General features: G+C 33.2%; 2 protein-coding genes across 2 annotated transcripts; both read left to right on the top strand.

The window, feature by feature from the left end:
* The first annotated feature begins 43,891 nt into the window (after positions 1-43,891).
* Positions 43,892-62,085, top strand: LOC140441551 (juvenile hormone epoxide hydrolase 1-like). The gene is made up of 4 exons (XM_072532345.1): positions 43,892-44,165; positions 58,599-59,340; positions 60,996-61,230; positions 61,800-62,085. Exons 1-4 carry the CDS (start codon positions 43,974-43,976, stop codon positions 62,008-62,010), a joined length of 1,380 nt encoding a protein of 459 aa, XP_072388446.1. The 5' UTR covers positions 43,892-43,973; the 3' UTR covers positions 62,011-62,085.
* Positions 62,086-63,631: 1,546 nt separating this feature from the next.
* Positions 63,632-69,289, top strand: LOC140432680 (juvenile hormone epoxide hydrolase 1-like). Its single transcript, XM_072520739.1, has 5 exons — positions 63,632-63,879; positions 65,412-65,787; positions 67,337-67,702; positions 68,132-68,366; positions 69,025-69,289. Exons 1-5 carry the CDS (start codon positions 63,694-63,696, stop codon positions 69,245-69,247), a joined length of 1,386 nt encoding a protein of 461 aa, XP_072376840.1. The 5' UTR covers positions 63,632-63,693; the 3' UTR covers positions 69,248-69,289.
* Positions 69,290-72,089: the final 2,800 nt, after the last annotated feature.

Genomic DNA, 72,089 nt, shown 5'->3' with positions numbered 1-72,089 from the left:
TAAGGAGAATAGAAACAAACTGGATTGCAGCAGCTAGAGATAGAGAGAACTGGAGACGTTTGGAGGAGGCCTATATCCAACAATGAATGTGAAAATGGGGCTGGATGATGATGATGATTGTTTGCAAAGTACATAGAATAATCAATAAGTGGATTAACTTTTTGCATTATACTAGAAGAAGAATTTCAAGGATCTCTGAGCTGGTCTTATAGACCATATAGCATACAGAAGCATATAGAAAATGACTGTTATGGGGTATTTCCATAATTTTCCAGCCTCAGCTAGAATCGGTTATAAAAATAAGGAGGATTTTATTAAATCTATTATACACAAATCATATCAGCACCGACTGCTTCACGTTATATTATTCATAAGACATTTCCTTATTATTAAATTTACTAGTTCACAAAAATTGACAGTTGACGATTCATGACCACCTTTCTCGAAACCGTTCAATGTCGTTCACCTTCCTGACCCTTTTCAGCCACAATTTCCCATTATCATCTTGAATATGAACATAATATTTTTTAGTAAACCATATAAAGGCCGTTAGACCCTTTTCAACAAAATTCGAAAACAATTACATAAATAACAGAGCCACGTTGCGCATTTTTACGGACTGACCATGGCTGTGCGGTAATAAAAATTCTCGATTGTATCTAGAAAATGTTCAAAGCAGAGATGAAAAAAATTGATGTATAAATCCTAAAACAACGTACAGTCACATATTGAGAGCATTTGCATATTTTAAAAATCCTACATAGGTATGTTGTCTTTAGAGGTGGGATGCTTGTTTTTGAAAGAGTTTTTCTTTGATGTTGACTAAAAATAAAAAAAGTATTTACTTATTTGGAACAAAAAGACATGTACCTGCTATTGTTCTCCTTTTGAGGCTCGTGAAATAAAATAATAATAAGAAGAGAAGCATATACGTTGGTGATAAGAACAAAGAAAGAGCACTGTGAGAAATTTACAAAAAATTAAAGTCAATTTTTGCCAATAAAATCAAATATAGGATTCACTATATTTGATTTTGATTTCCGTTCAGAAAGTAACGGAAAAAATGAAAGAAATTTCTGAAATTCTTAATTACACACTTGATAAATCTATCTGTATAAAAGGCTAGGAGGACAAGGTGAACATTTTGTGGTGAGGGTTGAATAGTTAGTCCGATCGAAACGTATGATATATCATTAGAAAGGAAAAGGGTAGCGAATACGTTGAGACCGAAAAAACATACATCGTGACTATATCATTATTAATAAACTTATAGTTACATACGAGATATCATAGGACACTATGGATGAAAATAGTTTAACTAAAAGACAAATTTTGATTTATTGACTTAAAGAAGGCTTCTGACTAAGCATAAAATAAACAAGTAGATACTAGAATTCTAACACGCGGTATAGCAAATATAATAGTATTATAATAAGAACACATAAAAAACGTGAAAATAGAGAATTCTCTTGTGAATATCAGATGTAAGAATTAATATGCCATCATCATCATTGGTGCTACAGCCCTATAAAAGAGCCTTGACCTTCCCAAGTCTATTAGGCCAGTCAGTTATATCCATTGCCAACTTTTGCCAGTTTGCTGCGCCTATTTTTCTACCATCCTCATCTACACTATCCCTCCATCTGAGTTTTGGCCTAACCCTACTTTTACTTCCCACAGGTTGTGACATAAGGATTCTTCTAGGAGAGTTGTTCTGCTATGATCTTGCCAGATGTCCTGCCCATCTTAGTCTTCCTATTTTCATAAGGTTCCTACGTCTTTACCACCAACTATATCTTTATATCTGTGATATATCTCGCAGTTGTACCTCCTTCTCCAAACACCATTTTCACAGATGCCACCGAATATTCTTCTCAGGATCCTTCGTTCAAATATAAGCGGGAGGTTTTCATCTGTCTTGGAAATGGTCCATGTCTCCGACCCATATGTCAACACTGGCTGTATAAGGGTTTTGTATATGGTTATTTTTGTTTTTTGGCTTAAGTTTCTGCTTCTCATATGTCTTTTCAATCCAAAATAGCATTTGTTTGCTAGGATTATTCTTCGCTTGATTTTTTCCGTCATGACGTTCTCCTTGGTAGGGATGGGAAAAACCTACCGATTTTTTTACGTCGCAATAACCGGTTTTGTCGGTTGTTTTTTTGTCCCGGTTATAACCGGTTTTTTATTTTTTAAGTAAAAACCGGTTATTAGGTTTTTACGGTGATTAGGATTAGGTTAGGTATTATTTTGGAGAAGTATCGCAAACTAAAGTGCATTGTAAATGTAACTTTGTAACCTATTGGATTAAAAGAACCGAAAACCGGTTTTTGAAAAAACCGGTTTTTTAAAAAACCGGTTTTTTTGGTTATAACCGCCAGGTTAAACCGTAAGCAAAATAAAACCGGTATAACCGAAAACCGGTGTTTTGCCAAAAACTGCCATCCCTACTCCTTGGTGATCAGGGAGTCTAAGTATTTGAATTTGTCCACCACTTCAAAGGTAGAGTTATCAACCGTGAATTGGTGGCCGATGTTTCTGGCTCTATTGTTGGGTGTTGATGCCATTATCTTAGTTTTTTCCTCATTTACTTGCAAGCCCATATTTTTTGAGGCATTTGACAAGGCATTTGAGGCATTTCTTTTAGCTTGTAAGTTGTGCGGGCAACTAGGTCAACATCATCTGCATATGCCAAAATTTCCTTCAAATAAAAAAGGCCCAATAATGTGATCTTGCAAAAATTCCTACTCAAACATTCAACTTTTTGAGGATCCTGCGTATGATGCGTGACAGACACACTCAAATGCTTATTGTTCTGAGACCAATAACTTACAACGAATGGATTATGTTTCTTGTATAGTGTTCTCTTTTTCATTGCATTCCTCCATCACAATTTCACAGAATTCAATTTGTTTAACATGATGATCAGGAAATATTTCTCAAGTCTGTCTTATTTCTCAGGTCTGCACTTTATTACAATGGTAGTTGTTTCTTTTAAAAATATTCTTCACTATTTTTTTATGCAAGTCTTCATTGACAGTAGTTCTACTTGAACACAGCGTCACTTCAGCCAATTCACAGACCTGTGTTTCTCTAATTTCTCGATCTTGCTGGACAGCAATTTTTAAATCTGCCATTAATACAGCCAAACTTTTTAAATTGATATACAGATACAGTTTTTTCTACAGGTATATATTTATAAAAGCTGTAATAAATAAATTAATGGTTTTTTGTACAATGGCCCCCAGAGTACAATAGTATTTGTACTCTTACTGCACTTCTCAAATAAATGAGAGATCTTATTTGAAAAAAGTGTTAAATTAGATCGGAAACAATAGGTTTAATCGTTCGGCGTAACACTTTGATGGGTGTTCATATACAATGTAAAGGGAAGATTAGGGGAAAATATGATTGTGATATCTGTCTATTAAGTGTAAACATAATGTTGGTATATCTGTTAGATATCTCGCTAATGTTGTAACACTAATCATAAATTTTTCCCTATCTGTATATATACATACATACAACAAAACTTTTTCCACCTCGAGTTTGTAATACCCTTCAACGAATATGACACACGTGGAACAGATAACAGTTCGGCGGCTTAATTTACAATAAAGGCGAAAATGCTAAATGCAAGAAAAATTTTCAGCTCGGGGAAACTAAATACACTGTTTTACTTGATATGATTAAATTCCATACGTCTGCTGCTTATTTTATAAATTTTAAGGGATCCGAAAATGAGAAAAGTTTTGTTAATTAAACTTAAAAGATTAATGTGGTGAATGACACACGCTGTGTTTTATATAACTTTTGTAAACATTTGTATCAATATTTGTATGTTACTCTCAGAAATACAAATGAAAATTATACAGGATGTTCGACCGAAGTTCAACAATTTTGTAATAAATATTCGTGGAAACTAATAAATATGGTTCTTCTAAGAGCCTTCTTTCAATGCGTCATTAATTATGACGTCATATAATATATTGGATGTTTCGAGATTTATTTCATGTAATTATTGACGAATCTGACAGATGCCAGAGTCGTACTTACCAACAGGTAAAAAATTTATGGCATTAAACTAATGCTTTTATTGCAAGGTGGATTAAATAGAAAACAATATTGTTTATTAAATTCATTGTTTATTTATAATCGTATACAATACAAATATAGTTGGTTCGTTTTCTGTACTTGTATTATATACGATTATAAATAAACAATGAATTTTTCTCGTTAGTTATACAATTAAATAATTTGCCATCTTTTTTGTAAACTAAAAAAACTTTCAAAAATGTTTATTAGATAACTAATATAATTGTTTTAGGACATCAAAAGTGATATAATTGAAACAAAAAAATGGGATGTGGCAATCCGAGAGTGACTGAGGAGAGAAAGCATAGTTTTCTTATCGTCTAAGCATTTTAATTTACTTTAATTTATTTTATTCTATTTCTATTCGATTCGATAATTGAATCCCTTCAATAGTTGATTCGATTCGATTGTATTTTATTTTATTTTATTCTATTTTATTGTATTTCGATTCGAGTCAACAATTGATTCGACTCGATAATTGCTTCGATTCGATAATCTATTCGATTCAATTTAATAAAATCGATTCGATAGTCAATTCAATTCTATAATCGATTCGATCCGATTATATGTTATTTTATTTTATTGTATTTCGATTCGAATTGATAATTTCTTCGGTTCGATAATCAATTCAATTCGATTTTATAATTGATTTGATTCGATAATCGATTCGATTTGATTCGATAATCGATTTCATTGTAATTTATTTTATTGTATATTTAATCTTATTCTATTTTATTGTATTTCGATTCGACTTAACAATTGATTCAATTTAATAATTACTTCGATTCAATAATCTATTCGATTCAATAATCGATTAGATTTGATAATCGATTTGATTCGATAATCGATTTGATAATCGTTTTAATTCGCTAAAGTCGATTTGACAATCAATTCAATTCGATAATCGATTCGATCATATTGTATTATATTTTATTTTATTTTATTTTGATTCAATAGAATAATTGACTCGATCCGATAATTGCTTCGATTTAATAATCTATTCGATTCGATTTGATAATGAATTCGGTTCGATTCGATAAAATCGATTCGATATTTGATTCTTTTCGATAATCGATTCGATTCGATTTAATTCGATAATCGATTCGATAATCCCAAGAACATAAAGGCGATAGGAACTGTAATAGAAAATTGTGTGCAAAAATGTCCAGTACTGAAGTCTAAGCCAATGAAGAAAATGGCAAGAGGTACATATTATTATAGGTTCGACAAAAGTAATGAAATTTTAAAATTCTCAAGGAAACTAAATTCCCGTAGCTGGCTGTATACCATGTATCATAAAAAATTTATTTACAAATTCCTTTATAAAAGGTACATTAATAACCCTATCGGGCTATATCACAGAACGTTTTCGGAATTATTATTTGATCATCAGTGCTATATGGATGTACGTTATGTTGTAATAAATTGGGGGGGTTAGCGTGATAATTTAGGATTGAAGCTATAGATGAGTCGAATAGACCCCTCTAATGAATTGTCTCCACTCTGATAAAGGCTGTCACCATTGTAGAAGACGTCTGTCTCAATGTCCTTATCAATGCCTCTACAATTCTTAGGGGATACTTATCCCTGCGAGCGGGGCAAGGCTTACTGGTTCCACTAGTCTGGACTGACTGGTTCCGCCCTCGCGGATTTACAAGAGGGTAGGGAAATCTTTCTGGAAAGGAAGGGAATTAAGGACTTCTCGGTCTTAGGTCCTGCAAAGAGTGAGAGGCTATGGGCTTACGTTAGAAGCCGGAGCACTGCATAAGCGAAATGTGTATCTCTTCTAGTCTCGACCTATAACGGCTAGGAATAACAAAAACAAATTTCGAGTTTACGATGTATTAACTATACTGTACACTGCAAAATATCAGTTAGGACCAAAAATGTTCGATCAGGCGCGAAGGGAGACGAGAAGAGACAAGCAAGGAATTAAAGGTCGGACAATTCCGTATTATTAGATATACCTTGGGTTAGTATATAGATCTTAGTGACCTTCGCGTATCTAGGCTCTAGCTAGGGAATACGCCTCCAGTCCTACAGGGATTTGAGATTGCGAACCTTCGAATCTCCAGTTGCCAACACTTATACGTCACACTATCCCGTCGAGTTAAATAACGCGTCCACTGTCTGCGTATTGTCCGATCTCCACACTATGGCGTGGAGCGTCTGGCGTGACCACTTCCCACTAGTCCCCGCTGGCCCCCTTCTTCGCCTTTTTTATCAGTCCATGTTCTCAATTTTCAGTCGTAGTACCAAGGTCGCGTTATTGTTTTTTTTGCTGACTGATCCCCGTGTTTTATTTCGGCAGAGGTCTATGTTTTGAAACGTGATTTAAACAACCTTGGTGGCCTGATATTTGAGACTCGTGTAATACATTTAAACTGGGTCGAGTTTTCAATCTTTGTTTAATGTAAAATGTTTACGTAAATATGTTACCTACTAGCTATGAATTTATTTGTTCTTTAATCAATTTGGAATATGTAATAAATTCTTAAATAATTATTTCTCTTTACTAGGCTAATTGTCCCTTAATTTTTCCTTCTTTATTTCCTTGCTATGTTTCCATTACAATGTTTTGAACCACTAAATTTTTACCCATGTATTTAGATAGCACTGTTTGTGGAATATTAATTCCAAAAACGTTCTTTGATGTAACCCGATAGGGTGATTTAATATATACCTTTTATAAAGGAATTTTGAAATAAATTTCGTTAATGAAATTTTTTATGTGAAATGGTATGACAATGGTGTTTGTTCTATCTTGTCCAATTATGATATCATTGAACCATTGTCTATTACAATTAATGATGGTTCTTCTAAATTTGGTAAAAGCTGATTCTCACACCATTTTTCAAAATTATTCAAATTCATCAAATCATAATAGTCACCAGATTTACTTCCACTTTTAAAAATCAACTCACAGTTATCAATAAACCCATTTTTAGAACCTGCATGAAGAACAATGTATCGTATACCTTCTCCATTCTTCTGTCTGACTGCATTAACACTGCCATCTTGCCAGCTCTTTACTGAATATCCAGGTCTCATCCAAGCAAACTGGTTTTAAAGGATATAAATCGCTTTCATTCTCTTTACAAGCTTTTAAAAACTGCAGTATTTTTAAGGTTACATGTGGTTGTTCCATTAAATACTTTCTGTTAGAAATACCACAATTTATCCATCTGAATTTGAATTCTTTTAGAACTCTATGAAGTGTAGCAATAGAAATCTGAATCTCATCCACTTGCTTATGCTTTTCTCTCAGGGTTTAGAAAGCCACATGCTCACATAAAACAAACAAATAAAAAGTGTTAAGACACTATAATAGTGATTCTTCCAGAAACAATATTGAGAATGTAAAGTAACACATTAGTTTTGATATTAGAAATTTCTCTATTTCTTCAACATTACTCCTTTCTTAAATCATAGTAAGTATATTTGAATAATCCAAAGTGTAAGGGTTGTAAAAATATATCTATATATTTTATCAAACTGCACGAGTTAAATGGATAAACTTCAGCAAAAAGGCAAAGAGGACTCTTTAATCTTTATTAGAGTATTGTAAGTTTACCCAGTTACCTCGTGAAGTTTGTTACTTAATTTAGTAGTATTCTTTTTATAATCACGTTTTACTTCTACATAATGTTATACATGTAACTAGGAGTTAGTTACTCATGTCTTTCTATCAGAAATATGATAAAATATTTTAACTAATCTTTACTAAACATTCTGTATACACGAGTCCTGATGGCATGTTCGTATTTATTTATTAACAATTTGCGTTCAAGACTAGTGGCTACTGATTCGCTTATTGTGACGGAATAATTAGAATCTTTTTGAATACTTAACCAATCGTCTTATTTGGCAAAGCAATTCCTAACGCTCCAGCAACACGCTGAAATAAACAGTAGGTAAAACAATTTTATTTTCAGCATAATTTTCAATTTACCTCACGAACAGCAGAAATTGGTAATCAAGCATATATTATTTATCTATGGTAATCAAGTTTGTCCAGCTTCCTTTTCTAATTGAAAATAGTTCAGTAATTTTAGTATCAGTACTTATTCCATTTCCGTATATCTTCTTCTTCTCATTGCGCCGTCTCCTTTCGAAGGTTGCGATCCAAACGGCAATTGTAGTTTTGGAAACTGCTGCGCGAAAGATCTCTGCAGATGAGTGGTCAAACCATTTCCTCAGGTCTTTCAGCCACGAGTTCTGGCGTCTTCCTACTGATCTTTTGCCCTGTACTTTTCCTTCCAGTATAACTTAAAGTAATTCATATTTTTCGCCTCTCAACACATGACCCAAGTATTGCATTTTCCTCTCTTTGATTATTCTTAGTAATTCTTTTTGTTTACACATGCGACGAAGTACCTCAACATTAGTAACTCTTTGTACCCATGGAATCCTCAACATTCGTCTGTATATATACATATAAAAGGCATCTATTCTTTTTTCTATTTCAGAGTCCATTGTCCAACTTTCACAGCCATACAGTAAGACAGAAAAAACGTAACATCTGATCATTCTGATTATAAGCTGTAGACTAAGGTCTGATCTTGTAAAAAATGTTTTCATGCTCATGAATGTTTTCCTTGCTTGTTCGATTCTTTTTTTTTGTTTCCCTGACTATTGATATCTGTTCCCAAATATTTTATGGAATTTACCCGTTCTATTATTTGACCCTTGGCATACACTTGTACGTTTATTGGTGTCTTTGAAAATACTAAAGTTTTAGTTTTGGAAACGTTTAGATGTAAACCGAACATTTCGCTGTGGTGAACTACCGCAATTATTATATTTTGTAGTTCTTGTGCGTTGCTTGCTATTAAGACGGTATCATCAGCATATCTGATGTTGTCTATGCTGATTCCGTTAATCTTAATTCCGCCTTGGACCTCGTCTATTGCTTTTCTGAATATAGACTCCGAATACAAATTACAGAGTAGCGGTGATAAGACGCAACCCTGCCTCACTCCTTGTCGGATTTGTATGTCTTCGGATGTTGTGTGTTCTATTTCAATCGTTGTCGTTTGGTGCCGGTATAGTTCTGAGATAATTTGCAAGTCTTGTTCGTCAACTCCTGTTGTTCTCAGAATTTCGATCATCTTTTGATGGCTAACGCATAACCTATATCTTAGCATTTTTAAAATATTTTAATGGACAAATAAATAACCTAAAAGACAAAATAATGCACAGCGCTGTGAAATAATGTCAAATACTGACCTGAACGACAACGATCACTTCACTCTTTATCACTTCGAAAGGATGGCAAACATGAATAAAGTTTTAGGCCAAGTGTTCGTAATTCGCGTAATTAATTGGCTTTAGAAAGGGGGCATTGTAAATATCAACGAATCAAACGTAGGTTAGGAATAGACCGCTTATGTATGTAATGCTGCAATATTTTGTGTATTTAATCACGGACCTACCGCTTTTTCCGTCACATCCAATTAAATGCGTTAGAAAGAAATCAAAAAACTGTAAGGCACTGAAAAAATGCTCTGAGAAGAACTTTACTTAAGTTATACTTTTCTTTTTATTACATTTAATAATAATATTCTTTGATGTTCACTATAGAAAGTAATCAGCGTATTTCTAGTTGACTGTGAAAAATTTTAAAAAGATAAGAACAGAAAAATAGATCAAAAAAGCAACTGTAGGTAATAATATAATACTTAATCATCCGATCAATATATTCGTATCATCTTCCAATATTACAAGATGAATATTGCTACTACTTTACAATATGAATCGCTAGATCATTTACTTCCTAAAAAAAACAACCTGCAGAAGATGCTGTTTTGTTTGAAACCTACCTGGAGATAAACCTCCTCGGAGTAGTAATTAAATTCTTGATGCCCTACGTATAGGTTTTTGCTTAAATTTTGTTCCTTCTAATGCCCCAGTAAAACTAAGTAGTTTAAGCAATCGAGTCTAATAAGATCCTCGGTAAAAAATTTCTATTTTCATAACTAGCAACAATCTTTTTTATAAAATTGTAAATGTGGTCCTCGATTTATGTTCCCTGTTATGTCGTGGTTTTTAATGTAATATTAAAGTAAATGTTTTGATTTGTTGTGGGAAAGAATGTGATTATCGAGTTACTATTTAATGAAGTAATCATTTCCAGCTCATTATAATTTCCGCACATCGTCCGACCGAACACCGGATATGTGGCAACCCAGTGATATTCGGATTATGGACTGTTTGATTGGCATGGCATTTGCAACCAGCTTGTTAAACAAATAATGCTGGGGCTCTTTTCGAAGGAAGAAGTCAAGATGGATGAGTGACAGACAACGGAACTGCATAGGAGATTTGTAAGATTTGTTCGGATGGATTTGTTCGTGTCGGATCGAGCTAACAGGCAATTTTGGGGTTTTCTGGCCAAGGAAAAGGAATATATAATGGCGAATATGCGGAGGTATGAAGTTGATAGATTGTTATTTATGTAAAATTATATCGAATAGGCAGATTTGTGTAAGGGTGTCTTTTAAATGAGACAATTCCCATCTACCTTGTGTATATATATATATATATATATATATATATATATATATATATATATATATATATATATATATATATATAGTTATGGTTTAAATTTATTAAAATCTAATAAGAAATTTATAAAATTTGGAAATACCAAGGTTATTTGATATATAATAGCATTGAACTTGTTTTTGAAAAGTCACAGAATTTGATTGTTCGAAAGGGATGGCGTGGTCTGTAGGAAGTGTATGTCTGACTGGTAAAAAGCAGAATCTCAGACGAAGCAAGTTGTGTTTGTTCCATATCCTGCAGTGAAAATGAGCAGAATTCTTATCAAATAATAATTATGAAAAGTATTTTGTGTCTGTGGAACGTGTCCCAAGGATTGGTACCAGTTGATAATGAAAGTACATCCTGTAATAAACACACAGGTGTATAGTATATTTGGTACTAGTTGACTAAGTAAAAATTCTTTCGACTAGAAAGTCTACTAGACAATATCTTAACAAAAAAAATTATATTCAAGTGAATATTTGACTGCAATCTGAACGAATATCATTAGCTATTGTTTCGTTTTATTCTAAAATTAACGTACCAAAATTATAATGCTACATTTAGTGACATACCCAAAAAAAACTCTCAACAAAAAATTATAAAAGTTACTATTTCTAACAGCAAAAAAACATTATCAATATAAAATATTGCACTCACATAATAGTTTGTTGACCTTTGAAGATAGGGTCATAGGCCTGGAGATAAACAAATGTAGAAATCCAAAAGAACAGGTAGTGAATTACATCATACCCCAAGCGTGGTTAACCCAGTTGTCAGATATTCAGATATAAAATATTTCTGTGAATGCAAGCGATCAAAAAATTGAATTTCCAGTCGGACTCTATAAATAAACGAAAAAAAAGGATCTCTTACTATCGCATATCCCAATTAACTAAAAACAAACAGTGAACAACTTACCACAAAATTGTGAGTTTCTCAATCGTAACTAAACTACAAATATGCAAGTCTGAATGCATATTGATACAAATAATAACTGGCAACTATAGCCGGTTCACAATTTGTTGATAGCTCACTACAAGTTTAACCCTAATTAGAAAACTGAAATACAGAGAGGATAGGTAATACGATATAATAGTAAAAACCAACCTAAAACTGACGGTTTAAGACGTTTTCGACTAACCCACCTTATATCTGAAGGAATACAATACCTTATATTCCTATTACGGGGGTATTTTAAATGGTTAGAGATGAACGACCAGTGTCGTAGAGTATATGATTTAAACATTTATTTGAACTAAATAAATATATTTTTTAAATTGTACTTATGTAAATTGTATTTTTTAATAAAACTTATTTATTTTATTCAAAAATAAAAAGTTTCTTGCCATTTGTAAAAGATACATTTATTTAATTAAGGAAAAAGGCGCCAAATGTCGCCTGGCAAAATTTCCAATGTGTTTTAAATGTATCCATTATTTTCGAATCCGTAGAAAACTAATAAATATTTTTGAAAAATTTAAACGCAGAATGAAAGATTACATTATTACTGAGGGCAGAAAGTCCCTGAAAACTTCTACAATGTTTATTTTAATATGTTATGTGACAGGGGTGAAAATAAAAGAGAAAATATAGTATAATTTTTAATTGAAAATATTGCATGCAAAAGAATTTTTTTATTTATTCTAATAAATATTTCATTCTGCCTTTAAATTTTTCAAAAATGCTGTTTGGTTTTCTCAGGATTTGAAAAAAAAAATGGATACATTTAAAACACATTGAACATTTTGACAGGCGACATTTTGCGCCTTTCCCCTTTAATACCTTACGATTACAACTATTATTACTTACCTTATATAATTACGATTAGAAAACTATTCAAATTCAAAATAAATAGGATCAACTTCGGAATCCGAGTCATCTTGAGGATTAATAATTAGCGGTTGTGTCTCTACGGTCGCATCAATTATGTTATCAAGATCCCACATTTTTTGTTCTTCTTCTATTACATGCCTTACTGCATCTTTCCAGTTTTGTTCTGTAATATGTTGTAAAGACTCGTATAACAATTCACGTACAGCTTGTATTTTATATAACGTATTTTTTCTAGCCACATAACTTTTCATTTGTGCCCAAATGAGTTCAATTGGATTTATTTCGCAGTGGTAGGGTGGAAGTCTAAGGACTGTAATGTTTCGCCTTTCCGCCATTTTGTCAACTACGTATTCCTTGAACTTAGATTTGTGTTGCCGGGCAATTTTTAGAAGTTCTGCTTTTACCATTCCATCTTCGTAAGGCAGATACTTATTCCGCAGCCAGTCAAGAATATCCTGTTTCTTCCACGCAGTCGTTGGAAGTCTTTCTACTAGTCATGAATGATAAGGTGCATTATCTAATACTATAATTGAATTTGGTGGTATGTGTTCAATCATCTGCTCAAAATACTCTTCGAAAACATCAGCTTTCATCTCCTCGTGATAGTCTTTTGTGCTTTTGGACTGAAATTCCAACAAACCATGCTTAACAAATCCTTTTTCACTGCCAATGTGAGAAATTATTAATCTACTGCCTTTACCAGAAGGTGGGGAGATACCAGTAGACCAACCTTCCATAAAGGCTTGCCTGGAGCTTAATATATTTTTATCTGACCAAATTTTTTTTAGAGTATGAGCTGAGTTTACCCACGTTTCATCCTGGTAGAAGATGGGCCTTCCTTCAGACCGGAATTTTCGAATGGATCTTAGATAATTTCTTCTTCAACATATTATCTTCTCCCGGTCAATCAAAAGTGATTTTCGGTCTGATTTCTCCCACCGGAAATTTTATTCTTTTAAAACTTGCCACAATTTAGTTCGTCCGATATGAGGCAAATCCGGGTCGTCTCTAACTTCTTGTAAAATTTTGTTTAGGTTTGATATTTCTTTATGGAAAAAAAATCCATGAATTTTCCTTCGAATACCATTTTTGGCAAATTCATCAATTTCAATAGGCTTTTTCACTCTCTTTAAGTGTTCGTTTGTGTTTGGGTTAGCTATACCGTGTTTTTTTCTTTCTTATAGGAACCTATATATAGTTGACTCTCCTACGCCAGTCATGTTGGCACAACTTTCGACTATGTTGCGAACAGTGTTTGTGAGAGTCTGAACCAGAGCATCGTGAACATTCAGGACAATAGTCTTCTCTCTTGGTGAATAGACAGACTTACTGACTGTACGCAACAGTACCGGTGTAAAACTTGATGATGTTGATGATGAAGCCATCACAAACAATCCAACAAAACGAGCACGAGCGAAAGGTACGTATATGTTCGTAGGTATATGGAATAAAAAATCACTCACGCACTGCATATAATTCGCAAAAGAAATATTCGAGACGCTAATTACTGCCGTAGACGCGGACACACCGACGAGCCGTAAATTACATGCGATCAAAAACATACTAAACAAAAAAATTGTTTTCGTTCGTAATAACTTCACCCTTTTAAGTTAAGTTTCGAATATAAACTGAACAAACGAGGCACGTGGCCAAAGCATACCCATTATATTATTAAAAATCTGGGGAATTCCATCCTAATTATCTTGCAACGAATAGTACCTTCGGATATGAATTCCAAGTTTTCTAGTAAAGTGATTAAACGTGAAGATTAGTATTGAAATATCCAAAGAGATAAGGTATTCTTATTTACAAAATTGTTAATGGTTAAATTCTTATTTTTATTAATATAATATAATTACATAACATTAGCCGTGAAAGTTTTAATTGTTTTTTTGCTAAATATATTAGTATTAAAATATTATTAATATTATATATATATAACAGTATTAAAAAATATTATATTATTATTTAATGAATAAACACCTTAGGAATGCCTATGGTTTACGACCGTTTTATGAGTTTGAGGCACATTTCGTGCTCTCAACAATTTATGAACGGAGAATAAGAACTTAAATCGGATAGTGGCTTTTTATAAATTAGGCATAAGCTAATTAATTTTTGGGAAAAGGATATGTAGTTAGGTTCGAAATATTCTTCATGTTTCCATGAAAAAATAAAAAACGATTGAACTAAAAACCAATAAAATTTAGAGAGGGATAATCCCAAGACATACATGCAAAAAGTACGTAATAATTTCTAAATTCAAGAAATTCAACCTGCTACAAGGTGACTCAATCATGTCAGACCACCTCCCATTCCTAGTCAAATTCGAAGTATGGACTCAGAGACCAAAACTGCCCTACACGTACCAAAAAGATTACAGAAGCCTAAACATGGTCTGTTCTGTGTGTGTTCTGTTTTGTGTTCCTTTTGTTACGATAAATATCATGGCCTAAAATAACTGAAATTAATATAAATAAATAGAAATTTCGGCGAAGGATCTAGATGAATCATCCGATTCAGGTAATGCCTACCTGACACACGATGGGTCCCCCTTTGTTATAAAAAAAACAACAATTCGAACCTTCTGGAGACGAGCCGATGTATATACCAGTTTTGAGAGACCATTTCGCCGCTCTGTCTAGTCGAGAGGGCCGTCGACTTTTCGAGTCTAATGGTACTGGGTATATAACAGGACATTTTATTTGGAAGAGGAACAGTTAATTCTGAAGACCCGCGGCCGCGATTTTAATTGTTACGCTCGCCTATATAAATTATGTGTATTATTCGTTAAATAAATTGATATAAATTATTGTGCCTTTTAATGAATTAAGATAAGAACAAGACATTATAAATTAAAGAATTCCCAACCAAATATAAATAATTATAAATAAATAAAAGACTTTACACTTTGAATCGGCCCTCGGCTTATTATGCTTTGATCGGTTTATTTGTCGCTTGGGTGTAATCGCAAATTAGAGTATTTAACTCTCATTTTTTAACATCTTTTTTAGGTGCTTTCAGATAGGCTTATTTTCCCATGGTGTTGCAGTTTGAAGCTTTTATTTTTGAGCAACCTTTCCCAATTGTTTTAAAAATGCAAATTATCGGTCTCAAACATTTCCACCTAGTTTATTTATTAATTATTTTATAAAAGTAGTAAGTAGCTTCTAAACTTCTAAAAGTTTTTAAAAAAATCTATAGAAAATAAGAAAAACTTAAAACAAACGAGTATAGTAGACTATTCCTTACATTTATTACGCGACGTTGTAATACGGAGCGTAGTTTTAACATAAAATATGTGAAATTTGAAATAGAAACAAGTCAGTAATAAATTTGATAAAGTGTTATATCGTATACTTGGAAATATTGGATTGTACAAAATGTGCTATCGATTCCACTATGAATAAAAGCTTATTAAACCGAAATGGAGATGTTATTCTACAAGCGCCATTTATATAAAGCTTTTAGTTTGTAGTTTGTTTGAATTTTTCTTTGTTTAAGTACTCTTGATGCATATGATAAATATTTGCATTCGATTATTTTCCAAGCGTTGATACTTACGAACCAAATGACATTATGATCGAGAAATCGGTTTAAATGCAATTTAACGTGTAGTAATGGATTTCTTGAAATTATGTTTAAAGTAAAGTCAATTGTTTGCTTCCTAACACATTAATTAAATCTATAAAAATGTATAATTAATTTTTATTTTAATAATAATTTTAATAATTTTTCTAAATAAATGTTCGTTTAAAACGTGTGTAAGGCTGGAAAACTTCATAATAAAATTCAAGAATTGACCAGACTTGAAGTAGGTATCCAGAAGAATTACTCCAGAATATATGTAAAACCTATAACAAGATCAGAGAAGAACATTTAATAGAAAATAAAAAGTTGGATGAATGAGAATATACTGCAACTCATGGAAGAAAGCAGAAAATCAAAGAATAACAAAAGAATGTACAAAAATATTCAGAGAAAAACAAGAACCTAAATGCGAAAGGCCAAAGAAAACTGGTTAAAAATACGGTGTGAAAAGTAGAAGGAAAACGCAGACCAGGAAGGAGAAGGCTTTTCTGGCTGAAAAAAAAAACACAACAACCACAAATCTTTTCAGAGCTGCAGTTTGCAAAATACAGATTATCATGATGGTCGCCAACATCCAAAACGGATAGGCACTACAAAAAGAAGAAGAAGAAAAATTTGCATGTTTTATGAGCTGTCAGTTGCAAACAGATAGACTTTAACAATATCATATATATTATTGACACCGTATTGATACCCGATAATTCAGAACTCTCCCTGAACATAAAAAAACAACTTGAAAATTGATGAGAACAAAAATATTTAAAGAAACCCTTAGGGTTTCTTTAAATTTTAAAAGGTTAGGAAGCCGCAGATCGAAAGAATAAACTACACCTACGATTAAAAAAGGTAAACAGTATCTTATACTATGTAATTGAATCGTGGACGCTGAATCGAGAAGCGATAAAAACACTTAACTCTGTAATGTAAACATAGCAAGGAAATAAAAAAGAAAAAAATAAGGGGTAGTTAGCCTAGAAAAGAGTAATAATTATTTAAATAATTATTATATATATTCCAAATTGAATAAAGAACAAATAATTCGACATAGTTAATGTATACATTTCACATTAAACAACACAGATTGAAAACTCGACCTAGTTTAAGTGTATTACACGAGTCTCAAATATCAGGTCGCCACGGTTGTTTAGAAGAAAAAAATCACGTTTAAAAACATAGACCTTCGCTGGAAAATAACACCACCGCATGACCCGGTTTAATCACGAAGACTCAGTCAGCAAAAAATAAAAAACTCGACCTTGGTACTACGATCGGAAATTGAAAATACGGGCTCATAAAAAAGGAACGAAGCGGGTCAGACGAGAGCAGTAAGAACGAGGCACCTGAGAGTGCTCCACGCGAGAAGCACGGGCAATCTAGACCATACGCAGCCAGTCAGCGCACTATTGTAACTCGACGGGGTAGTGTACCGTATAAGTGCCCGTATCTGGAGTTTCGAAAGTTCGTGATAGCTCGCGGTACTTCAACAGACTGATCTTGAATTCCTGTAGGACTGGAGGCGTATTCATTAGCTAGGGCCTTAATACGCGAAAGTAACTAAGATCTATATACTAACCCAAGGAATATATAATAATACGGTTTGTCCACCCTTTAATTTCTTGCTTTGTCTCTTCTCGTCTCCCTTCGCGCCTGATCGAATCATTATTGGTCATAACTGATATCTTGTTATCTTAGTTGTAGTATACAGTCTATTTAATATATTGTAAACTCGAAATTTGGTTTTATTGGTCTTCCCGGCCGTTACAGGCAGAGACTAGAAGAGTACACATTTTTGCTTATGCAGTTCTCCGGCTTCTAAAGCAAGCCCATAGACTCAACTCCTTACAGGACCTGAGACCTAGAAGTCCTTAATCCCCTTTCTCCCAAATCTCCCTACCCTCTTGTAAATCCGCGAGGGCGAAACCAGTCAGCTCAGACTAGTGGGACCAGTAAGCCTTGCCCCGCTCGCAGGGATAAGTATCCCCTAAGAATTGTAGACGCATCAAAGGATTTTTGAGACAGGCGTCTTTTACAATGATGACAGCAGCATTTATTAGAATGCTGACAGTAGGGTTCCCGCGAATATTATAATCGGTTCTCCAATTATTTACAGTGGATCCCCCCCAATTGTAACAGTGGTTTCAGCGATTTATTAGAACTTTCTTAAGATATGGAGGTATGGAAGGATTCTGAATATCTCATGGGTGAATCAAACTATGAACGTGAAAGTATTTAGAAGAAGAATAACGAACGAAATAGAGGTTAAAAGGACAGTAATCTAAATAAAACTGCAATATCTTGAACAAATATTGTGTGGAGAAAAACACGACTTCTAGCAGATCTAGCAAACTTATAATACAAGGTAAAACAGAGGGCAGAATAAGTGTGGAATTAAGATGAATATCTTTACTGAAAAATTGATTGAATGGTTGCTTTGAAAACTATAGTGGTGATGATAATTATCAACGTCCTAAACAAAGTTACTTAAAGATGGAGAAAAAGTCTACAAAAAAATTGTTTAAACAGTATAGTTCATGTCTTAGTATAAATGTAGATATCTTTTGAATTGTTTGAATAATAATCTTTAAATAAATAAATAGTAATATGAATAAAAACCTTTTAACTTGTTTCAATCAAACAACCATATTACTTTTGTAAAAAAGATTTTTGTAGCATACAACTTTATGAAAAACATTTTTCACTTTTAGGCTTAAAACCGTCTCTGTAAGTCCCGTTTTATTGTAGGGAGATTGATTTGTATTTATTACCAATCTAAAATAAAAACACGATGCCGTATCCCGCCTGCCATTCGCTGCTGGGTTATAGCAAGCCGCAAAATACAATGTTTTTTCATTATCCTGACACCCCGTATCGACTTCTTCCTTATTTCTCCGATTTTTATTCCGGCCCTTTTCGAACACTATAATTAATTACTGGCAAAAACAGCAATCAATTACCACCATTATCAGCCTTCTTGATTGTTCGAGATGTGGTCAAACAAAAGAACATCGACTGACCGACATCCATTTGTTTGGAATTCGGTTATCAATCTAGTTCCCATATGTGTTAGGAAGGTATACGAAGTTAATGATATGTGACACTTGGAGTTGCTAGACGAATTGACTCTGAACATCTAATTCAATTGTTATGGTTTAGTCAGTTGGCTCTAAAATGGGTTAAAATTATAGGTCTTTAATCAGTTTAATCAGAGTGTCCGGAAATAATAGGAAAGGAACACCAAAAAAATTATATATGTATATATATATATATATATATATATATATATATATATATATATATATATATATATATATATATATATAAGAAGTAAACCTTAAAAATTGGGTTTGCAGCAATAAAAAATGAAACGTGTACTCTTGTAAATTTTTATTCCAAGCTTTCGGACATTGGTTATGTCCTTCATAAGGGAGCTACAAATGTGATGAATAGTTTGTTAACGTTGGAATAATTAATTAAAAAATTCACTACTTGCAAACTTAATGAGGTTGTATCATCAATGATGTTATGTAATATTGATAAAATTTATCACAGTCTGTCATCTTTGTTCAATATAAAAAACCTTTTTCTATGTTTAACATTCAAAAATTACTTTACATCCACAACACTTAATTATTCTAAACACATTCATGACATTATTATTCTTAATTTTATTCTATCGCCATTAGTTTTTGTCAAAACAGTCCAGTGGTTTTTATTATTGGTTTTTCAAAAATCTTCGTGTTGTAAATTTAAAAATATTAGTATTGACAAGTGAAAATCCCACACCTCCAATATCAAGCAACTGGCAGTACAGCAAATTATAGGCCTATCATTAGGTGTATAGTGGCAATATAAATCATTTTATATTTATTAATATCATAAAGAAATGAAATGTTAACCTGTCTGTGTTTTAACACAAAGCTTATTAAATTAACATAAAGAAACAAGCTCATAATTATAAAAACGTTACAATTGATTGTGATTTTGTTTTGTATGACCCCAGTATCTGTGTGTATACAAAAATTCCTTTAAATGTCAATTGATAAATTATTGTCTGTGTTATTGTTGCATTTATCTAGTACTAACAAATAGGAGAACATTTCATTTAAATGACCAATATCCGTTCTATGATTCATTGCATTGTTATTTTGGCAAATGTAGGCCATTTCAAGAAAAAGTCTTTTGGTGATGTTACTTTCCTTTTCTACCTACTTGATGTTATTGTAATCTATCCGATGCCCATTTTTAAATGCATGTTCACCCAATGCACTTCTTTCAGGATGTAGTCTATTATCAGACTTGTGGGATGTAATGCGGTCTTCAAGGCATCTTGATGTTTGACCATAGTATACTTGTTCACATGATCCGCACGATATACAATAAACAACATCCGTTAATGACAAGAGAGAGGATTGGTCTTTAAGTTTAGAAAAAACTTTGTTTGTAAGTACCGTTTTATATGCAATTTTGATATTATTAATTGATGAAAAAATTCTACTTAGTTTCTGTCCAATGTCCTTAATGTATGGAAGAGATCCATATCTAATTGTGGTTTGTTTTGGTAAGGGATCTACAGGTCCAATTCTATCTTGTGATAAAGGCAGATTTTCCTCATTTCTTAAACGACTAGTTAAATTTTGTGGAGTGTTAAACAAAATTTTCTTTAGTAGTATACTTGAGTATGAGTTTTCAATGAATAGGTTATAAACGATTTTTAGATTTTTTGTATGGAAAGCGGTATCGCTGATTTTAAGAACACGATTTTTCATTTCCTTAACTAAATTAAGTTTCATTGAATATTTATGGTATGACCAATAATTGAGATATCTGCCTGAACTGAGAGGTTTTCTATACCAATCAACCAGCAACTGGGTACCTTTTCGTATTAATTTGGTATCTAAAAAAGGTACTGAACCTGTAGTATCTTCACGTTTTAATGTGAATTAAATATAGGGGTTGCAACTATTGAAATACCAAAGTATATCATTTATCTCTGTGCTTGGTAATGCTAATATTATGTCATCAACATATTTTTTTATAAAATGAAATTTATAAGGTAAGATAAGGATGATGGTGTCTAGTATGTGTATGGTGTCTTGTCCTACACCATACAAATGTTGTATGGTGTATTTGGTCATCTAAATGAAATGTTCTCCTATTTGTTACTACTAGATAAATGCAACAATAACACAAACAATAATTTATCAATTGAAATTTAAAGGAATTTTTATTTTACAAATAAAGTTTTTTTAAAAGTTAGTAATTTTTGTATACACACAGATACTGAGGTCATACAAAACAAAATCACAATCAATTGTAACGTTTTTATAATTATGAGCTTGTTTCTTAGGTTAATTTAATAAGCTATGTGTTGAAACACAGACAGGTTAAAATTTCAATATAAAATAATTTATATTGTCACGATACACCTAATGATAGGCCTATAATTTGCTATACTGCCAGTTGCTATACTGCCAGTTGCTTGATATTGGAGGTGTGGGATTTTCACTTAAATTTTTTAAAAAACCAATAATAAAAACCACTGGATTGTCTTAACAACAACTAATGACGATAGAATAAAATTAGGAATAATAATGTCATGAATGTGTTTAGAATAATTAAGTGTTGTGGATGTAAAGTAATTTTTGAATTTTAAACATATTTTTTTCATATTGAACAAAGATGACAACATTACATAACATCATTAATGATACAACCTCATTATGTTTGTAAGTAGTGAATTTTTTAATAAATTATAACAACGTTAACAAACTATTCATCACATTTGTAGCTCCCTGATGAAGGACATAACCAATGTCCGAAAGCTTGGAATAAAAATTTACAAGAGTACACGTTTCATTTTTTATTGCTGCAAACCCAATATTTAATGTTTACTGCCTTAAGTTGTCAGCAAATACTTCTGGTTCATATATATATATATATATATATATATATATATATATATATATATATATATATATTGTTATGATTCATTTTATCCGCCAAAGATAAAATTAAAATTACTAAATAGACCATCTAAATAGATTTTCAAGATATCCTGGAGAGTTGTTATGCTATGTAAAAATTAAAAATAATATTGGTTTGCTCTTAATATATTTCAAATTATAAAATATAATAATTCAAAATATTTCAAGTGATAAACTATAAAAGATATTTCAAAGAAACGAAAGTCCATTATCTTTGGATTTGGATTACCTGTAGTAAACAAAATTTAAGATATGCATAAATTATTTTCTTTGTAAAATATATTTGAGCGAACGTAGTGAATTGAACAATACGACCGGGTTTTCCAAATGGACTTGTACAGTGAATAAAGACAATAGGGTAGAATTTAGAAATTATTTCTCCGTTAGTTCTTAAGAATTTGTAGAAACGATTAACATGTTAATAGTTTTTAGGAAAGTTATAATTGTAGTTAAGGTTGTTGTTTGTTATCTAAATGGGGATAAATATGACGAACTTTGATTGGCAAAGAGTGAAAAAAGTGGGAGAGATAGATGAATAAGAGTTTAGCTAGATTTTAGAGGAAAAAAAGATCATCAGTTGTTTTCCAAGGGTGCAAGGCGAACAGTCGTAGTTCTTTGGCGGTTCCCAAATGATAGTAAGCATTAGAAGTGAATGTTTGTGAGTTTTCGTGGACTAAGTGTATCCTGACGGAAGCTGATCCAGTAAAATATTGTAAGTCATACTTTTCTACTTATATATTCCAAGAGTCACTGTTCAGGCCGGAACGAGAGATTCAGTTTATCGAGAGGAGAAGAAGTTTATCTTTTGAACGATACGTGCATCTGAAGGAGATCATTGAAGACGAGAGGCTCGCAATAATTTGTTGTAAGATTGCCTAGGGAACTGTTAAGAATAGATAGTGTAGGCTACAAGGAACAAGGATTTGGACAACTCATCATCAGAGAGATAGTTTTTTTTTTCATTCGTCAGTTTTTCCTTTATTAACAAAGTTTTTTTTTAATTGCTTCAGAAAAGATAGAAATATTTATCAGGAGATATAGAACAACAATTTTGATTTGAAATTTTAATTTATATAGTATATAACATTAATTTTTGAAGGTTCACGTACGCAGAACAAAATTTTGATAATCATTGTATGAGATATTTTTTGTTTAAGATATTTGAGTGTGAATTTTATTTCAATATATAATTTTGTATCATATATGTTTATTATTCCGGTATTCCTTAGACCTTGCCTATGATATGTAAAGCATAGATATTGAAGCACGAATATAACCCTGAGATAAGAGAATTAAATAGTGTGATAAAATCATAATTGCATCATTTAAATAAGTTTAATTAATTAATTAATTAGCTAATTAGTTGCTTGGCGCATCTCTGACTTTTAATATCACATTAATATATATATATATATATATATATATATATATATATATATATATATATAATAATATATATATATATATATATATATATATATATATATATATATATATATATAATATATATATATATATATATATATATATATATTGGATTTGAAATTTCCGCGGGAGCTATATGTGGTTTCAGTTGTTTTCCGGGTTTGACTCCGCGTTAAATAGTTTTGGCGACGTTTCGGCAAGGTCACACTTGCCATTGTCAAGTCAGATTAGTTCTGCTTCGTCTTGATGTTCCAGGCGAACACCTTTCTAGCCGACTTATGTAAAAGTCCTGTCATTGCAGATACTAGACGTGTTGATGCAGTAGGCTCTATTTAAAAATTTCCAAGGACCACAATTTGGGATGCTTCATTCAGTAATCTTGGGGCATCCCTTTTTTATTTTGCACTTATCCCGTTTCCGGGCAAATTAAGTTTTTATTTAACAAAAAAAAATTCCGACGGGCACTTATCATTCACAATATAGTCCGGGAGATAGCATTACAAATACAAATATATAACTGATATTAACACCCTGTATAATTAATAAACAATAATTTTACAGGGTCATCAACAGAATCAACAACATTTGGTATAACAACATTTGACAGAACAAGATTATGATAGACGTACATTTTTTTCGTAACTCTCTTTTAACTGGCTTAGATAATGGTATTAGCTATCACTTTTCATTTTCCTTTTTTTTAGGTAATTGTACATTAGCGTGATGTACCCTTGTTATTTTCGGTTTTTATCACCTTTCTAATTTCAATTTAAAGGTGCCTTCGAATATATTTTGATTATATCAAAAATGTTTCATTTTTAATTAAATATTTCGAAAATGGATTTTGCCCCAATCCATTATTCCACCGCGCTGTACAAATTCTTTAATGGGATGCAAAGCAAAGGCCCAAAAACCGGGAGGTGGATAGTTATCCGTTATTTAGGGGTAACCTGTTGAAGAAACTCTAATAAATTTCTAATTTCACCTTTTCCGTTTTCCTGCTTTCCAGTTTGTTTGTTTTAAGGGAGAGAAGGTCTACGGTGGCAATTTTCGGCTATCGTACCGAGAAATCGAAAGTGGAAAATCATTACGTTAAAGTGCGTAAGTGTTTAATGTGATATGAAAATTTGTTGGCAAGGGGAACAGATACGGTATAGGTTTAATAAGAGTTTTAAGAAGGTCTAATTATCGTGTCTTGATGAGTTTGTTATTTAATGAGTGAATATAAGCCATTGAAAAAAATAGTAAGCAGGGTAAATTGTGAATTTCATAGAATTTTTTTTTTATTTAATTTAACGTGCTCGTGACAGCTTCGGCCATTAGCACGAGGCACCGTGGATACAATTATATATAAGGTACAATTACATATTATAATATACTATAGTTATATATTATTTAGTAAGTTTTCTAGCTTCAGGAACTGGATAGCTGTGATGACTTGGCTCTGGTTCGATAATATATCTGTGATGTCGCCCTCCATGCCCAGTTCTTGGCGTCGTTTATTGTAGTGAGGGCAGTCCACAAGGATGTGTAGAACGCTTAGTGGAGATTGGCAATAGTGACAGATTGGCTTAGGTGTAGAATTCATTAGGTGACCATGTGTAAATCTGGTGTGACCGATACGCAATCTTCTAGCAACAACCATCTCATTTCTAGTTATACCAGGGATAACGAACCGCTCAATCGTCTGATCTATTTGGTGTAAAAATGTAGTGGATTGTTTCCAATGATTCTGCCAGTAATTTCGTTCCTCTATACTAGTTTTTAGGTCACTGGCAATATGTATATTACGTGGTGTACAATTGGATACAGCAGCTTCTTTGGCAAAGCAATCGGTTTGTCGTTACCCATAATCCCGATGTGGGAGGGAATCCATATGATAGTGATATGGATGTCGTGGATGATAAGATTTTGGTAAATGTCATGGATTTTTTCTATAAGAGGGTGATTAGTAAATAGATTATTGATGGACTGGATAGAGGCAAGGAAGTCTGTACAGATGGCAATATGTTGATTGGGTGCTGTACAGAGTTTGAAGGCTTGGTAAATAGCATACAGTTCACCAGTGTGAACGCTGCATGTGGCAGGTATTTGACATGAACTAACGACTGTTTCCGTAGTGGTAACCGCACAACCAACCCCCGTTTCGCTCTTTGATGCGTCAGTGTAGAGTACCCGATCGAATTTCTTAAAATTAAGAATTTCTAGTAAGGATTTCCTAATCAAATCCTGGTTGGTTTCTGCCTTACTAAACTTTGTAAGTGACACATTAAATTTCTGTAAAGTTTTGGTCCAAGGAGAATTCTGCAAGATCGGGAGAGGGTTAGTTAGGGATAAATTTATATGTGGTATTAAAGTTGGAAGTAGGAGGGCGATAGTGTATATGCGTGGAGCAGGAGGGTGTGAGTACTGGATTAGAAAGGTTAGCTGAAGTAGAGGCAGCATAAGAAATGAGGAGATATTGGCGCCTAAGCCAAAGAGGGGGTTCGTTGGCTTCGCGGTAGAGGCTCTTAGCTGGACTGTTACGAGAAGCTCCTAAACAGAGGCGGATAGCAGTATTATGTACTGAATTAAGGGTTTGTAAGGATGTTTTGGATGCTGACATATATATATAAAGCTGCCGTAATCGAGTTTAGAGCGAATAAGAGACCTCTATACTTTTAATAGTGTGCATTCGCTAGCGTTCCATTGATAGTGGGAAAGTGTTTTGATAATATTTAAACGTTTTAGGCACTCTGCTCTAGTTTCCTGAATATGTAGTTTCCAAGAAAGTCGGGAGTCGAATATTAGTCCTAGAATTTTGCGGTGATCGACGACTGGGAGAGGGTGGTTATTCACTAAGATTTTAGGGGCAGTGGAGAGTGTTTTTCTGGTGAATTTAATGAGTTGTGATTTTGTAGATGAGAGGGACAGGCCGATGGCAGTCAGTCTATTTTGTAATAAGTCCACTGATGTTTAGAGAAGTTTGCAAGTAGTAGTGGTCGCAACACCATGGCAATAAATTACAAGGTCAGCATCAGCATATGTAGTAAATTTGACTAGGGAGGGAAGACTGTGGCATATATGCTTAATTGATCAAATAAACAATGTGGGGTTTAATACAGAGCCCTGAGGGACTCCGTCTCGTTGGATGTGGGGTGATAATAGGCAACCATTTACAGAGACTCTGAAGGATCTAAAGCTAAGAAAGTACTTGATGAATTTAAAAATATTACCATTAAGGCCGTATAATAATAGTTTATCGAGAATAATCTATCTGGGTATTTTATCGAAGGCAGCTTCAATATCAAAAATGCAGGCAATCACTTCTTGACTGTTATTAATAGCTTCGGCGATGTGGGTATGAAGGAGGACGAGGTTATCGCTTGTGGAACGATGTCGGCGAAAACCAGATTGTTCTTTATTTAAAATTTGGTGTTTGTCAATAAACCATAAACGACGTCTGTTTATCATGTTTTCCATTAATTTGCACATGGTGCAAGTGAGAGAAATCGGTCTGTAGGACTAAGGAAAGATTGGTGTTTGGCCATGTTTTAGGACAGGTATAATTACGGATGTGTTCCATTGAGTAGGAAATATTTGAGAAGACCAGATAGAGTTATATATGTCTAACAGGAAAGTGGGGCAGCGGTTGGGTAAATTTCATAGAATTATATTTGAAGAATAAAGTTTTTCACATTTTTTTTATTTGTCAAAATATTTTTGGAACAAAATTATTTTAAAAGATGGTATTCACCACAAAGCGAAAAAGTAAAACTTCTGTGTTATAAGCAAAAGTCTAAAGGTAAATTGAGAATGGTAGTAATTGATATCAAAATGTATGTATCAAACTAATTTTCATGAATAATTTCCCTAATTTGTTTCACAGAACTTTATTTTAATAGCAAATATATGCATTTTGTGTCGAGTAAGACACGGATGTGTTTTATGGTCCTCTTCTTCTTCTTTCTGTGCCATATTAGGTCCATCTAACATTGGCAATTTTGGGGGTTCTTTACTAATAATAAGTTATAACAAACTAAAAACCACTAACTGAAGAGGAAGAAGCTGACTTAACAGATGATAACGGTAGTTGTGTGATTCTCTATTAAATAAAAGATTCGTAACTTGATTTTTTTGTAGAATTGCAACAGACGTGCAGGAAGTCTCTTTTGAGAGACGAGGAAGTGAAAAGAAGTCTATAGAGTAAAGGAGATGTCTTAGTGGAAGCTTCATTTAATAAAAAAACGTACAAACCTGTGTAAATTGTATGTTACAAAAGAAGGAGAATTCCCATCAAAAACTCCCAAGCTTTTAAACTGTTTTCGTTGCAAATTTTATTGCACAGAAAATTTTAGTGAAGAAGAAAGGATGCAATTTTGTTTCAAGTACTGGGAACAAAAATTGTACAGTCGAAAAAAAGATTTCATTATACAGAATGTAAAATTACATGCACCAAGAAGACAACGACGAACAAAAAACAAAGAGTTTTATTTTAAATAGCTTAAGAACCTTCTTGTATTGTGTTTGCCCAGGAGATTCATGTAAGTACCCCATTTGTCTCATTTTTGTAGTTACCGATTCATGTAAGTACCCCTTTTTGTCACATTTTTGTAGTTACCTCATTCCAGCCCCTTTGTGATCCACTTATCTACGACCCAGCTCTCCAAACAAACCCTGAGTAGCCGTTCGCAAACGTTTCGGTTTGTTTTGTTTACCCTATCTCTAGCCCCGTAATTTCTGTGCCCAATTTTCAACCCCTTATAATGATCCCAATGTGTTAGGCAAAATAATCGTTACAGAACTAGGTATTGATGGACGAAGAATACCTCCAACACAAGCTTCCCTATCACTTCAACAGGCTTAAGTAGGTGTGTAGCTATTCGCAAACGTTTCGGTATGTTTTGCTTACCCTATCTCTAGCCCCGTAATTTCTGTCCCCAATTTTCAACCCCTTATAATGATCCCAATGTGTTAGGCAAAATAATCGTTACAGAACTAGGTATTGATGGACGAAGAATACCTCCAACACAAGCTTCCCTATCACTTCAACAGGCTTACGTAACTATAAATTTCGTTAACAAAACTTAATGATTTACAGAAATTATGCACTACCGATGTTATCCCTTCGGAGTTGCATGCTTGGTATTCGTCCCTGCCAACCTCCAAATTAGTTACTGACAGAAATACTGAGCCCATTATTTATAGCAATAGTAAACCAGAGGGAAACGAAGACGGAGAGCAGGTCTAAATTCATTGAATTTTTGCTTTCATTTCTATAAATGTGTTTATTTTAGTGAGTTACTTTAATTTAGGTACTAAATAATGTTCAGAATATGTTTAACTAATTCACCAAATTTACCTTTTACCAACCTGGCAGAAATCACTAAGTCCACTAAATATTATTTTTGACCAACTAACATTGATTTCAAATGACGTAGTGTATTTACATCTCAAAGCACTACTAGACTTGTACACTTGAATCGGTAATTTCCTTGACTTTTATAATGATGAATTTTAGACAGCAATTACAACTAAATAATATGTTCATTTTCTCAGATCTATTATTTTTGGCTTAGTGCCTTTGGCCGCGAAATAATCGAGGGCAGTGGCGCAAAAGATTTAATTTCGAATTATACCAAATCTTTAATGAACCATATGTCGTAACGTTCATTAAAACATAACGACTTAGATGGTTTGGACACATAATACGAATACCTGACATGATTGCTAAAGAGTTAACAACAGGAACACCTATAGGAAGAAGAAGCAGAGGCGACCGCGAATTAGGTGGTTAGATGGAGTTTAAAACCGACTTAGGGGTACTAGAGATCAGTATGTCCAATCAGTTTATGCCCATTTTTATATTAGTGGCTGAAAAACAAGATCCGTTTTGCAAAATGAGTAGAGCAGACTCATTTCTTTTTTTTTTTCAACTTTATTTTTTTATATTATCGATACATTTTTGGCACCAAAAACGATTTGTAGAAAAAACATGCTTTTAATTTAACCTGTATAAACTTATTTAAATTATACAAAATGTTTCAGGGTGTTTTTTGAGATCTATATTTTAATAAAGAACAATATTTTTTAAAGTTTTTGTATAGTGGTTAATTGATACTAAGGTTACTTTACCGGTTCAAAAATCTTGAAGACTTGATAAAAAATGTAACGTAAGTTCATACATACATGTGCAAATGATGGTGCATATTTCGTTGCACCTACGATTACCATCGGATTCACCCCACAAAAAGCAGTATCCATCTTGCGATGGCATTTCGTATATGTTTTCGTTATGAAATGAATATTTTCTAGAATAGTACAATAACATGTTATCCCCATGGGGAGTATTCAATACTTGCTGTTAATCAAAACTTTAACAAACTGAATCTCACACTTCTTTAACTTTCTTTTGATCTTCTAAAAAGAGTTCTTTACTTTCTTCCTTTTCTTTTAAATGTTTGTCGTATGCCTCTTTCGACGTAGTGTTTTCTTGAAATTGTTTATGTTTTCGTACCTCACACAAAGAACACTTATTTTTTTTAAGTAAGTGGAACCCAAGGTTAAAATCTTTGTTAAAAACGTTCCTAAAAACTTTAGAGTGAAACACAATCTTTCTTGCTTCTTCCATTTACCTCCTCATGTTTAATAAAAATCCTGTATAAGAAACTAACATTTCGCAATTCTTGTGGTAAGTATTTTCTGCTACTTCGATTTCGACAATAGTGGGACGGTACAGTAGGCAATTGCTTAATAATAATAAGTCTCCCGTTTTATACCGCTTCGCGGCTTTGGGAGTATAGCAGGGTAGTCTGCTATATCTAGGGCCTACGGTATACAAGGAAGGTAACATGGCCAGTGCTACGCTTCAACCGCCTATTATTACCCCTGGTTTTACCCAAGGTACTCATTTTATTCAGGCTGAGTCGACCTGGGGCCTATAGACATTTTTTTAAATATGTCTAGTTGTTCTTTGCCGGCGGTAGGATTCGAACTCCGGACCACCGGCGTGCGAGGCAAGCATGCTACCGCTTGCGGTACGCAGGCTCCAATTGCTTAATAAAATCGTGTATTTTATTGATTATGTCTCCAGGTTCGTGCTTGCCTTTCTGATCACTTTTGCATGTATTTTGTATAGCATGTTTTATTGCATATCGCATAACCGCATGTTTGCGAAATATCTAGGGTCTGTACTAAAAACTGCTGGCACACTTCAAGTATTTTATCGTCCCAACTGATAAAGTACCTACATGAATTTTGTCGTCTGCTATACTCTCTTCTGTTCTCAGTTAGTGTAGCAGAGCAGTTATGCTGACATTTTTTTTACCTTTGCCAAAATTGTACTCGCATTTTTTAGTTTCTCTTTTGTTGGGCTTTTTCTTTTTCCTCATCCTGATATTCCAACTAAAGAGACAGCTTCATCCGGGTGGCTTGTATCTGTGTCCCAATTAGATGACGAATAGTAATCAGGGTCATTATGAAATGAATTTTCGGAACTAAATTTATTTGCCATGCCTTTTCCAATTATTATTTTTGTTTTATTTTCCATTCTCAATTCGTCACTTTTTTCAGTTAGGTTAAATGTATCCTCATTTTCCGAAGATGTCGAGTCATAATCTACTAGTTTTGGAAAGGTTTTTGCCTCAGGGTTTAACTCTGTATCGGTATTGTTAAAATAATTAATTAACGGCTGAGCGTATTCTTCTAAACCTCATTCCTGTTCGAATTGAACACCCACTGTCCCATTTGTGCTATCAGTACTTATTAGCACATTTATTTCTTCTTGCATAGTAGTATGGTTACGATCATTTTAATAAGGACTCGAATTGTTAGAAGACAATAAAACGGATTGATCTATTAGAATTACGTCTCCATTTACTAAATTAGTTTCTATAATCATATTTTCGGACTTACGTAGGTTCTCACTTGAAATAATGGATATTGGCATAGACACGATTTCTTCTTCTTCTAAATGTGACTAGCTCCTAGAGATGTTGGCGACCACATTGACCCATCTTATTCTATTCACAGCAGCTCGAAATAGATCAATTCTGAACATATGTTTTTTAAATAGTTAAAAAAGAAAGGTTTAAAGTAATTCTAGGCTTACTACATTTTGGCAGTACCTTCTTAACAATAATAGCGTTAGGTTAATGGAAAACGTATACATATAAACGTAAATGGAAAACAATAATAGCGTTAGGTTAATGGAAAAAGATGGTTTTCGCCAAAAATGTCACTTACGTGACTCTGCCAAAAATGTATCGTTATATTTTACAGAAATGTTCTACAAAATATTTATTTTAGAATAGTAACCTCTGGTTGGCACTGCTGCCGGACGTCAATGTCTGAAATCTACACTAAAACGGAAACCTGCTCTCAACCTCCACCCTCCGTTTGTTTCGGTTGTCGGCCCTTCGCCTCGTTGCGGATAAAAGGACGCAATGAAATCTTTGCCAAGTTTCGTGTTTGCATACATTTTAAAAGGTCTAAAAGATCCCACATTTTTAGAAACCATAGTGGCACAATTAAGAAAAAAAGCATTAAAAATAAACCAAGATATAAGTAGGGCTGTTTGGTTTATTGTTTCGTAATCGTAAAGTTAATTTGCAATCGTTGTAAAGACGTTTGGACTTTGTAATATCTTATCTTTTATCGTATCTCGTTATTCTTTAATATCAAGTTAATGAAAAATCCAAAAAAGATATATAAACTTTATTTAGATTTAAAGAATATTTGACATATAACTTTGCCAGAATGTGAGAACCTCTGACAGCAAATTTGCGCATTTAGAGTTTAATTTAAATTCATTTAAAACATGAATTGTTTTTAAACTAAATTTTAAAACAAACACCAAAACAAAATGGTGTCATTAATTAAAAAGTTATATTGGAAAAACAGATTCTAATCTGGAAGCTAAAATAAACAATAAAACATCAAACACAGAGTTTATTTTATATACCAGACCAGGGGCGAAGCCTCTGAAAAGGAAAAATTAGTTTACTTTCTACAACAATACTAGTAAAATTAACAAATTATCCTGTTTTTCTGTTTACCGACAAGATATTAATAGATATAAATAGTCAAAAAAAAATAAAAATACGGACCAGTTTCGTCCTGGAATAATACCAAAATATAGTTTACAAATAAAACAAGAAAAAGCAGTTGATGTTAAGACGTTGATAGAAAAATATGATTTAAACAAAAAGTTAAGGGTATTTAAGAAACAACAAAATCTAAGCTCACAGAAAAATTTTAAGGAGGGTGTGCAACCCTAAATCCCTCCAAACTGACGAGTGCGTTTAAATCAAATGAATTTTGTAGTAACATTAGTTTTAACACATTATTTTTAAAAAATTTTTGCTTCTTATCACTTTTTACATAAAACAGTTTTTATTGAGTTACGGCCCTTTTGATTAACCTTTAAAAAATTACGTGCAACTAAATAAATGGCTTAAATGATTTAACAAGTACAAAAAATGTCTATAACCTCTATAAATATGATATTACAATAAATGTTCAAAATGTCCCCCATTTTCTTCAATACACATTTGGTATCGTTTTAATAAGAAAAACCGAATGCGCTGAAAAATCATATTTTTCTGACGAAATTGAGTTGCAGCTTCAATTATTCTATCCCTCAATTGTTGTTCGTCCTCTATTGTTACAAAATAGACTTTCTCTTTCATAAATCCCCAAAAGCAAAAGTCCATGGGGTTAAGACCTGGACTTCTGGGTGGCCAAGAAATAGGTGCGTCACTACCCCTTCCAATTCACCGACCAGGATACTACCTGCAAAGGTATTCCCGGACTTCATTACTGTAATGCAGTGAAGCGCCATCTTGTATAGACCACATATTTTGCCTTATTGCAATATTCATCTTTTCCAAATACTCTTGTGAATCGTTTGCCAAGAACTGAAAATAATTATCACCATTAAAATTGTTGGGAAGAAATACTGGCCTTATTAAATTGTTATCCACAATTCCTGCCCAAACATTTACTTTGAAAGTGCTTTGGTGATGAGTCGTTTTTTTTTTTTTGGCGAGGATTTTCGTCGGCCCAAATGTGCTCGTTATGATGGTTTGTTACTCCATTTCTACTGAATGTAGGTAGCCTCGTCGGTAAACAAAATATTTCTAATAAAATTAACATTTCGAGTGTTTTCCATTAACAACCAATCGCAAAATCCAATCCTTTTGGGATAATCTTCAACCAATAACTCTTGAACCGTTGTTAAGTGATAGGGTTTAAGCAGCTGATCCTTTAAACTCCTCCAAACCCTTACGTGAGGAACATTTAGTTGAGCAGCTATTACCCTTGTACTTGTTCCAGGGACTTCTTTAATGATTTCTAAAATGTCTTCATCAGTTGCATCGATTATTGGACGACCACTATTGCCAGCAACTTGCGGTTGGAATGTACCCGTTTCCCGTAAACGACGATCACTGATCAGAAATAATCTCTGTCGGGTGTATTTCGATTGGGATATTTTACTGCATAACGCCTTGCGGCTGCTGCACTATTTCTTTGACATTCACCTACGATATTCCCGATAGTTTATTGAAATCATAATTTAATCTGATCCAAATTACCCAAAGTTAAATGCATATCTGCCATTTCCTGAAATGTGTAGGTCATTGTAATATCAAAATTTTTAATATTAATCTTATTCACACAATAATAATGATAGCTTCAAATTATTGACTATTATTGATGGAACTGTTTGTAATTATTGTATCCGTAGAAACTAATTGTAATTTTATGGCCAACTAGGAAAAAACTAGTTTTTCGAAAAAGTGATAGGAGACAAAAAAGTTTTAAAAATAATTTGTGAAACTAATGATGCCACAAAATTTAGTTAATTTGAACGTACTCAAAAGTTTGGGGGATTTAGGGCTGCACACCCCCCTTAAAAATTTTCTGTGCGCTTGGATTTTGTTGTTTCTTTTGTATGAAAAATTCTTTTAGGACAAGAAAGTAACGTATCCATTTTTATTACAAAATGTCAAGTAGTTTAGGAGATAATGCAAAAAAACAATTTTTATTTTGTAACTTCAAAGGGCTGTAACTTTTTTTGTGTACACTTTTGTACTAAGGTAGGGTGGATTCAATCAATTTATTTTTGTCAAGTAAAACATACAATAGTAGACGATATTGGTACCCAACAACTCAGATGGTACGGTTATGTACAGAGAATGTTTGAAGAACGTCTCTCAAAACAAGTCTTAATGTGGACCTCTCACGGTAAAAAAAAGAGGAAGACCCTGCCTTAGTTGGAGAGAAGGCATCAATAGAGAAATGAAAGACAGATACATAGAAGAAGACTTGTGGATGAATTGGGAGGAGTGGCAATTGGGTATCGGAAGACGTAGGAGAACGTTTTAAACCGATCCATATATATTATATAGTACAATAGGAACAGCCCGATATTTCTTAAATATATTTTACTGGTGCTACATATTATCACAGATCTATATTGTAAAACACAGCTAAATCAAAAAGTAGGATTGTTAAGTATCGTCGTTTGATCCATAATGCTCGTTCAGTTTGACGTATACAAAATACTTCAAACAAAACTTCAAACACATATCCACTTCTCTTTTCTATTCGAACATGAATAAATTCTCTATACTTCGGCTGGATTATATAAAATATGAGAAACTGAGATGCAAATAATTTGTTTGTATACATATTCTCAGGTAGACTTGTAAGCGAAGTCACTGAAGTATATTCATGAATTACATGCATGCCAACTGGATAACGAACTGAGATGCTAAGATACATCATCACATTTTATATATATAAACAGCGTAGTAGGTTTTCCTTTAATTATGGAAATAGAGTTGTTTTCAGAATGTGGTAATTATAAGATAAATTTATTCTGAGCCGTCTTTAATTACTTAATAAATATAATTTTATTTTATGCATTGGGATGGTTTTTATGAATCTATATAGACATAAAATCAGTTGAGTTATAGCATTTTTCATATAAAAATGCGTGCACGTCACAATTTATATAAAGTGACGTCACTTATATTTAAAATTTCCAGAACGTCAACCTTAGAGTTCAAATTTTCCTAACACAGCTAAGAATACGAAACCCATACGGAACTGCTCGATCTTTCATAGGCGTCAACATGGTATAATAATCAGAAAAATGTATTGGGAATTTTAGAATTATATTGATTAAATAACCAAAAACATTTGTTATTATTAATAATATAAATTTTATGAAATAACTCTTAAAGTCTAATATTCCACAAAATAATAATTTTAATTAAATATATTAGACAATTGTACGCAACTGATACGTGGATACTTCAAATTTTTTAACAGTTCAGCGTGTGGCAATAGTTATTTAACCAACAAGTGTATTAATAAGGGCGATTAACAATTGAGATATTTTAACGCGTGAGCGAAGCGAGCGCGTTAATGTTCGAAATTGTTAATCGCCATTTTAATTCACGAGTTCGTTACAAATTTTTTCCGTCGACCGTACTTTTCAGAAATAAAGATATCTTATAAACAACAACTTTATTCTTTATTCAAAGTTTCTCTAGTGGTAGTTTTATTATAGTAAACATTAATATTCGAAATGGTGCAATTACTGAAATTAAAGGAAGATATTGATAAATGATTATCAGCTGTATAGCATTTTTGCAAATTTAAATTTAAGTCTTCTTGGACCTCTGTAAATTCTGTGATAGAAGAAGTTAAATTCTGGTGGAGTTAAATTAAACTCTTCGTCAATATCCATCCTTTGATTTTTCAAATACACAGAATTTTAAACAATAAAGTAAAGAATGACATACAATGACAGATAGTACTAACAGCGGCTACTTCATTTTAAATTAATTTTTTAGTGGTAATATAAATAGGTATATGATTGGTTGCCTACACCACAGGTCACTGTCAATCATAGAGCGTTTAATTAATTTATGCAAGCAATGTATGTTGTGTTGCCTATAATAAAATCGTTCATTAATAGAAAATCATTGATTAATAGGGGTCATTAATCAATAATTTTGAAGGTGTTAAAATTGATCATAAATGGACGGTCGACGGAAAAACTGTTTTAAAGGGTTGCCGCTTTTTTAGAGTAAGAATTTTGTTTATGTTTTGATTTTCTACACAATTTGATCATAATATATTATATATTAATAAATTATATTTATAAATACATATTAAATTTAGATTAATAGCTTTAAAAACTCATTATTGTTGTGTATTGTGATTGTGCTATGCCAAAACAACTAAATAATAGTCTGTAGAAAGCTGATAAGCTTTCATATAAGATAGATTATTTTGAACAAGAAATAATGGCGGGATATTTTTACTATTAATGCTCTAACAGTGGTAAGTTTAAAATTTATAATATATAATTTTGTATTAAAATGTTTTCTTATGTATTTTAGTGTGTTGCACTAATCTTAAAACTAAGTGTATTTACTGTTAATATAACAGTTTGACAAATAGTTGACATTTTAAAAATTCCTCACTTACTAACTATTCTGATGTTTTGGCAACGCTGTGGGGTTCTGACGTCGTAAATCTTGAGTGACGTGCACGCATTTTTATATGAAAAATACTATATGTGACTTGTGTTCCACATTTACAGTTTGACAAACATTTAAAAATTAACTTAAAGTTACTAATTTAATTTAATAAAAGTTTTATTTCACAATATCAGAGCGTTAATGTTATACATATGAAAAAGTCTAAACTTTGTATTTTTCAGAGTATATCTCTATACTTAATATATTTTGTAACTGTTTTTATGCCTTCTACTCATTTTCTGGAAAAATTATAAAACAAGGTTTATGTTTTAACACAAAGAAAACTTACTTATACGGAGATACTTTGCTGCAGTAATCGCTATCTTTCATAAAGTTCTCAGGTAACCGAGCAAATAAAACAAAACTATTTTGAGAGCGTATTGAGTTTCTCAAAAGACGTTTACAAGGAGGAAGTAATACTCATGAATATACAATGAGATCAACTACGATTATAAGATAATTTGTTTTGGGTTTAGTACACACATACACCGGGGTATTTTGAGTACTTTGAAACGTATATAGTTGATGAACTGCAACATTTTACAACTTTGTATGAGATTTTGTGTAAATTACAAGAATTGAAAAAAATTAGTAGAAACTCGAAGAATTCTTACTTGACGAAACCAAAACTCATATATTTGTCTACTGCGCTTTTAACTAGGCTTTCGATAGAGTCAGGTATGAACAAATAATGGAAGTACTGAAGAGGACAGGGGTTGACGGAGGAGATCCAAAAATAATAGCTAACCTGTATTGGAATCAATCATCGGTGCCCCGAATAGATGTAGAATATACAGATCAGATCAAAACCTTAAGAGGAGTGAGACAGGGGTACATAATTTCACCACTGATATTTAATCTTTACTCGGAGCACATTTTTGAAGAGGCTCTAAAAGAACTTGATGAAGGCATCTCAATAAATAGAGTTAAGGTCAATAACTGCCTTATGCAGATGATACAATAGTGTTTTCCAATGCCATAGAAGGGCTGCAAAACTTAATGAACAAAATAACGGAAACAAGTAGAACATATGGACTGGATATTCTTCTTTTTCATGTGCCATCTCCTTTAAGAAGGTTGGTAACCATCATGGTAATTCGCACTTTCGATACCGGTGCTCTAAAGAGGTCAGCAGAAGTGCAGTTAAACCAAGCTTTTAAATTGTTTAATCAGGAGATGCGTCTTCTTCCGTGACTCCTTCTACCCTGTATTCCTGCTTGTATTATTAATTGCAGCAAGTTATAACACTCACCCCTCATGACATGTCCCAGATATTGCAGTTTTCTGACTTTAATTGTATTTAAACCTCTTTATTTTGAACTGAATATAAACACCAGCAAAACCAAGCCAATGATCATCAGCAAAGTAAACATAACTGGATCAAATCTGTACGTGAACCAAATGAGAATTGAACGTGTCTCACAGTACGACTACTTGGTAACTATAAGCGATGAGTTGTGAGACAATACCCAAGAGATTAAATGTCGCATCCGAGAGACAAAAAGTGCATTCTTGACTATGAGCTCTGTGTTTAAAAGCCATGACCTCACCTTAGAAACAAAAATAAAGCTCCTTAAATGTTACGTGTACTCAGTGCTTCTGTACAGAGTAGAAACGTGGACATTGAAGGCAGAGACTGTATCAAAACATTTAAGATATGGTTATACAGAAGGATCCTGAAGATACCATGGACATGTAATAAGAAGGATACACATAACGACGGATTTGATCAACATCGTGAAGGGCCGTAAGCTGCAGTACTTGGAACATATAATGAGAAATTAAGGCAGACATGAACTACTCAAATACATCTTGCAAGGTAAAATTGAAGGAAAATGGGCCCCAGGACGAAGAAAAATATCCTGATTTGCTAACCTGAGAGCATTGTATAGAAAGACCTCCACACAGCTATTCCGTATAGCAATAGCAACCAATAAAGTCATCATAGCAACAATGTTGGCCAACATTCTGAACGGACAGACACCCTAAGAAGAAAGCTTTTAATAATATATAAAGCAGAGAGCTGATGAATTTTTAATAAAAGGAGTTTACAATTTGCATTTCACGACCTATTGTCCACCACGGCAAGTATCCTTAGCGAATTCGCTCCCCTGTCATGACGTCAAGACGATTCTACATATATCGCTCTAAGGAAACCTAAGAAGGTCGAAATACCTGTAATCTGATGGCATTGGCCCTTCATTGAAATTAAATCTCAAACGTCTTTCTGCTACAAGAATTTATTTTCAATATTTGTCGTCTGCCTTACGATAACAACCTGAACAAAAATTAGTAGATACCAACTTAACTGATTCATAATTTACACGGGATTAGTACTTATCGTTAGTGCTTGTGACTGGCCCACTTGTATATATGTGTAATCAAAGTGATTAGTATAAGTAAAGAAGTGCAAGTGAATAGGAAGCGCTTCTATGTACTAAGAAACAAGTGAGTTTCTTAACTACGATTCGATTACGCAGCTGTTCCTGCAAATAGCTCAACAAGTAGTGTTTAGTGACTAACGAGCTTCAACGTGTCAAAGTGAGTTCAAAAACCCTTCACTGTCATGTCGTCGGAAAAAAGTAATTTTAAAAATAACAATTAAATACATTCAGGAATTCCAATCAGAAAAATGTTTGTAGACGCAAGAAGAAACATACAGTTAGTGCCCAACGTTTTAATATATTTGCTAAACATTTCGAAATGGATTTTTTTGTTCCAAATATTATTAATAAGCCATCTGGCATAGCCATTTCGGACGCTGAATCATATTCTTTAAAATTGATCTTACATTTTTTTCCATTAGTATATCCATAATCTGCCCCTTTTCGAAACTAAACACAAAATCACCTATTCCAAAAAAGAATAACAGAAAAAAGCAGAAACAGATATATCACAGAAAGTGATAGAGTCGAAGAAAGCTGGGCAAAAATTGAGTCTAATATCTTAGCCTCGGCCTATCAAGTTTGTAGCATTTGTAAATTTATTGGAATCCCACCCCTAATGTTTCTCAGTTCCTATCTTACAAGTTAAAATACGCAAAAAGTATTTTCAATTCCTTCTTAGATCGGTTTCTTAATATTGTTCTGAAGCTATTTTCTTGTGGCATTTTAAATTAATTACTATTTAAATGGGAATAAGCCACAATTAAAGGTTAAAATACGTTTATTGACGTTTCAATTTCCACTTCGGAAATCGTTCTCAAAATACAAACATTACCAATGAAATATTACCAACTGAAATATTAGAGAATTCTGATATTTATATTATTATTGAAGGTAAACAATAACAGTTATCGATATTATTGTAAAAAATGTAAAATGTTGGGTTACTATATAGGTACACGTCGCCCTCTATGGACAAATAGTAAAAGTATAAGATCGGGTGAAATACAATCAATAAAATCTCTGTACAGAGAAAAACCTGCAAGCTGTAAATAATTAAAATGGCAATAAATATTATATTATTTATATAAGTATCAGTTATAAACAAAAATGTCATTAAATAAAGAAATATTTGTGAATATATTATTTAATTTATATTAAAATTAATCCGCATTTTCAACCATTTTTAGTCCAAATCATATAAATATTTCATATTTATAGGTAATATTTATAGTTACATTTTTAATTAATTATATAGAAGTTTCGATTTTAAATAAAAGAATAAATAGAACAAAATAACTATGATTATGACGTGAAATAAATAGGTATAATGGTCGTCATCTTTAGTCCCTAGTTTTTATTTTTTTTCTATAGCTTCATTACAGAGAGCTCTTCGAAATAAATGCTGTAATAACAGAAAATATTAGACCACGTGTAGGAGACAGTGATAAATTTGATATGGAAGTACAATAATTGTACCAGGGCTAAGTACTAAGACCTGATTTGTAATATAGGTGCAATGTAGGTTGCCTAACAATTGCAACACATGTACATAATTAACTGTAAGATCTATATTCATTAGTGCTGGATTAAAATAAAAGCGAAATTCCCAGCAGAAATTCCTTTATGTTTCTATTTGCTGTACGTATGTTATATATGTTAACGATGTATGTTGATTATGTTGGTTGATGAAATAAGTTGACGAAAATTCGAAAATCTTGGTGACGTACTCACAGAAGCACAATACCTGCTGCTACAACTTATTGTAACAGTAGTAAATTTTATCACTTTTGTAACTAGTCATGTTGAATTTAATCTAGTAAAAGAACAAGACTGTATTACTGTGACACTACTTGATTATATAAAAAAACCGGGTGTGGCAGTCCAGTGGGACTCCCGGTAGAAGTTATACTTCTATACACGCGTTCGCCGTTAAAAATTTATATTAGAGTCAATCTGCATAATTGTTACATACGTAATGCTATAGGTAAGAGAGAGCAGAAAGAGAAAAAGAATTAGTTATATAGGTATATGGTGCATCGTTTGCTGTATATAAACATTTGACCTGTAATAGGAGTATAGTAAATGAAGGATTGTATCAATATTTTAAAGAAAATATATATTTTTATTTTTATATATGTATAAAAGGAGTTGAATCCAAAAAAAAATTTACACATACTCTGCAGTAAAATTCATTGTTTATTTTGTTATTAATATAAAAATTACAATACAATAAATACACTGCAACATAATTCAATATAATGATACAATATAAATTAAAATGTAATATTCATAAGTATTTAAAACTGCCAATATAACTTACTTTACGAAGATAAAAATAAAAAACAACTCGGATTATGTTGTAAATTTTCATTTTATTTTAAAATTTATGTTTTTTGCGTATATTACATATATTTAATAAGATTAACGTGAGATTTTTAAATATTTCAAAAATAAAAAAGGAAATTCATAATTGGGATTCGATGTCACAACCACCAGCGTATTAACCAAACACGTAAAGGATTTGCCAATTAGACATGACACTAAAGGATTTCAAAATTGACAGTTCTCGGTAAAACAGTGTTTATTTTGAAATACAAAAGCCTAAAATAATTATAAACGTTTAATTTTAAATAATACAAAACATATCACATAAATAATAATATCAATACAGATTATATTATATATATATATATATATATATATATATATATATATATATATATAATATTATATATATACAATATTATATATATATATATATATATATATATATATATATATATATATAATTTTAAATATATATACAAAAGGAACATTTTTATTCTCGAGAGAGGAAGAGAGAGAAAATATATCTTCTGTCTCTCTCTTACTCATTATCTCACATATGTAATGGTTTCACAGATTCACTCTCATGCAAATTTCCAACGCCGACCGTGCGTATAGAAGTATAACTTCAAAAACTAAATCTACCATGTGCTTTTTCTACAGAACTTCCAGTACAGAACTTTTGATGACAGCTTCAATACAGGTCATTTTCAAATATGTTATATTTCTTCACACATAGACTTTGTCAAGGCTCTGAACACTAATTACAGATTAAATCCAGCAGAATCTTACATACACTCTGAGATCTACGCAATACAGAATCCTAGAAAGAAAAACTTTTAAGAGGTAATCTTGGTCGGTATAGAAATACCCGTACCCATTTGGTCCTCTTAGCACAACAGAGAAACGCATATTACTACTTTTAGGGAATGGTTGTACCATATTGACCTTCCCAAAAAGCTACTCGACATATCCTCTAGCCAATCCGGGTTTTTGAAAGTTTTTTCAACTGACTAATTAGGTATAAACAATGGATCTTCTGTTCATTTCTGGAATTTTTGTAGAGGGAGCCGTTTTTGTTAATATTTGTTAGTATATTGAGTTAATACCTACTAATAAAAGACATATTTAGTTAATTTAAACAAATTATTTAATTATTAAAGCACAATTATTTATGGTATTAGGATTTTAAATTTAATAAATAAATAAAATCACAAACGTTTTTATTTATTTATATTAATGAGTTTAATGAAAAACATACAACATGTCAACATGGCGCTTAAAATCTAATAACATTCGCACACAGTGCGTATGAACTTAAAAATTAAAACAGTCTATTCAACATATTATTTATAATACAAAAAATGTTTCTGAACCTTACAGTTTAAATATTAATAGTAAATTTACTTATTCCAACATATGCAGTAGTAAAATGTTTCATTTTGCTTGTACAAGACTCACACACAACTTTTTTATATAAGGACAATTTCACATGTTTTATTTTTGTTGTAGTTCCCTGTTTAGCATTGCCTACGTTTATTATTTGATTGCTTTGTTGTGCCCCATGGATTTATATCTATCCCTTGATGTTGCCCTGCGCTTAGTCATATGATCTTGTCGCAATTCTTCTGCTAACTGAAGTAGAAAATTTTGCCTAGATAACACTGTCTAAAATGCTCCACATTTCAAAAATATTTAAAAAAGTGAATCTACAGAACTCAACACAAGAACATTTTTCGTTAGATTTTCTTTGGTAATCGGTTAAAGACTTTGTGTTTGAAATTTCTTTTGTACAATTCCCAAACAATGGAGCCATTTTATAAATTAGACCATATTATATGCTGATAAAATTAAAACCCATGTTTGTAATCGATCATGAGCTAAATTAGGTGACCATTGCGAATTTTTTCCATAAAAAAATTTATGAAACTTCTATATATACATTTGTTTTTGTTGTTTCTTTGTTTTGTTGAAATTGTGGTTAATTCATATCACACAAGTAAATAATATTAATAATTTTGTGACGTTTAGTAAAATCATTATTACTAAACCTTCAAGTTTAATTAAATATGGCAACAGAGCGTCTCGAAATTTGGTAATAACTCCGAACTAGTTTATAGCGGTACCACTTCTTCATGTGCAGTTTTTACCAAATTGAAGATTTGGTACTCCTATCAGATAATCGATCCGGTATCAGGTCAAGATTACCAGCGCTTGTTGTCGGCAGTCAATTGTAAACAGCGATGGGTGCTGTTTCATGCGGACAGGTACTATCAGCGCTTATTATAGTCGCGTCGATAGCAATTTTTCTTGGAATACGAGCTTTTCTGGCACCACCTCCGGTGCCTGAATTAGGGGAAAAATGGTGGAAAGCCGCTAAACCGACTCAAATTGATACTAGTGTTAGACCCTTTAAAATAGAAATTTCGGAAGCAGTAAGTACATAAATATACATTTTTAATCTAATATGAAACAATCTTTTTGGCATTGTTTGAATTCATTAGTAAGTTATTAGTTTAGTTGGCCTTATTTTCTTCTTAATATTGTTCTGACACTATGTTCTTGTTGCATTTCTATATGATCTACTGTTTCTATTGAAAATAAATCACAATTTTAACTGAAAATACGTTATATTTGAAATTTGGAATTCCATCGAGGACAAAATCGAAACGTCAAAAAATAAAAAATAATTTTAATTAAAATTGTGGTTTATTCCCAATAAAAAAAATTACATCCAATATTTATTGCATTCTGTTATACTACAAACACTAAGCAATATGTAGTGTCTAAACCACTTATGGAATGAAATTGTTTGTGTCCTTATTTTAGAAAATTGTGAAAAACGCTGAGACTCGTCAACTTTTAAATATAAATGTGCACTTTTAAAAGATAAATTTAAATTCAGGCAAGTCTGTCATAGTCCATAATCTTAATTGTTAATAAAACACCCTGTGTATTGACATATTTTTAAGAGCTGCTTAAAACCTGATTAACGAACTATATCATATATGGTCTATTATCAATAATAAAAAATGAAATTTTGAAATTATTATACTTATATATTATAAATAAGTAGATCACTTAAATTATCTTGAAAGTTGTAGTAGTCTCTTTGAGGTTTGTAGTGAAGACATTCTAGTAATATGTGCTGGACTGTTAAGGACTCATTACAATGTTCACAGCAAGGATGGTTTTCAGAAGACATCAAATATCTATGAATGAGATGAGTGTGACCTATTCTGAGCCTTCTGATAATAATATTTTTTTTTCTGCTCATTTGAGGTAATGGTGATGGAGGTAACAGTTGGTTGAATTGTGCGTAGTTTTGTATTTTGCACGTTCCAGTGTGTTTGCCAAGTGCTTAGTACGTTGTTCTTGATACTGGCCTTTAGGTCTTGGTGAAGTTGTATGTTTTCCATATTTTGTAAGGAGCAGGCCAGTTTTGCTGCATGATCAGCGTTCTCATTTCCATTGATACCAACATGGGATGGTATCCAGATGATAATTACTGAAACACCATTTTTTGACTGCTGTTGGCAGATACTGTGGATGGGGATGTATAAAGTATATATTTTTGATTGAGTCAATAGCAAAGAGAGAATCGGTGCATATTGCTAATGATTTCTCATTAGCAATGGGCGAGTCTAATGCCTTAAGTATTTCATACAGTTCGGCTGTGTGTATACTGCATCTGGGAGAAAGCCGATATGATGCCGACGGCCTGTTCTTCTTTGGAGGCGACTGTGTAGAGAATGTTGTCATAACGCTGTGTCTGTATAAGTTTTTCAAATGTTTGTACCAAGAGAGTTCTGGGCGTTTCTTCTCTTTGTATCGGTTCAAGTTGGTAAGGGGGAATTCTGGACGTAGTAAACGGAGTTGTGAGTTTTAGGTCTGTGTCTTTTAGAAAAATTTTTAAAATTTGTGAGAGAGAATGTGCTTGAAGGTGACTATTATCTGGGACAGGGTGGGGAGTATTAAATAGTTTAATTACTGGGTTTTTTGGATTGGCAGAAATTCTAGAGAAGTAAGACAGAAGTAAACGTTGCCGTCTTATAAAAAGTGGAGGTTCTGAAAATTCAATATAAAGACTTTCAGAAGGACTTGATTTAAAAGGCAATGCGTAAAGAAGTGTTGTGAATTGTATTCAGACTTTTAAGATGAGTATCGGAAGCAGATCTGTAGAGAATGCTTCCGTAATCCAACCTAGAGCGGATCGATCAATGTTCTGTAAATTCTTAAGAGGACTTTCTCTTCTGCCCCCCCCCCCCCCATTGATGATGAGCTAGAGAGTTTTTAAGATATTGATTCTATTTAGGCAGTTTGTTTTTGTATTCTGTATCTGATCTTTCCATATAAGTTTTTTATCGAATATTATTATTGTGTTTATCCACCACTTGAAGAGGAGAGCCATTTCGGTGAAGTAGAGGAGTGTGAGTGTGATGTCTTCTAGAGAAGTTTATGACTTTAGATTTTCCAGATGAAAATTTGACTCCAATTTTAGTGGACCAGTTATGAAGATTGTTAAGAGTGATTTGTAGTAAAGAGCATGTGCTCCTTGTAACTTTACCTTGGCAATAAAGAACAAGATCATCTGCGTATATTGAGTATTTTATTGGAGGCAGAACAAGAGAGTTTATATCGTTGATGCTAAGAAGGAATATTGTGGGGCTGACAACTGAGCCTTGGGGGACTCCATTTTGTGAGATATGTGATGTAGATGTTTTCCTGTTTGCAACTACTTTGAATGATCTCTCTTGTAGGAAATTTTTTATAAAGGTGATAATATTACCCGTTAAATTGAGTTGCTCAAGTTTTCTAATAATAGCAGCTCTGTTTATTGTGTCGAAGGCACTTAGTAGGTCTAATGCAACTGTGATGACTTCATTCGTATTTGATATAGCTTTGGTTATTTCTGTTTGGAGAAGCACCAGGTTATCCATCGTACTTCGATTGGGTCTGAATCCCGACTGTGCTACATCTATCAGATTGTTTTCTTCAAGAAACCAAAACAAACGTTTATTTATCATCTTTTCTAGTAGTTTGCACATTGTGCATGTTAATGAGATTGGCCTGTAGGCACTGGCAGCGTTAGAAGATGAGTAGTCATATTTCCTGATCGGTATGATAAGCGACTGTCGCCAAAGAGTCGGGAAGCTTTGGCTGAACCATATCTTATTGTAGAGCGGAAGTAGCTTCAGATGGGTTCCTGTCTGTAGATGTTTGAGAAAGATAGACGATGAGGTTGCCAAATTTAACTCTACTTCTGTGAAGGCGAGGTTTATTGGATTGGTTTGGATGGGGTTAGGTGGTGAGTGGTTAGTGGGGTACGAAATGGAGAGTTCAGACTTGGTTTTGTTTTGAAAGTATTTGGCTAGCGTTTTGGTTATTTGGTTATCATTTGTAATGACATTATCTCCATCTGTTATTGCGGATATTTTGCGATATGTGTTTAAACCTCTCATTTGTTTAATTTTTGTCCACACTTGGGCGAGAGGGGAATCTGAAGTTATGCTGTTAACGAATTTTTTCCAGGATTCTTTTTTGCTTTTCTTCAGAATTCGTTTGGATTTTGCACGCATTTTCTTAAAATGAATAAGATCTTCGATGCTACGAGTTTTGCGGTATCTAGTAAGAGCCTTCTTGTTTTCTTTTATTACGAGTTTACAGGAGTCGTTCCACCATGGGACGGTCTTTCTTGAGGAATTTATGGTGCATTTACCTATACATTGGTCGGCCGCAGTTCGAATGTAATTTGTAAATTGCTCTACGGCAGCGTCGATGTTTTCCTTGAAAATTATTTGGTTTGAAAGGTCTTCAAGAGTATCACTAAATAACCTCCAATTTGCATGGGCAATTTTCCATTTATTTTTGACTTCCGTATTTTCGGGTATATGATTTGAGATTAAAATGGGGTAGTGATTGCTATCATATAAGCTATCTAGTGTTTGCCACTGAAGCATAGGAGCGATTCCAGGGTCGCAAAAACTTAGGTCTATGCAAGAAGAGGTTCCAGACTGGATGTGGAAATATGTGGAGCTCCCTGTATTCAAGAGGTTGATGTTAGAGTTACTTATGATATCTTCGATATGTTTACCTCTCCCAAAGGTGCGCTGGGAACCCCATGTTGTGATGTAAGCGTTAAAGTCCCCAACTAAGATAAAAGTGTTTGGCAGTTGTTTTATGAGGTCGTTTAGTTCTGACAAAGAATATAGACGCTTAAGCGTATATATTCTTTGGTTCTGAGCTGAATAAGTTGTAGTTTGGAGAAATGTATATAGAACAAATAACTATCTTGTTGGGACACCATGTGGTTATCGCAATCGCTTTTAGGCTTGTGTGTAAGTCAAACTCTTGATGGAAGATATCGTTGGAAACAAAAATAGATGAGCCGCCACTTGCTCGTAGGTGTGTAGGTCTTAGGAAGTTGTAGCTAGTGTAGTTTTTTAGGTAAGAGTTGTGATCTTTGGTGAAATTGGTTTCTTAAAGACAGATAAACTTGAGCGAGCAGTCCGAGATGAGTTTTTGTAAATATTCTAGTCTAGGGTAAAAGCCATCGCAGTTCCATTGAATTAGTCTTATCATGGTGCTAGTATTAATATGAGCTGAAAGCTGAATTGAGAGGATTGGAATGGTTGTGAGCTGTCAGAATTGTAGTTATCTTCATTAGAATCGGCGGAAATATTTGGGCTGGGCGTACTTTCGGGTTCTTCTGGACCAGTGCCTAAGGCCTTTATCAGTTTTTTGGTTAGACGGGTTAGGGTGCGTTCATTACGGAGACCATGGCATGGTATCCTCGCCTAGAGCATAGCACTGACAGTGAACGCTCGCATTTAAAATAATGCATCTATTTTACTTGGCGATGATAATATAATACCATCCTATGGTCCGATCGAGGGTCGGCGCCTCGTTATGAACGCACACTTAGCCTGTTTTTAATAGACCTCTCCTGACAAGTTGGGTATAATGCTTGAATGTTAGATATTAGCCCTGAAACATTTTCTGTAAACTTAAGAGCTTCAGCGTAGGGATCACTACAGCCGAAAGTGTTTTCGACAAAGGCTATCAAGTTTTCTAGAGGAATAACAAGTGATTCTGAGGTTTGCTTAAAGGCTTCTTTGATAGAGTCTTTTGTTAAATCGGAAAGGTAACGTTCTGACGGTGAACTTGTTCTGGGTTTTTTTTTTGGTTTCTTAGTGTCTCTACTAGGGGGAGGCATGATGTTGTCCTCGGACGGATTTGCGACCGAGATGTTATAAGGAATATCAGTCTGCTCACTTGTACTCTCGATTTCAGAGTGGCCACGTTTATGTGTGGGCGTTTTAGTCATTATGGAATTGTTTGGTTCTGAAGCAGACATATGTGGTAATGTTGCGGGTTGTATAGAAGACTGTGGTGGTGAGGAATCTATTATCTGGGTTGATAATAACGGCTGAGGCTGGGATGATATATAATTTTGTGAAAGATTGGAACAATTTGAGGCAATATGCCCTGACTTCTTGCATATGTAGCATTCCATTTTGTCTGTGGACAAAAATATTCTGTTTTCATTACCTTCGAATGGGAAAACTAATGAAGTTTGCAGATTGAAATTATCATCAGAGGTAAAAACATATACTTGCCTTCTAAAGCTCATGATGTGCGAATATTCATCGCCGGGGATACCTGCTCTTAAAAATGAGACGGGGGAGGCCAGTTGGAGCCCAAGTTCTTTTATAGCATTTTCTGCAAGGTCGTGTAGTATACATGGAGATATATTGAATATTATTATTCTTTTTGTGGGGGAGACTAGCCTGCGAACATTCATTATAGAGTTTCCTACTGTCAAAATCGGATGAGATTTTAGAAGTTTGTCGAAGAGTTCTGAATTACTTAAATATATACAAATTCTGTTATTAGATATTCTGGATGCGAATAGGATTTGGTTGGGACCAATAGCGTCACCTACTGCCTTGACGTAATCGAACAATTTTAGATTTTCATCGGCATGCAATACTATGGCTTGATCCCTTTTTGGAAAAGTTGATCTAAGAGTTAATTTGGTTGTAGTTGCATATGAGGAAGTTGAAGTAGAATTATGCTGAATATTTTGTGACATCTTGAAAAGTTGTGAGCTGTGAGAATCTGATGTGAGAAGTGTATTTATTATCGCTACCCTTGTAGTCAAAGGTAGACGAAAAATTTAATTATTTGTTAAATTTAGTTAGGTTTTATGTATTTTCTTCCAAAAATACATATTAGGTAAGCCTACGCCACTGGTACCTGGCCCAGTTTTTGAAGAAATTATTAATTTGCTAATTAACTAATCGATCCAAAAAAAAACCTTGCAATTAGGCTTATCGATACATACGGTAAAGTCTGGTCTTACTAGTATTTAAAAGTAGTTGTTAGGTTTCACAAAAAGCACTAAAACTCGAAGCAAAACCCTGATACGATGTTACCTCGTTTAAGTACACACTCATAGTTCAGCATAGTTTGTCATCTTTAGTTTTGAAACACTCTGTATATTTTTATGTTTTTAAAACCTCCTTAACAATCTGATCTAATCAAACTATATTATGTAGAGTCTATTATGAATAATACAAGGTCAAATTTTGAAATGATATATAATTTTTGTGAAATTAAATACAAAACTAAATATGTTGAAAATTAATTTAGAAAGTTGATGCCTGTATTTCTTCTTCTTCAAGTTCCGGTCCTATCTGAGGTAGGAAATCATTTTAGCAATTATAATTTTGTTGCTTTCCTTCCTTTGTTGCATCCTTTTCTTCCTGCATCATAGGAGAACTTAATTCATCATCTGAAGAGTATGCCAACTCTAAACTTGCAAGATCCTTTTCTGAGTCACTTTCACCTGGCTTGCTCTTTTGTCTGGGAGGATCCTTTTTACAGCCTTTTGTGCCTTAGTACAACCGTAGCTTTTTGTCCGTCATACTTTTCAAAATCATCAATCTATCTATCAGTAACCGACGATAATAGAAAATCAGTTTCACTAAAAATATATTTATTAAAAGGGTAGATACCTGTAGATTTAAAGCCGTTCATAATATTTTTAGGTGTCATATGTCATTGAGTTTGTGTGGGCAATACCAGCACATTCTGCTATTTGGTACAGTGTCATAGAAATGCCGAAGTGGTTAAGAAGCCCTAATTTATCTAAAGGTTTTTCCATATTGTAAGACGTAAGATGCGTATTATTGATTATGGATTATAGTATTCTTAAAGTAACAATTCAATTAAATTCAACGTTTTACTCCTTTCAATGATCTATTTTAAGTTTTAATCTTGTATTAGGTATATAAGTAACAAATAGGATCTTATAGGCATTTAGAGATTATTTTCATATACAAAAATTTTTAATGTCATTTTTCAAAATCAAAGATTTCTTTAACATGTTAGCAATTTTAGCTCTTTGTTAGACATGAAGTATTTTGTTCTTTACTAAAGGATGCTGTAATAAAGGCGGCTGTCATCTTTTGGTTTCAATAACTCTCTATTATCCTGATAAATTGTTGTAACTTCCGCTTAAAGAAAAACTAAAATAAAGCATTCAAAATTATTCAACTATAGAAAATAAATTGTTAATGTTATTATATCTTCTGTTGGTGATAGGTTATAATCATAAACGATGCGCTTTTATTGATAATATTGTTTATATTGATATTAATGTCTTTTTTATCTTTTATTTAAAATTAAATAAAAAATATCGTTTTGTACTTTCATTATAATATTTGTTGACGAGATATTTTAAAGATTTTTCTCTTTTTATAGAAAGTTATATCAATAATAATTGGAAATGCTCTTTGATTTGGCCTTGATGACGATAATTCAATACAGGGTGATCAACTCTTGTGACAAAGTCCGTTATGTCTGTTATTATAGGATATACCAAAAAAATTTATTTACAAAAATACAAGTCAACTATAAGCTTTACATTTTAAAATTAGTTAAAAGTACACAGGGTCTTCCATATCACTGTACCGCGATTTTTTGAAGCGAATCTTCTATACTGGCCTTGTATTACTTTCTCTATAGTAAAATGCTGAAGCAAGCGTCACGGAACTAGCGCCACAAGATGGCGTCGTCACGTGTAGCGTCACAAAATAACGGTCCTTCACATCGTTTCACTACTCTCGATCAATTCGTTTCTACTCATCATATATTTATTCTAAGCAGGTTTAAAATTAAAGACAGCATGAAAAATAACTAACAAAATACAGGCATTAAATTAAAAGTAAAAAGTTAAAAGAATATCAGTCAGTAAAAGATTCGATTCGTAATGATTGTTGAAATTTAAAAGTCATAAATAGCATACAATTATTAATAATATGAAATCATCTGTTTAAATTTCTATTACATTTCTCTTTTTAAAATAATTTCATGTAAATACAATTATTATTTTTAAACATTTTATTTAGTTTAAACAATACTTAAATTTACTATCAAATAATTTTTTTCATTTCATCTGAATTTGACAGATCTGACAGAAGTAAACAATGTATGCTTTGTTAATACGTTACCAGGTTAGGGGCGTTAGCGGCAAACATGATGAATTTATTAACTTATTTTTCCGTCGACCGTCCATTTATGATTAATTTTAACACCCTCAAAATCATTGATTAATGACCCCTATTAATGAATGATTTTCTATTAATGAACGATTTCATTATAGGCAATACAACATACATTGCTTGTATAAATTAATTTAACCACATTTAACGCTCTGTGATTGGCAGTTACCTGTGGTGTAGGCAACCAAACATATAGGTACCTATTTATATTACCACTAAAAAATTATTTAAAATCACATAGCCGCTGTAAGAACTGTCTGTCATTGTATGTCATTATTTATCGTTAAGTAAATAAAAATTTAAACTAAGATATTTTTATTTCTGAAAAGTACGGTCGACGGAAAAGTTTTGTAACGAACTCGTGAATTAAAATGGCGATTAACAATCTCGAACATTAACGCACTCGCTTCGCTCGCGCGTTAATATATCTCAATTGTTAATCGCCCTTATTAATACACTTGTTGGATTAATAACTATTAATATAATTTAACTTGTTTAACATTTAAATAATAAGTAAATAATAAAATTACTGTTTTAACTTTTTAAAATACAGAAAACATAGTACGAAGCTTCAATCTAGTCTAATGTACCACCTGCTGTACATCTTTTTTTTTAATGAAACACTAGGTCAAGGGTCGTAAGACAATACCCAAGAGATTAAATGTCGCAACGGAAAGGCAAAAAGTACATTCTTGACTATGAGCTCTGTGTTCAAGAGCGATGACCTCACCCTAGAAACAAAAATAAGGCTCCTTTAATGTTACGTGTACTCAATGCTTCTGTACGGAATAGAAAGGTGGACGTTGAAGGCGGAAACTTTATCAAAACTTTGGGCTTTTAAGCTATGGTTATACGGAGGGATCTTGAAGATACCGTGGACTGACAAAGTCACCAATGAAGAAGTACTACGGAGAATGAACACAAACGCGGATTTGGTCAACATCGTGAAGGGCCGTAAGCTGCAGTACTTGCGACATATAACGAGAAAGGGGCATTTAATAATGTTACCACCAGCTCTTTGATAGGAGCTATGAGTAGACGAGGCGCACCTGCGGTAATATGCGGTAATATCTCCAATAAGAATTGGAAACTTACCCCCAAAATGACTCTATGATTATACACCAGGTTTATTAGACCAATGATAACCTATGGCTCGGTGACGTGGTGGACACAGACGCAGCAAGTCTGCTATATAGGAAGCAATAAGGCTGCTAGGTAATACAGAAAGGCTAGCACGCTTGTGTATTACGGGGGCCATAAAAACAACTCCTACTGCATCGTTGGAAGTCCTGTTGAATCTACTACCACTTCATCTCTTTATACAGGGCGAAGCCAGATCAGTGATGCACACATTAATCCATAGTCAGCGACATATAAGCCAGATGCATGGTACTGACAACAGAAAGCAAATCGAGGGGCTAAAAGCCGATATTGTGATGCAGAAACCTATCGATGCAACAGTTACGAGAATAGCTTTAACAATAAGTTCACAATTAAGATATCAGGCAGAGAAGACTGGAATAAAGGTGTACCTATACAAGCTGCTGCTACCTGGTACACGAATGGCTTAAAAACATCGGAGGGTGTGGGAGCCACCATAGTAGGGACAAATCAAAGGATGCATTTCTTGGTAAGTCTATCTAAGGATGTGACAGTTTTCGGAAATAACTGCAATTCATCACTGCGTGGAAGAAATAGAAAGGCAGGAAAGAACGTTCGGTTCAGTTGCCATCTTCACAGATAGTCAGGCAGCGCTTAAGGCACTAGGGTCATAAGGGCAATGAAAAAGCAGATGAAATGGCCAAACAAGGCTCATCAATGCCATTCATTGGACCGGAACCTTTCAACGGCGATGCAAAATCAGTAACAAGAACGGCTACAAGGAAGTGGGTAGCTCATAAATCTCTGGAATGGTGGAGGAATTCACCAGAACAAATACAGGTGAAACAGTTCATTACAGAACATTTGCCAAAATTTACGGCAGACCTAATAAGCAAAGACAGGAAAACAGTCAAAGCCATAGTAGATCTTCTAACAGGGCACTGTAAGCTGAATAGGCACTTGAAGCTGATTGGATTATCAGATGATGACCTGTGCAGATTCTGTCACCTCGAAGAAGAAACAACAGAGCACATTTTATATCAGTGTGTCAGTCTGGCAAATGTGCCGTTCTTTGCATAAGGAGAAGAAAATACACCGGCAAATATCTACATGGAAGGTACAGTCTCGAAGCTACTAGACTTTATAAAAACGGTCAGGCTAGAGAATGTCATCTAGGACTAGAGGACCACAATAGATCTGAAAAGGTCGCAGCGGAATAGGCCGAAAGTCCACCTCTCTTAATCTAATCTAATCCATAATGAGAAATCAAGGCTGATATGAGCTACTCTAATGCATTTTGAATGGTGAAATTGAAGGAAAAGGGCTCCAGGAAGAAGAAGAATATCCTGGCTTGCTAACCTTCGAGCATAGTATAAAAAGACCTCAACATAGCTATTTCGTAAAGCAACTAACAAAGTCAAAATAGCCAGAAAGAACGAACAGTCACCCTAAGAAGAATATTTCATATGTCTATAATACTTTTGAAGATATTTTAAATCGTAGTGGGAAAAGTCGTAGCAAGAAGTTGTCTTAAAGAGGCTGAATTTGGTATTAAGTATTAAGTTCTATATAAGTATAAGTATAAGTATTTTTGTTTATTAAAAATCTAAAGTTATTTTCAGCGGAGTGGATTGACTAATCGCTAATTATACTCAACATGTTGTTGTTGTTGAAGTATTTGGGTATTGATATATATCAAAATTATGTAATAGTCTTATTATTATTGTAGTCCAAGGAGAATTCATTAAAATATTCAAATGATGATTAAATTATTGTTTATTAGTTGATGAAGACATGTAAATTGCAAATAAGCTTATTATATTTTTAGGAAAATATATCTCTAATTGTATATTTGCAATTCTAATTTTTTTAACTTTATACTTAGTGCCGTCGCCAGAGTTTTGACCCCTAAAAATCATACGAACAAGCTGAATTTTGCAGAGAATATCAATTTTGGCACCCCAAAAAAGATGTAAAAATGTTTACCACTTTTAGCCCAGGGCTTCCCCCTAAAACCTCAGTCGGAGAGGGGTAAAAACTCAAAAAAATCGATTTACCAAGAACCTGTACGCCGCAGAAAAAAATGTTTTAAATAAAAAAATCGGTTGCCTGTAAAGTCGGTTTTACGGGCGAAGATTTTACGTGACAACGTCTTTTTCTCGGTAGAATATTTATTGATATGAATATTATTAAATTGCACAATAGGAACAAGGAATTGCCGCTATAAACTCAGTTTCTCAACTTTTGTGTCAATCTAACAATTAATCAATCAATCATAGTTTACGATAATGGAATATTAGTGTACAATTATTTACCTTTATTGTTGTAGTTGTTGTAAATGACGAATCTACTCACGAATTGAAGACAAATCTCACGATCTCACGATTAAGGTCTTACATCTTACGATTTTTAAATTTTTTTTAAATTTCAATTGTTTCTAATAAAATGCATGGGAGGAAATCAGCTTTTTTTAGATTGTCACCTTGAAATATTCATAAATTGACTGTATTTTTGTATCAAAGTGGGCTACTCCAATTAACTCAATTAATATACACAAAATAATATAAACAAAGCTTATCTTTATGCTTTGAACAACTGGATTGGTGGTTTATAAACAACTGAATTGTAATGTATATTTTACCGCCTTTAATAAATATGAAGTATAGACTAAATTTTGTGTAAAGAACAAACATTCAACAGACCTAATAGTAAAAACATATTGATTTAAGTGTGAATTTGAGATAATGTGCTAACAAAACGTTAAATCCTAAGAAAACAAAATTATGTTTTTATGTATATTCATTATACTTAATACTCTTGGGTAAAATACCTCATATGATATATGTCTTTAGACACAGTTAATAATTTTCATTGAAGTTTAAACTATAAAGAATGTTTACAATCATTGCTCAATATTAAATGGATAAATCCATAGCAATATTATAAAAGAATATAGGTCCCTAGGTAATTTCCTAAAATTATATCTGATACTGGTGGTTCCCCCTAAAATAGGACACTGTAAGCACTCCACATTTTCACTACAGACACAGCTGACGATACTTTCAACGATTTTCAACTTTAGCGATTCAATGCGCCTAATTCTCTAGTGCCGCGCGCAGCGGACCGATCATGTTTGAGTGGGAGAGAGACGCAAGGCATTCGCCGGTCCGGCGGGCCTCTCTCTCGTTCGGTGACTCACTGTAACAGACGTGAGCAGGCGTTACACTTTTTCTTAAATGACTCCGAGCTACAACCTAATTTAAGACGTTGTCACGTCAAAAATGTAGCTGAGATAATTATGAACAGAATTGGTAATTAGTACTTTTTCTGTAGAATTCACCGTTCTGTCAGAAACAACTCTTTAAACGACCGGCGATTTTCAATGTCAGTTGCGCACGCGAAATCAATGTTAAAGAAAATGTGTATCCAGTCGGCGGTAAAAATTTGATATCTTTTAATCAGAGTACGCTATCAACAAAATTCAAATTCGTTTTAAAGGTGAAGAGTGCAGCTTTTTTGCGCGATTTTTGTCATTTTTAACAATTCTCATGAGATAAATAAAATTTATTACTCTAATTGACCGATCATAGTGAAATTTCAATTTTTAGAGACTTCTCCAAAGCCTATAACATGCAATTTGAATTTTGAGTTATGCCAACAAATATGAGGCATTCGAAATATGAAAAAACGCAGAATTTATTAAACTTTTGTATTACAAACGATCTCACGGGAAATACCTCCAAGAAGATGGTTTTGAGTGTAATTTGTAGCAGCAGCCTTGTAGTTTTGAAAAACGTGCTAGTGTAATTGAAAAAAGCAGTTCTAAAGGATTTAGATCGTTTGTAATGCAAAAGTAATTCAGCGTTTTTTAGGCATATTTCAAATGCCTTAAATTTGTTGCCAAAACTCAAAACTAAAATTTAATGTCATAGGTTTTAAAGATTAGACTCTATTTATCAAAACTTCACAGTGGCCGCTTAATAAAAGGGATAAATTGTATTCATCTTTTGAGAATCATAAAAATTGGCAGAAATCGCGCCACGTTTATTAATTTAACGCCTTTATAAAAACTCTTGAACATTGATTTCGTGTGCGTAACTGACATTAAAAATTGCAAATCGCTTCAATCGTTGTTTCTGAGAGATCGGTTAATTCTACACAAAAAATGTTAATAAACATTTTTGTTCAAAATTATCTCTGCTACATTTTTTATTTAAAACATTTTTTTCTATGGTGTACAAATTCCTGGCAAATAGATTTTTTTCGTTTTCCCCTCTCTACGAGGGGGTTTTAGGAGAAGGCCCGAGGGTAAAAGTGGTAAACGTTTTTGCCTACCGAAGACGTATCCTTAATGAAGACAATTGTTCTCAAGCTCCGTTATGTTTCAAGAAATTATTCGTATCCATTTGTAAAGCTTGTGTGTGACTTATCGTCCAATTAACCCTACCTAAACAATATTCCAAATGGACTTCATATGCTACCAGTTGGTTTTACGAGGCTTACGATATTCTCGATGATTTAAGAATTCTAACTAAACTTTATGAACCAGGAGTTTTTTAATCTCAATGGAAAGGGTCAACTTAACGTTGCACTAAAGATTTCCGGACCTGTTATAGTGTCAGCTATTCTAGGTTTGTTCTTGATCTAAAAAAATATTGTCCTTAATTTTTTGATCCCTTAAAATATTTCTTCTCGCAGCCTTTTTCTTCAAACGTGCCTTCTTTTTTTTGCGATGGTTTAAAGTTCTTTTTGACTGAAATCGAGAATATCGACAAATTTTTTCTTTGATGTCCCTTTTTAAAAACCATATATTAAAAAAGGATTCTGTATTGACATATTACTTATGTTTTCTTCTTATTGATCAACTCATTTTAGCAGTGAACCCATTTGAGCATTAAAATAATTGACCAGTCCTCTGTTTACAAAGATATGCTGGGTTTGAAATTTTTGAAAAGTCTTTAATATTGAATTTGAAATTCATATTTCATCTAAAGCTCTGAAGTCTGATGTCAGAAAGACGATATGAGACAGCATCTTATGTCTCAGGGAAGCTCATTCGTTATAACGGAAAAGCCAAAATTCTCCATGGTCTATAGCCTTAATATATTATCATAAATACTAGATAATTAAGTGTAAGCCTATTCTTATTACTCTGCAAATATTTATTATTTTAAATAGTGCATATGTCTTAACTTTCAGGACCTACAAGACCTTAAAGACAGATTAAACCGATCAGTCCCATTTCAGTCACCTCTTGAAGATGTCAAACAACACTATGGCATAAATACCAACACTCTCAAACCTATATTAGACTTCTGGAAAACAAAATATGATTGGAGAAAACGCGAAGAATTCTTTAATCAGTACCCACAGTTTAAAACCAACATCCAAGGATTGGATATTCATTTCATTCATGTACGGCCCGCTGAAACTAAAGGAGTGAAAGTGTTACCAATGTTAATGTTGCATGGATGGCCAGGATCAGTTAGGGAATTTTACGAAATAATTCCGCTGCTTACTAAACCAGAAAAAGGAAGGGATTTTATTTTTGAATTAATCATCCCAAGTGTGCCAGGCTATGGTTTTTCAGAGGGAGCAGAAGTAGTTGGGCTTAATCCTGCTGAAATTGCCATTATAATGAAAAATCTTATGGAAAGAATAGGTTTCAAACAGTACTATCTTCAAGGTGGTGATTGGGGAGCTGCAATAGTAGCAGATCTCGCTATATTATTTCCAGAAAAAGTTATTGGTGTACACTCGAATCTTTGTTTTGTCAACACTCCAATATCCAATTTTAAATACTTACTTAGTGGTTTTATACCATCTTTATTCGTTGATGAAGATAAAGAGCACTTGGTCTCTCCAATTTGGGACAAAATAGAGTTCTTGATGTTGGAATTTGGTTACACTCATATTCAAGCTACAAAACCTGATACCATTGGTAAGATTTTGGTTTTTATCGTTAATATAGTTTATTTATTAGTATTCCTCAAACTTCTTTATCCATTACTGAATGTTTTATTGTTATTAATTAGTAGCAAAAATATTCTATGTCCTTTGTTCTACTTCATAGTTAATATCTTTTTGAGGATTCCTTAATTTAGAATCTAACAAGTACTTTTGGGTTTCTGTTTAAAATTTTTAATTTGAGCCATGGTTATTGTTATGGTTATCGTAGATCGGGGTAGGGCCCATATGTGAGTCCTTCAGACACTTAGATCTCCTAGCACGCGTCAATCGTATCCTCCCTATCGTACGTATTAGGCCCAGAAGGAAATAGTTTTTGGCGTTTCTAAGATCCAGGCTGCTCCGGGCTACCATATCTAATATAATAAATAGTGGCGTCAAATCTAAGCTCTTCCTGCTGTTCTGAACGTCTAATCTTTTAGTAACCTTACGTCTCTTTAAGCGTAACTCCCTAATTTGGCTAGGTTGCATAAAGGCCGAACTCAGGATCTGCCACCTTTGATAAGCCAGTGCCGGGCACTTTCACAGGACATATTAGGAGATTTCCTCCTCGTCAATACACATATGGTACCGTGGGCCATCTTCCAATCCAAGCAGATCAAGGTGCCGATCTAAAAGGAGAAGTTGTACTCTAAGACTTTTGGACGGCCAAACTATGTGTGTCTTACCTCCACAACTGGCGCAGTTTTGGAGTTCTGGAACCTCTGCAGAAAGAGCACAGTTTCGTATTCCACAGGCAGGGTGAATAAGCCCTGTCTTATCAGGGCGTCAGCACGTTCGTTCCCTTTCACGCCTATCCCGGTACCCATACTAAGTGAACCCTATTGGTCAGCTCAACATCAGCAAGTGCTCTCTTGCACTTAAAAACCAGCTTAGAGCTAACTTTCAAAGCCACTAACTAGTGCTGCTTGACTGTCAAAGCAGATAGAGATGATCCTACCTGAGCATCAATTATCTACTGAGCTTAAACCAGGATCGCAAAAATCTCGGCCTGAAATACTAATGCATTAGAGCCGAGAGCCCGGTCAGATTTAAATCCGATTCTGCTACCATATATTCCAGCACCTGCTCGCTCGTCCATTCTGGACCCATCCGTTAACCAGGTGAGCCTGCTTCGACGGATCAATGCAAACTCTTGTTCCATCTACTCATCTCGGTCAGGAAATTGAACCAAGAAGGAGGATATGAAATCAAATTGGGAATTGCATTGGGAAGCCACAATGGCTCCTTAGCCCCTTCATTTCTAACCCGTATCCAGAGCAACTGATACGATACCGCTGTGGGAGTGGTCCACATGGCTTCGGAGATGCCAACGCATGCCAAGCGCCGAAGGTGAGACAAGTAGGCCTTAGCAGAAGCCAGTTGGCCCTGGGCTACCACGCAATGGCCACATACGTCAGTATATGCTTAATTATATTTGAACCATACCATGACTGGTAATAATCCTGTGCTAAAAGTATTTTTTCTTCTTATCAACTCCATTTTTCCGTCAGTTTCCCTACCTTCCTTTCCATTTTATATTCGTTGCACATTCTGGTTCTCTCACTTTACGTTATTCTTAAAATATAAAATACACGTCGAAAATACATACAAAATATTCTTTCTTGAAATTAATTTGTAAAATTGTAGGTGTTGCTCTTCGTGACAGCCCAGTAGGTCTAGCTGCATACATTTTAGAAAAATTCACCACATGGACAAATGCTGCCTATAAAGATTTGGACAGTGGTGGTCTGACCAAAAAGTTTACTATGGAACAACTAATAGACAATGTTATGATATACTGGGTTACTCGATCATCAACCACCGCTATGAGACTGTACGCAGAAAGTGTGAATAGGAAACATTTTACTACAAATATGGAAGGGTGAGATTTTTTGTTCATTTAAAATGTGTAGAGCATGGACGTATAAACACAGATGGTGTTTATACGTCCATGGTGTAGAGAGTTTTATTATTTATAATTTTCTTTTTTCTCCTTCTTATTTATATTTTTAACAAATTCAAAGAAACCATAAAAGACCATTAATAATAAAAAAAAGAAGGAGAAAAATCTAATTTAAAGTAACAAAAAGTTGAAATGTTTAAAATAAAGTTTTATGTGGCTACCACCATACCAATTAACAGTGTTTTTCTCTATCGTAGTCTTTTTATGTTTTTTTTTTGTTCATTTCCATGTTTCCACTGTTATGCTTATAGTCTGAGTCCAATACAATGATGAGATTATTGTAAGATCTATATTATTTAGGCTAAAAAATTTAAAATTAGAAATTATCTTCTAGAGTTTTTAATGAGATCACTTTAATAGTACATATTATCAATGATCGGGTGATTTAGACATTTAAAAAATATGCTATTAAACTTCTTTCACATAATTTTCGACGATATTATTATCTTCTTTAATCAAATATAACTCAAGCCTCTTTTTGTTTGTAGAATTCCAGTACAACCTCCAAGTGGCTGTTCGAGGTTTGAAAAAGAAATCATTTGGTTTCCAGAATCTGTTCTAACTGAAAGGTTCATAAATATGGTTCATATAAGCACCCACCGTGATGGCGGACATTTCGCTGCGTTTGAAGTTCCTCACATTTTAGCCAAAGATATTTTCGAGTTTACAGAAATTGTTGAACGTAGTATTAAAGAGTAATCTCAGTATTAGAACAGGTGAATTTGATAATTGTTATAAGATGTTTCATTAAAGGTTATATAAATTTTTGTTTTATTTGATAAATTCATTATTTGTTGCTATATATCGTCGCTACGGAAGCGCACTGTCCTATCAACGTTTTTCTATTCAACTTGATATCTGTTTCCATGTAGTTTTTATTGAAAATTATTTCACAACCCGAAACGTCAAATAAATGATTAATTTACGAAGAAATGATATAAGAAAACTGTTTCTTTAGCCTGCAAATTACACCGAACTCTATCACTTGCAAAATTTTCAAACAACAAATAATGAAATTTTGAATATATTGCCTGTGTGAGTAAATTTCAAATAGGTAAATGACCGGTTTCGCATACTATAATTTACTATGCATCTTCAGGTCAATGGTACACGGTAAACTAAACGCTGACAATATAATAACCCGTATTAGGGTTAATTATAGTTTTAATTAGAATATTAACCTGAATTAGGGTTAATTATAATTTAATTATAAGTAATAACGGTTATTATATTTTTAGCATTTAGTTTACCATGTACCGTTCACCTGAAGATGCATAGCAAATTATAGCATTTTTTTTTATTAATCTATTTTATATTTTATTTTATTTTAATAATCTCACGAGAATCTTAAAAAATTGCAAAAATCGCGTCACGTTTATTTAATTAACACCTTTATAAAAACTGAGTTTATTCGCCCCAAAATACAAAAACTGCAAAGCTGCACTCTTTACCTTTAAAACGCAATTTGTTTTTGGTCGATAGGACACTTGGATCGAAAGGTATTAAATTTTTAGCGTCGAGATGATACAAATTTTATTGAACACTGATTTCGCGCACGTAACTGACATTCAAAATCAACGGTCGCTTTAAGCGTTATTTCTAAGAGAACGATTCATTCTACACAAAAAATGCTTTTTTCCCACTACGAGGGCTGTTTTAGAAGGAAGCCGGGGGGTAAAAGTGATAAAAATTTTTGCAACTTTTTTGGAGTGTCAAAATGAATATTCTTGGCAAAATTCAGCATATTCGTATGATTTTTAGGGGTCAACTCTCTGACGACTGGACTATATGTAGAGGACTACGTGGGAAGAAATGGAGACTTAGTCCAGAAATGAACCTTTGTTACACATAACGGTTATAAGGCCGTTGATGACTTACTGTTCATCTACATGGTTGATCAAAACTCAACAGTTTGGAGCAATTCGGCTGCTTAGTGGCACATAAAGAGTGTCACAGGAGCCATGAGAACAGCCCACAGGCTAATAAGGAATCAATCTATTTACTATAAACGCAATGCAAAGAGCTTAAACAAGGCTATATTCTCTATTGCTGTAGACCGAATGGCAATATGTTCTTCATTTAAAAAAAAATTGTTTTCTTTGTTGAACATAATATTGAATAGTCCTCGTAATCCTTTATAATCATAAATATTCCCAAGCTGCTTTGATTATTACAAATTTAATAGTATAGGTGTAGATTAATTGAATTGTTTGTGGAGGAATATTTTGAACCACTTGAACTCATTAACCTAGAACCTAGACCTTCGATCTCTCAACCAGCGCGTCCTTCAAATTTTAAAATATCATTCCTATCAGCAGACATGCGTGTACTCACGTGAAGTTTACCCTGTTGCAGTGTTGTGTGAGAAGTTGACAAACAAACATGGGGTGTTGCGCTAAAGTTGGGGCTGTTGTGTCAGTCCTTTTAGCCATTTTAATTATCTACAGTACAAAATGTTTGCTTCAAACGCCAGAGGTGCCAGATTTGGGAGAGAGATGGTGGAAAGTCGCAAAGCCGGCGAAAGAAGATACTAGTATCAAACCGTTTAAAATTCAGATTTCAGATGAAGTGAGTTTTCGTTAGTTTGTAAAACTTTTTTTTTCGGTTAATCTTCATAATTGTACATTCTTGGTTGTTATGCACACTATAACTTTAGTTACACAACGATTTGATTGAAGGAAGCATGTATGTACAATTTACACAAATTTAATTTTCAAACTTAATCTTCAGGTCAAACGGTACAAAGAAAAAGATCAAAAAACTTATAGTAATTATGCCAATATTACATGTCTGTATTTATTAATATGCATAAAATTGATTAAGCAGACAAAGTAAAAACCCACAAATTGGTAAGATATAATCTATTGAATTGTAATAAATTAGTAACAAACAAAATACTACTTATATGCCGGTACAAGAATTATTAGTTAACGATTCGTGATACATAGTTCAAACTATCCTGTATTGCTGATGATGGGTGATCTTCGGTTAATATTGTAATTGTCTAACAATTAGCAAGTAAGCTTCTTGAGGGGAGAGATGTTAACAAATGAAATAGGGATAAGGTATATGTGATTGTTTGTTAAATGAAAGTGATGTTTTATATTATTTAAATTATTAAAAGTTATTTATATTCATTCAAGAGATATATTTTAGAGATGTGTGTTAATTTATTGAAATTTTTACAATAAGAGGACATTTGTATGACAATGAATGAAATTAGATGTACTATTTTGTGGGTGTGCAATTTCTTTGACTTGTGATTATCAAATTTTTTGATAAAGTGCATTTGATGTATGTTTTGGCAGAAAATTGTAATGTCATATATGTTAAAATTATAAAACTAAAACAATTAAGGACAATTAGGGACAAACAGAACACATTTAAAAGGACAAAACAGACAATAAATTTTAAAAAGGGGGCTTATTGGCACTACATCACTTTGTAGGAGAGGAACTGGTAAAATTGAGTTTTTTTTTGTCTACTAGTATTTTATGAGGTAAATTTGACAAGCTAATGTAGGTTAAAGTGTGACAGTTCTTCTTCTATTTCTTAGTGTTGTAACTAAAGTTAAATAGTTTTGAAGCAAACAGACCTTACTGAAATAGTAGTTAAACATTTAAATGTAAATTGTAAGCTAATGTGTATAATATTGGCATACTTTTAAGTGACTACTTACTACTACACTAAATGAATTAAATTTAAATTTAAATGTGACAATCTAAATAATTGAAATAATTTCTTATATAAGAAAATTTTAAAATTTTAAAAAGTCAGAATTACAAAACAAACTTTAGATGAGTATTTGGTAACAAAATATTGATCCAAATATGTAATAAATATACAAATTTTTTGAACAACTTTGAAAAAACTTATGGTCGGCGTGGGTGAACCATCTGTAATGGTATGTGTGGACTATAAATTTGAATTTGTTAAAGTGTTGCAGAAATTTATTGAAAATTACAACGTACTGAATGACAAAAGTCTACACGATCAAAAAAACAAGAAAAATACTTTCCAAAGGTGCTAATTAGACAGGACACGATTAATATTGAAGTCTACACGGATGTTATTTCTTCCATTTATTTTTATTTCTACAGATTTTAAAAGATTTAAAGGACAGACTCGATCATACTCTTCCATTTCAACCACCATTAGATGGCGTTAATCAAAACTACGGAATGAACACGAATCTGCTGAAAACTATAGTGGACTATTGGAAGAACAAATACGACTGGAGACAAAGGGAGAAGTTTTTCAACCAGTATCCACAGTTCACGACAAATATTCAAGGACTTAACATCCATTTCCTTCATGTCAAACCTGCTAATACCAAAGGACTGAAGGTTTTCCCGATGTTAATGTTGCATGGATGGCCAGGTTCTGTTAGAGAGTTTTATGAAATTATACCACTTTTGACCAAACCGCAGAACGGAAGAGATTTTGTGTTTGAACTGATTATTCCAAGTTTACCAGGTATGAGATTATTGTATGCTTACACTTTTACTTAAGATGATTTTAGGAAATAATGGAATAGTATCTTAATATCTCTAAGGATTCAAATTTTTTCTTAGATTAGGCCTCTGTAGGAGTCTGTCATTACAGGTAGTCCATAGTCACTTCCAAGCATTGATAAAGAGTGTCATGCAATGTTTTCAGCGCCTTTGCTGATGCTTCTTTTATCTCTTATGCAGCTGGAAAAAGATTGTCTATTAATGTCGTCTGTTGTTGATTAATATAAATTAATTCATCCTTGAGTTATTGTATCTATCTTGCAACATTTTCTAGATAGCACTGTAGTTTGTTTTCGTGGTGTTTAAATGCTGTAGCATTCTGCTTACTTCGGCTCGGATGCTTGTCTTCAGATACTGCATTTTTCCACATTTGATAGTTGGTTGTTCTCATGTATCAAACGTTACCTATGATTTATATTTGCCCTCAAATGTGGGCATCTTTTATTTTCTCTTCTTCCTCCTCCAATCTTTTATTTTCTCTTAAGATCGACCGCATCCTCTTTTTCATTATGTAAAATATTTTTATTTTCCCTTCTTTTTGCACATCATGTTTATTCTCTAGGGTATTTAGTGTTTTTCGGCTTATATGATCGTTCCATTCTACTCTTCTATTTCTTACGCCCCCTTGATATTCTCCACCTTACATCTACATCGTATATCTGTACTTCTAGCTCTGTCACATAGTGTCTTACCATAAATTTTTCTAAGTGTTTTAATCTCTGCTGTTTCTAACATACTTTTTGACGTCTCTGTGTCAGGTAGAGTTTCTGCCGCGTAAATCATTATTGATCTGATGACTGTTTTGTAATTTCTGCCTTTCATTTCTTTCCCGATATTTTTATTTCTCCATATTGTTTCATTCAGGCAACCTGCGGTTCTGTTTGCTCTATTTACTTGATCTTCGACTTCTGTTTCAAGCTTTCCGTCGCTAGATAATGTGATGTCTAGATATTTAAACTCCACCACTTGTTCTGACCTTTTGAGCTCCAATTTACATTTTATCTTTTTTGGGGAAATGGGGAAATTAACACGTTAAATTTTCTGGTGGTTATATTAAATTGGTGCAGCATACGTTGTAAATCATCTTCACTCAAAGAGAGTAGTATTACGTCGTTTGCATAGCGAATATTTTAAGCTGTTTCTCTTCCATTTGATAACCTTTTTAAGTTCTTACATTTTTATTAGTTTATCCATAGTCAGTTTGAACAATAGAAGACTCAGAGAATCTCCCTGACTTATCCCATTCCCAACTTCAATAGGATTAGTTAGTTCTTCTTCTACTTTTACTTTTATTATGTTGTCTTGGTCGGAATTTCCATCGTTTTGATTATCCTAGATGTATTTTTATTGCGTACAATAAGTGTTTGTTCTATGTACATATGTCGCCTTTATTCTGCTCCTAAGATTTTGCATAATATCTTTCTTTGTGATATATATGATATATTATTATTTAGTGTTGTTAAAAGCGTTGATAATTTACCACGTATAGTACAAGTTTGTATTTTTTTTAGGTTATGGATTTTCTGAAGCTGCTGAAGTGCCTGGGCTTAGTCCACCCCACGTAGCCGTTATTATGAAGAACCTTATGGCTCGATTGGGATTCCGGAAGTACTACCTTCAGGGAGGTGATTGGGGCTCCACAATAATCTCAAATTTAGCCTCTTTTTTCCCAGAAAAAGTGTTAGGGGTCCATTCCAATTTGTGTTATGTCAATAGTCCCCTCTCTAATTTAAAATTAGCACTGGGCAGTCTCATGCCATCTTTGGTTGTTGAAGCTGACCAGCAACATCTGGTTTATCCCAGAATAAAAATTTTTGGATTCGTTTTGCTGGAAACTGGTTACATGCATCTTCAGTCTACTAAACCGGATACCGTTGGTAAGTTTTAACATTGTCAAAAGGGAAAAAAGTTTCAGAAATTGCGGCATGTTTAAGCTAAATATTATGTTCATATGGGATTGAGCCACAATTAATTGTAATGAAAATTACACTTTACAATATTGTTATTTGACGTTTCGATTTTCACTCTGGAAATTGTTTCCAAAAAAGAATTATTTAAAATATTGTGATGTTTTTATAACCAAGTTGTTTCACGATTTTATATTTTAAGAACGATTTCCAAAATGGAAATCGAAACTTATTTTAAAGTAAAATTGTAGCTAATTTTTCGTAAAAATTCATGTAACCCCAATGTTTATTTGTAGAATTTGTTAATATAGCTATAATTATTTATAACTATTCTATTTATCTACATAACTCTCCCATGTAACCACAAGCGAAATAAATAAATAAAATCTTTAATTCCAGGTGTCGCTCTACGCGAGAGTCCTGTAGGACTTGCTGCTTACATCATAGAGAAGTTCACCACATGGACCAATCCTGCATGGAGAGACTTGGAAGATGGAGGATTGACAAAGAAATTTACTTTAGAAAAGTTGTTGGACAATGTGATGGTTTACTGGGTTACCAGATCTATCACTACCTCCATGAGGTTGTATGCAGAAGCATTCAATTATAATTACTTCGTCTTGAACACCGATGGGTAATTTATTAATTTCTTAAACTTTTTATTAACATTTATTTGAAAGTTTTTTGTATTTTGTCGTCTATTATAAATGAAAAAGTTAATTTCATTTAAAACAAAACCACAATTGTTTTTTCTAAAAGAATATTTATTTTGTTCTGAAGCTATTTTCTTGTGGCATTTTAAATTAATTACTATTTAAATGGGAATAAGCCACAATTAAAGGTTAAAATACGTTTATTGACGTTTCAATTTCCACTTCGGAAATCGTTTTTTTTTTTCTGACGGATATTCTCAAGTTAAAGAAGATTTCATGTAATCGAATGAACTATCTTATAAGTAAAGTCGTCCCAGGAACGCAACTCAACAATATTGGCAATATCATTTTTTAAAGTCGTCTACTTTAAAATGTATAATGTATGTCTGAATTGTCAATATAGATGAGTCAGATAAAATTAAATTATTAGAAGAATTTTTCACTAAGTAACAAAAAACAAAATTTGTTTAATTTACTAATGTTTGTATTTTGAGAACGATTTCCGAAGTGGAAATTGAAACGTCAATAAACGTATTTTAACCTTTAATTGTGGCTTATTCCCATTTAAATAGTAATGAATATTTATTTTGCAGAATACTGTTTGCGCTTTTTGATAATAATACTATTCTTATTTTGCAGTCTTCCCATCCATGTTCCCAGCGCGTGCTCCCAATTTGAACACGAGATTTTATATATACCAGAATCAATTCTAAAGGAAAGGTACCGTAATTTACTGCTAGCAAGGTCGCATAAAACCGGTGGGCACTTCGCTGCTTTTGAAGCTCCAAATGTTCTTGCCAAAGACACTTACGATTTCGTTGAAAAAGTTCAAGATTTCTATAACCAAAAACCCAAAAATTAATTTTTTTATGTTTTTTATTGTGAGTAAATGTTTATAACAAGTTATGGTTATTCATGTTTATTTCTGTGGCAAAACTTAAAAAAATTAAAAATGATTTTACCAGAAGATTCTTTGCTGATGGACAACCGACAGTTTTGCAACTAAACCGTTGTACTGAAGTGGGTGATGGCCATATATATTCCATACAAGGCACATTACACCTTATCAAAATCATACAGGCCTATAAGTCTGACTTCATTTATGTTAAAAACCATGGAAAAAAGCTTAAATGAATAAATCACGAATAATAACCATGTTGAAAAGCAGGGAAATTAGGCGAAGCTGGCCTGAACGATCTGGTGTCGGAACTTGAAAGGAGTTTACACCAGAAAGATGTCGCCCAAGTTGCATTTTTATACATGGAAGGTGCATTTGAAAATAACTCTATCGAGTTAATACTTAGTGCACTGTTGACGAAGAAAATCAACAACACAACATACAAGTGGATTATTCAGATGCTTCAGAGCAAAATAATATCTACATATACTTATGAAGATGCCATAAAATGCCATAAACTTGAGGATAATTAAGGGGTGCCCTCAAGAGGATGTATTGTCACCAACAATATGGAATATAGCCGTTGATGACCTGATTAATGGGTTTAGCAGCCAAGGAATCTGGATCCAGAGTTTCGCAGACAACATTCTAATAGTGACTAGGGGAAAATTTCCCAGTGTCTGGTGATCAGGTGCAATATGCCCTTCATTACATAGAGAATTGGTGTCTAAAAGAGAACACCTCTGTGAACCCTTCCAAATCTAAATTAGTAGTAGGTTTCACTAATAAGAGGAAGATTACTGGACTGGGTGAGCTGAAATTAAGTATCTAGGGGTAACCCTGGACTTCAAAACTCAATTGGAGCACTAATATTAACAATATAACCAAGAGGACTTCGCGACTCTTCTGGAACTGCACCTGGGTGTTGAAACCAAATGTAATCTGTTGGTTATACACATCAGTGATATGACCGACAGTTACTTATTATTTAATACTTTGGCCGAACAGACTGCTTTTCAATATTCTAAGACCTCTGTAACCACCCTACAAAGATAAGCGCATCTAAATAAAACAGTAGTAGCCTTGAATAATACAATTTAGAGACTATTACAGGACGGGTCTCCCACTGCTGAAATTCTATATTTCGACGGTAGCCTTTATGACCATTCTGAGATTTAAAGCCAATAATACTTGGAGACCGAGTTATGTATTGAACAGCCATAAAAATACCACTTTGTCTATACTTGAGGAATCCATCTTTATGATGAACTGAGATATGATGACACCGAAACTTATCTTTACTGAGAAGATTAACACAATTATCGCATCTGGACAACAAAAAGTCCCAAATATTATTGGGGACTTAAATTGATTCACTGATGGATCTAAAACTGCCCATGGTACTGGATCAGGAGGCTTTGGACAGACATGTAATTACAATAAATCTTACGGTCTAGGTCAATATACAACTGTATTCCAAGCTGATGTTTAGCTTTGATGGCCTGCATTGATAAAATCATAGATGAAGACCTCAATGCAAAGAGAATCAATATTTAAATAGATAGTCAAGCACTATTCTGGCAGTAAAGAACCCACTCAATAAACCCAAATTGATGAGGAATTTCAAGGATCTCCTCAACAACTTGGTTTATCTTTAATATGGGTCATGAAGGGGTGCATGGCAATGAACGAGCAGATTTATTGGCAAAACAAGGCTCGAGAGAATTCTTTGTATGACCAAAACCATTCTGTGGCATCACTAAAGATGCTACAAAACACGAGGTTCAGCATTGGCCGATAAGGAATCATCAAAAGAAATGCAGAGCCACTTAAGGGCAAATCCAGATTAGGAAAATAATCAAGAATATTAAAACGCTTACCAAAATGGTAACTGGGCATTGTTGTGTAAAAAAATACCTATACAGACTAGGTAAGGTGAATGAATCATGGTGCAGAAAATTCGAAATAAAAGAAGAGATTGCCGTACTCATCCTATGCCATTGCAATGTGCTAAGTGATATGAGGCAGGAGTTCACTGGTCAACTGAGGATTCAGTCAGAAGAGATACTAAAACTGCCAATAAAGAAACTGTTGGCCTTCGTCGGGGTCATAGGACTAAGAGTTTATTGGAAAACACAATGTATGGTACAAAGGTCTTATGTCAAAGAGCCAGAGATTAACGAGACTCACCTGAACTGAAAAGAAGAAGAAGGCACATTCCTTACCTATCATCTCCCAACAACTATACAATCACTACACACGCTGACATTACTTAACATCTACCAATCACCAACAATACATACATCGACGTTACTTAACATCTCACAACCAACAATAATACAACAATCGCTACATACTCCAACCACAGAGTTATCATGGTTTTAAATTGTATAGCGCCAGAAAATCAACATAGATAACGTTTACAAATAAAGTAGTACGAGTAAATAGTTTAAAAAAAGTTAACAGGCCATTAATTTCTATAAACGATACTTATTTACTTGGAAACCGAATGAAAAATAAACAACATATTTATGAATTTATTTTAAATCCAATATGGATATATGGATCACAAAAAAACTCTAGCATATAGGCTACAGCAAGTAAAACAAACACAAAACATTCAAGAGAGATGCAAGGCCCCTTGATATGTTAAAAATCAGAGCTTACATCAAGACACACAAATACCAACACTTTAAATGTAATGGTCCATGTGCTTTTTGGTATAACTATGTGCAAAATTTTCGGTTCGAGCTTCGATCTACAAAGAGATTCCGTATCACCATATGTGAGGGAAGGGCTTGGAAAA

This window comes from Diabrotica undecimpunctata, chromosome 1 (assembly GCF_040954645.1).
Source record: "Diabrotica undecimpunctata isolate CICGRU chromosome 1, icDiaUnde3, whole genome shotgun sequence".
Taxonomy (NCBI): domain Eukaryota; kingdom Metazoa; phylum Arthropoda; class Insecta; order Coleoptera; family Chrysomelidae; genus Diabrotica; species Diabrotica undecimpunctata.
Note: the sequence above shows the minus strand (reverse complement) of the source record. Positions and strands in the feature narration are given on the sequence as shown.

Coding starts and splice junctions, on each gene's coding strand:
- LOC140441551 (XM_072532345.1), top strand. CDS start 43,974: ATGGGTGCTGTTTCATGCGGACAGGTACTATCAGCGCTTATTATAGTC. Junction 44,166..58,598: donor AAATAGAAATTTCGGAAGCA/GTAAGTACATAA, acceptor CTTAACTTTCAG/GACCTACAAGACCTTAAAGA. Junction 61,231..61,799: donor TTTACTACAAATATGGAAGG/GTGAGATTTTTT, acceptor TTTTGTTTGTAG/AATTCCAGTACAACCTCCAA.
- LOC140432680 (XM_072520739.1), top strand. CDS start 63,694: ATGGGGTGTTGCGCTAAAGTTGGGGCTGTTGTGTCAGTCCTTTTAGCC. Junction 63,880..65,411: donor AAATTCAGATTTCAGATGAA/GTGAGTTTTCGT, acceptor TTATTTCTACAG/ATTTTAAAAGATTTAAAGGA. Junction 68,367..69,024: donor TTCGTCTTGAACACCGATGG/GTAATTTATTAA, acceptor CTTATTTTGCAG/TCTTCCCATCCATGTTCCCA.